General features: G+C 47.6%; 1 protein-coding gene across 1 annotated transcript; it reads right to left on the reverse strand.

Annotated features, from left to right (window-relative positions):
• Positions 1-41,769: 41,769 nt before the first annotated feature.
• Positions 41,770-60,097, reverse strand: LOC104634717 (lysosomal amino acid transporter 1 homolog; the record flags this gene model as incomplete). Its single annotated transcript, XM_075761677.1, has 9 exons — positions 41,770-42,691; positions 48,662-48,847; positions 49,800-49,895; positions 50,812-50,936; positions 52,728-52,818; positions 53,922-54,051; positions 55,574-55,657; positions 57,085-57,201; positions 59,670-60,097. Coding segments are annotated over 9 exons (1,359 nt in total), but the record flags the coding sequence as incomplete, so codon positions are not given.
• Positions 60,098-60,948: the final 851 nt, after the last annotated feature.

Here is a 60,948-nt window from a genome sequence, read left to right on the forward strand (position 1 = left end):
TGATTCCAGTTTGATTCCTGGAGCTGCAGTTGAGGAACAGCTTTGCTAATACGAGTCCCCCTTTGGCATCCAAATAAGCTTTAAATAGTTTTTACAGTTTTTTAAGGTCTGGCCTTTGCACTGAGACCTCCAGGATGGAAACCTTCCCTTGGAAGCCGCTAAGGTAGTTGGCACGGTTCGACACGGTGAGCGTCCCCAGCCGCGCTCAGCTGGAGCAGGGTGAGAACCTGGAGAGCCACGGGGATGGGCAAAGCAAGTGCTCCGAGCCCGGACCCCTCTCCCGTGGTTTCTCCTGCACCTAAACCCCGGCCTAGCCCAAGGGCGAGCAGGAGAGACACCATTACATCTCCAGGGTCTGTGGCACCTGCTGGTGCTCATCCCTGGCCCCGTCCCGTCCTTGTCCTGGTGCGTCTTGTCCCCGGCGCATCCCCACCCCATCCTCACCCCACCGCCATGCCCGATGCATCCCTGTGAAAGCCCCCATCCCCTCCCCTGCCCCGTACATCCCTGTGCCGTCCGGGATGTGGTGCAGAGCTCGCTGTGCTGGGGCTGTGGCGCCAGGATCAGGCCCCGTACCTGTGCATTGCCGGGGGGGCCGAAAGGAGAAGACGCCTGCGGTGGGGGACAGAGACTTGATGGTCTCTGTCACTGCGGAAGACAATCGAATGTCACGGCGCGGATGATATCGCTATTAAAATGTTGTACAATAAAACATGACTTGTGCATTTAAAGGAAGACAAGTGTTTTATGTTTTTAGAGCTCACAGAATTATCCTGTAATCTTATTTATTTTCTAATACATGTTTCTGTGGAAAAGGGTATCATAAGATAAATAGAAATTAACTGATTATAAGGATTGTCATTCTTTAAGTACATATTTATCAGACCATTTGCTCATTCTCTTCTAATATCTTGACATAAGAGTGTCAAATTAAACACTAGCCAGATTATGATAATACTCAGCACTTTTGTAGCTTTCCTATCTGATTTGAAAAGCTTTCTTCTCTGCAAATGCACTTGAAGTTGGTGCTTTATGGGGTTTGATAGAATTCATTTCAGGGTTAATAAGCCTTCTCTGAACCATTTAACAAAATCTCTGCAGCATCCTATTCTTGAATAGGGAATAGATTCCGAATACCAAAGAGCGGTTTAATTAATTTGTCTAATTAATTGTGGGAAATGGAAGTTATTTCTTTTCTGCAAATTGTTTCATGTTAACAGCAGCAAATGTCAGCTGAATTACACGGGTGATACAGCCCCGGCTCCCGCCGAACACAAGGTTATCATCTGGGTGGTGTTTTAGCGGTACATGAAATTTGATGTCCGCGACCATCCGGGGCCAGCCGCCCGTGCGAGTCTATAATTACTTTTGCCACTTTGCTTTTGTGGAGTCATTCATTACGCGCCCGTTCTTATCTTGTCATACCTCCATGTCATTAGCAATGTTTGAATGCATTAGTGACCAAAGACAGGTTTAGCAGGCAGCGATTAGAGCGGCGAGTCCCCCGGCCGCCTGAGTGATGTTTGAAATATTGGAATTGTTCTGCTCATTTCTATCCAAACAGGAGAGTGAGGCGGCAGCGGCGAACCCGGTGCTGCTCCGAGGGGGGAAACGCTTCGCTCTTTTATCGCGGCGCGATCGCTTTCGCAATTAACCTCGTATTAACCGGGCTCCAAAGCCACGGTGTCCATTGAAATGGGACACGCGGTGTCGTAGCTCCAAAGGTTTGTTTATACGAGCGAGGCGCGGGGGGAAGCAGCGTCTCACACAATCCCCCCCCTCCCGGCTCCTTACAAGCTGTTTCTGCCCATCCCAGAATATATATATACACACACGCGTGCATCTCTAAATACAGAGGTGCTCACAGCCTCGCTATACGGGTATGCAGGATACGTGCAGCCCGCCTTGCTCCGACGGGACCTCCAGCCTGTCAGGGGACGGTTTACTTGGGCTGAGCCCCCAGGGCGCATTAGCTGAACCCCAGCCCCAGGAAAGCCCCTGCGGGGGGGGGTCCCACTGCTCCCCAGCTTCCCCCCCGCCCCACCACCCACCAGCCTGGCCTGGGACATCACCTCTCTGCTCCGAACCCAGCGCCGGCCCCCGATTTCCAAGGCACCGCTCTCATACGAACCAGATCTCAAATCTTCCTAACACCCCGAATATTGATCTTCCAAAAATGAACCGGGCACTGAAACGTACTTCCATTCATAAACTACGAATTCAGTTCTTTATTAAACAGCCCGACTGCATCCTCCCTGGGTCAAACATTATGGGGGAGATTTAAAAAGTGACTGTCTGTGTTGCAGATGCAATTAATTGCTGGCTAAAATAGTATTGTGTAGCCACACATGCATACAGGCATCTAGGTAAGGACCGAGATCGCGGCATTTTCTGAAGCTCTTAAAATATCTAAGGCATCGTATATTTCTAATAAAGGCAACTTTTATATGTACGAGGTTCCTGAGGTCAGACACCACATCTGTTGTACTTTCTCTTCCTGGAAAATAGCAGCAGGTTTTACTCTGCTGTAGAAACAAACAATTTTTATGGGAGTAAGAGAAAGTTTTGCTAGATACGGTCTTGCAGACCTACTCTAGTATTTACTAGAGGAGTTGAGCATTTTCAAAAAGACTTTGAATGATTACGCCATGTGGCATTAGCATATATGAAATTACTGGCACGGCTTTTGCACTCTGCTGCATTTCAAAAGCTGGAGAAATATGTCCTTTGATTGCTTTAAATTTATTTGCCCTTAATTTCATCACATCAACTCTCTTTCTCATCACCTGGCGGTCACTGGATAGCACAGAAATTAAGCTTGATTACAATTTTCTTTGTTTCTTTGCCATATGTAAGACTGGTCCAGTTTTTTTCCCCGTAGAGCAGTCCCTAGCACTCGCAGTTGTGGAAGTGTTCCCCGGCGCCCTGGCTTTGCTGTCCCTCCCTGGGGCCATGAAAGGGGGGGCAGATCATGTCCCCCACCCAGCACGGAGAAAGAGCTGGCACGGAGAACTGCAGGGACTTCCCGCAAACCCTCAGTGTGAGTCAAAACGATCGCAGAACAGAAAATTCACAACCTCCTGCTAAGAAGAGATAGAGAAAAAAGCCCAATATAGGCACCTGCAGACCGTTTTTGTACATTCCGTAGCGTGCAAGTCTTTGGACATTGTTTGCTAAGGAAAATAATTAAGTAAATGAATGTTGGGTAAAACGTACCCTGGCTTTACCAGGAAGAGATGTGTTCACTCTCACCCGACACGTACCTTTCTCGGTGAGATAAGTGGTTTACCGGACAAGAAAGATAAATTAAGTGTAATGAGTCCACACCTCTGGGCCACATTTAATATGGTGCCACAGAAGAGCTTGGTTAACCCACAGGGGATGGAGGCCTCCGTTGGGATGAAGACCTTCACCCGGAGCACTTGGCTGGGCTGGAGGAGGGAAGCGTCACATTGTAACTCCCGTGTAAACCAGGTTAGAAGGTGCATGAAGGACCAACACCATGACCACAAGGTGACCATGGGCCACCAGCCTCGTATGGCCATGAAGGGAAGCAAGCAGGATTCCAGGTGGCTCCCTGGGGACACGTCCAGCCCTGCAGCAGGACTTCCATGCAGCTGTGGCAAGCCCCACTCAGCTAGGCATCCCCTTCAAGACATGTCATCATCCATCTCAGCCTGGCCGGCCTTGGTGGACGAGGAGGAGGAGGAGGAGGAGGCAGGAAGATCTGGGCATGGGCAAGAGCCCAGGGAGGCCACGCTGGCTGTGCAACCCCACCAGGAAAAGGAGCGATACGGGCTGAAGGACATCGCTGGCCCAAGAACAAAACACCCATGAACTGTCTGAGACGTAATTGGCTTCGAAACGGGGTTTCTGGGTTTCTGTTTTCTGTGATGAGAAGAACGACGTTCTGCGGCAGCCGTACAAACGTGTGTGTGTGTGTGCGCGCGCGCACGGGGGAGCGCGGGAGGAGGAAAGGAAAGCAGCCTTAGGGGGGCTGGATTGGTCTTGTCAAATTTATGGAAGGGATTATATCATGCGGTTGCCTGTGTACATAGCATTTTCTTCCCCTGAACTCAAACTGAAATCCCTTAAGTAGAAATTGTATGCCCCTTTCTGGCTCCCACTGCAAATTAAATCAAATACTTGGACAATTAGTACAATCGTCATGTCAAGGGAACAGCCTCAAGATACAGTAAACACACTGTACACCGAGCGAATGTTTGATATATCTAAAAAAATCTTTATAGTCAAGATATTTTACACTAAGCCACATTGATTTCCCGTCAATTTTTTTATATCACTGTATGTAATCCTGGTTCAGCAAAAAATACAATAAATACTAGAAGCGATATATCCAAATGGCATAGAGCAGACATTTTGCAGTAACTCAGTTCATAGTCTCATCATAAATAAATCAAAATGAAAACAAAAGCCAGCACATAAATCCCATGTATAACCTACACCCTTACTGAGATGTAACATACAGGGGAAAAATACAGCCGGACGGTGCAAGGCGTTCCTGCCGCACATCTGGTAGCCTGGACCGTGGCTCTCCTTGCTTATCTGAGAATTTGCTTTTCTCCTTTAATTAAATTTTGCAAACATATTACAGCGTTTCATCTGTCAGTCCTAATACTGAAAGCCCATATTAGCCTACATATTACCTGGTTCCTGTCTCCTGAAAACTTTGATAAGACCAGGCAGAAATAGCTCCAAAAAGCCGCATAATCATTTTGTGCTCTAAGCCCGGCTTTATGGAAATGGGCTGAAGGAGCCGCGAAGGAGGAACGGGAGGGCTGGAAATTAAAAATACATAGCGAAGCGCTAAGAATAAGCAGGCAGTAATGGAAGGGGTGGGAAAGCAAAGAAAACACAGGCAAATGCCTGAACTGGGCTGAAGGAAGAGCAGCAGCTGCTTGGTGCTGTTCGTTTTGCTCAGAAGGGGATAATTTATTAATTGGGATTGATACTCAGCAAACCCCTCAGGAGAGATGCTGCTGCTGCTGCTGCAGAGCCCATCCCCGTGGCATCACATCCCTGTCCCCGTGCCGGGGATGCCGCCTGGCAGCACACCTCCCCGGCTCCCGAGCCAACGCAATCCCCGTATCGTAAAGTAAGGTTTCTTTTGGAGAGCTGCAGAAATACAGGATAAGAATAAAATTGTCTGCAGAAATGGCTAAGGTATTTCCAGGAAGAAACTTTTCTGACATCACTCTAGTTTAAATGAATGGCACCTACGTATCCGAGGGCAGAGCTGGGCCCATATGTGTCAACATCGGTGAAGGTCAGGTTTAGGGCACAGAAAAAACATTTGGATTTTTTTTGAGAGGGCACTTAACAGGTATTATCTAGCACTCTTTCACATTTTTGCAAATACATCACATTTCAGTGTGTATATATCTAGATAGATGTCAATAAGATTAGAAGAAACACTGGATTTCATTAGCAGTTGTGGTAGCTGATCAATACACTGTGTTTTAGCAAAGCTCCGTGGAAGGGTTATGTTTTGCAACGCGAGCAGCACCTCGGTCTCTTCCCCACCGCCGGGCTCATGTCTCATTTCCTTGGGGCTCTTCTTCCCCTCTCTGCCTGATCTAACGCCCCTGCGTCTGTCTGCATAATCACGTACAACCACCGCTTCACGAGAAAGGAGAATTGCCATTTACTGGTATTTTCAATACAATGGTATTTTAATTTTGATATCTCTACTAAGCTACTTAATCAATGCCATGGTGGTATATTTTAGCTGAGTGAGTTTAAAGCTTCCATATTCAGAGTTTCGTGTAGTCTTTTGTAATATTTAAGTTGTTTTAGATGTGTCCCTGTAGAAGATACAGGAGTTCCTACAGTTTTCTGCAGCTATGCATGGAAGTTGTTTTTTACAATTGATTTTTTAGTTAATTTAAAGTAGCAGGACAAACAGCCTATGCACTAAATTTAGTAGAAGTGTGCATACTTTAAAATGGGGTGAAAGCAATTTTAAGTAGAGATATTTCTTCAGTCTGCCTGTAGGAAAAAAATAAATAAAATCAATCCTAACTTAATTGGAGAACACAAACCAACTTCCACGGTCCCTGCTTCCTACGAGGAGCACAAGAGGCTGTATTTCCCAACCGGGCTCGGAGCAGGAAGCCTTAAAGCCTGTTGCATTTCAAGCAATTTTAATTTCTGCTACTTGAAAAAGCCCGGTGTGTCCATGCCCCGTGCGGGCAGCCGCGGTGCTCCCATGAATTTGGGGGGGGACCGCCCAAGCTGGTTGTTATTTCAGGGGCTCTGAATATGAACAGCAACGCTTATAAACACCGCCACCACCCCCCAGACTCCCTAAAAGCCCCGTGGAAGTGCAAAACATGATTAGTATGGGATCGATGCTCGTATATCTCCTCTCTGCCGTGTTTATTGTGCAGCCGCTGCTGCGGCGCCTGTGGGAATCGGGTACCGGATCAATGGGGCAACCCAGCCCCCCCGGCACCCCCGCCGCCTCGCAGGGAGCATCTTCCCCAGGCTGAGCCGACACCTCGGGGGGTTTCTGAGCAGGGGTTTGCACCCTGGGCCATATGTCAGGAGCCGGGACCCCGGGCTGGTCACGGGGCCACAAATCCCCCCGTCGAGGGTTTGCAGCCCCCCCCCGGGCTCCGTGGCGAGGGTGGGGGCGGGATGGGGAATTGTTTTCTCCCCTGCTTAGGGAAAATCAAATATTTTCTTTCTCAGTTCTCCCGAACGTGGGAAGTTTCTTGCTAAGTGTTTTATCCACGCCTGCGAGGAGGGAGGCTTAATCCTCTTTGCATCCTCCAGACGTTACTGCAGCAGGGAAGCAGCAACGGGGCTGCTGGGCACCGGGCGCAGGCGGCCGATGGTGGGTTTATTTCTGGTGGGTTTATTTCCTCGGCAAAATAAACCCAAATGGAGATTACAGATCTATTGCATGAAAACCAAAGTGCAAGAGGCAAAACTTTCCACCTCATTATATCCACACTTCCAGACGTTACGTTTCAGTTTGTGGAGCAAGAAGTGGGACAAGGTTTCTCCTTTTCTCTGGAGGAGAGCAGGGCCAGCAGCGCTGGCTTTTCTCTGGTAATGAGGAGCAGCGGCACCGCGCCGTGTCCATCAAACTGCTTTTTGAAATGGAACTCACAATATAAGCGCAAAAAACCAACAGGCTAGGAAAAAAAAAAAAAAGAATAAAAATCATATTAGTGCTGGAAATTCAACTTTCTACTTTTCTTCCTATACCAGAATTTAATAAACCCCTGTCCGGTCCCAGTGCTGCTGAAAGCCATGCAAGCCCCAAGCAAGCAACCTAACCTCGCGGGCGACCACACTGCGCAGATGCCACGTCAAGTTTCTATTAAACCCAGTCCTAGAAAAAAAAACCAAAACGTATTTCTGCAAAACTGAGTAACCAAACAGGAGACGCAGAAGCTACAAACAAAACCCCTCCAGAGATGACTGGCTTTTCTAGCAAGTCACATCCGCTTACGTGCAACTCGGAGGGAAAGAGAAAGCGGCTGCCCAGGCTGGAGGCGGCAGCAGCAGCAGCCAGAGGTTAGGCAAGGTGTCGCTGCCCAGCCGTGGTGGTGGCTTCAGGGTAGAGGTAGGAAAAGTGACCGAAAAACCAGAGATCCCTCCAACAGGGTGGATGGTAGCAATGCCAAAATTCAGCTTTAAAGACAAACAACCCCCCCCCTTCTTCTTCCTCTTTTGGGGAATTCATCCGTTGTTTCTTTAGTTTGTCATTTAAACTAGTACAGGTGTTATGAGGGTCTGATGAGGGAAGCGCGCTGTCCTGCAGCCAGCAGCAGCCCTGCCCCAACGTGCTGGGCGGAGCATGAGGGGCTGCTGCCATGGAGCCCCCCAAGCCCTGAAGTAGACCTCTGGGAAGAGGAGCCCAGCAGAGGGGTCTCTTTGCAGGATGTGGACATGCACATCACCCCATGGGAGGCTGAGCGCAGCATCAGTGCTCGCTGTTTAACCTGTCCTCTCCGTGTTCACAAAATCAGACCATGAAGGAGCAGGAGGATGCTGAAGCCCAGGGACAGGTTGCACCCGCTGTTTGTTCTTCCCCGCTTCAAGATACACAGACACAGTTGCAATTAATGCTGTGGCACACCTCCAAAGCAAGGTCCAGATGAGGTACCCCAGAGGTGCTGAGGGGGTTGGATTTGGGTTGGATTAAGGTTCAAGTTTGGTTTGGGGTTTGGGTTTGAGGAAGGGTTTGGTTGCATTGGATTTGGGGCTGGGGTTGGGTTGGGCTTGGGTTTGGTTTTTGGGTTGGGTTTGGATTTTGGGGTTTGGGTTTTGGGGTTTGGGTTGGGTTTGGGGCTCAGTTGGAGTTGGGTTTGGGCTTTGGGTGGGGTTTGGGTTGGGTTTCGGTTTTGGGTTGGGTTTGGGTTCAGTTGGAGTTGGGTTTGGGGTTTGGGTTGGGTTGGGGTTGGATTTGGTTTTCAGGTTGGGTTTGGGTTGGGTTTCAGTTTTGGATTGGGTTTGGGTTCAGTTGGGGTTGAGTTTGGGGTTTGGGTTGGTGCTGGGTTGGGGTTGGATTTGGGTTTTGAGTTGGGTTCAGGTTTGGGCTTGGGTTCAGGGTGAGGTTTGGTTTGGGCTCAGTTTTGAGTTCAGATTTGGGTTTGAGTTCATGTTCGAGTTTGGGTCCAAGTCTGAGTCTGGGTTTGGGATACGGGTCCGGGCCCCTCCCCAGGCCCCCAGAGCTGCCCCCCAGCTACGGAGGATCTGAAGCGCAGAGCGATGGCGAGGAGCAGGCTGCACTAGCCGAGGGGCTGAGAATCCAAAATCTTATTAGGATGAAAGGTGTTTGATATCGGAGCAGAACTTTCCCAGGGCACTTCTGAAGCAGTGCCTGTAGGAAGATGAGTTTGCTAAATGACTTTCCTAACTTCTTTTTTGGCTCACGTTGGTAATTGGTTCATTTCCAGGTACTAGCAAGAATGTAAATATGGAATGAATCAACTTTTTCCACATTTTCTTTAGCAGCTCTTTTATGAAGAACAGATTTTCCACAGAGGAAATTAAAAAGTACATAAAACTGAGAAACCATGGTGTTGTTGAGAACAGCATCAGCTTTCAATGTCACTTTATAACTGGCAGCACATACTGTATTCGAATGGCATTAATATAAAGTACAAAGTTTGTTTCAATTAGCTTCGTTTTTCTTTCAGAAAAGGAATTATCATAAATCCTTGAAATAACATTTGTCCAAAAGAGATGTGTATCATTACTTTAGAAATCTTTTATGTCTGTTTTTAAATTACACTTCCTTGTAAAAATGACTATACATTGATTTAATAAATATACTTGATTTGTGTATATTGCTTAAATTTAAAAAAGACGCTACATAACTCCGATTTCCTGTACAAGACTGTCAAATAGTTTTTTCTGTAGTAAATTCAGCGAGAGAGCTCTTGCCGTGTTGTTCCGCGTACGGGCACGTTAGCGAAGGAGAAAGAAGGGATTGCGTTAGCATTCGGTTCGTATTTTTTTTTGGGCAGAATTCTTTTGAACAACTTCTACAGTAATCTTCCTTCTCGGTGTATCTGCAAACATCTGGGGGGCGGGTTCTTGGGGGGAGCACGGTGGATGCGGACAGCTCGGGGAGCAGGAGTGATGGCCAGGAGGGCTGGGGTGCCATCCCAGCCCCACGCTCGGACCCTGGAGGGTCCTGCTGCTTCAGCCGGGGCGACAGGGCTGGGAGAGACCTGCGCCGCGCGGACGGGTGTACGGCTGTGTGTGTATACCTATAGAAACATGTTTTATATATGCATGAGTGCGGAGAGAGAGAAGGAAGAGGTGGCTTATATACGTATATTAACACACACACGTGTACATACATGTATTTATACATCTAAACCCCGTGCTTTTTTTCTGACTCTCTGTGCAGCGATACACAGAGGGGAGGCTCCTGTCAGCCGGGGAATTGGGGGTCTCCCCTGCCCTCTGCAGCCCCTCCACCGTCCCAAATGCACGTCTGCCTTCTCCCTTTTTCTGGAAAGCTTTCCTGGCTCAATCTGCTGGCTGCTGAAGAAGCATTTGTGGACGCACAGGTCCCCAGGCTGCGTGCCGGCCGGTGCCCAGGCCCTACAGCACCCCTCCTTCACGCTGCTGCTCTCACGCTTTCCTAAACGTACCGATTTAATGACTTTTAGGATGTTTGCACCACATCCCCTAAGGCTCCAGGTGCTCCGTGCACGTCTTAGGAAATCCCGTGGGATAAGGGATGCTTCGTACCACCTCAGGGCTGTGGATGTTCCTCCCCGCACGGGGAAGCGGGCACAATGGGGACGGCCGGCGGGCGCTGGGCTCGGTGCTGGCCGGGGCTCAGCGCTGCGAGAGGACAAGGAGCTGATTTGGGAAAGCTCCCAACCAAACGTGTCCCAACCTCAGCATCCTCCAGGCACCTTTGAAGATTTGGAGGAACTTGGACCCAAACCTCATTAACACCCTGATAACTCATAAAACGTTATAAACCTCATAAACTTTACAAGTCCGTCCATCCCAAAGGCAGCCTTTAGTGCCAGGGCACTTTTCGGTGTCCTGCGGTCACTCTGGGTGCAGGACCTGGCCTGTCCTCGCCCGGGGCTGCCCCCACCCCAGCACCCACCGAAGGGGTGATGGCAAATGGGCCCCTGCTCCAGAAAAGCCCCGGGGAAGCGCTGGGGCGGGAGGGACAGGGCACAGGGTCAGGGCTGGGTTTTGCCTCTCTCCTGGTCTATGGAGTCACTTACGAGCGTCATCAAAGCAAACGAGCGATATGAAAATCCAGGTACTCTTGTGCACCCGTAAAAGCAGCACGTTCACAAGAGATGCTCCATAAATTTTAATTAACGTGAGCGCTAAGTGTCTTGCATGACAGTCGGCGCGCACCTACAAAAGCATCTTGTCTCGTGACCGTTTTTATTGAAATCCAGGCTAATCCCGGCAGTTTATTTACATTAGTACCTAAAAATAGTTGTCCTCTCCTTGCCGGCGTGACAGCCTTGGGTCTCCGTGTCTCAACAACAAAGGTTTTCTGAACCAGACAAGCTGCATCATAGTTAATATGTACGGCTCATCATTGCATCATGCAATGCAAATTGCAGGACATGCTGCTTTATCGGCTGAGCCGTATTTTAATGTTACTGTCACATTAAATATTTGTTGCTTCAAGTCAGCAAGTGACAGAGTCATAAAGTGTGGTGATAGCCAGCATCTTAAGTGTTTTCGATGCCTAATGTGGATCATGATATTGAAAATAAACCACATGCATTTAGCACTAATTATATGCAAGCTATGGCAACAGATTTATTTTACAAGTGCTGAACTGTGATCCACAGCTGTAATAACAAGCTGGGGAAAAAACTTGCCAAGATGAGTGAGTGTGAAGTTGTGAAGGTGAATTGAACTTTTGCTTGGCACTGGTTTGGGTTGTTTGGGTAGTTCGGGGGCAGTTCCTGGGGTTTTAGGCCCTGTGAAGTGATAAAGGAGCAAGAGGCTCCTAACAGGGAAGGTCCACACCGCGATGGGCTACCAGCTGTGCCCCGCGGTTCTGCTGGGCACCGTTAAGCCGATGGATCTACAAAGTCATTCAACGGACTCGTATTAAAGTGTCACATATGGGTTGATATGGGATCAGTGAAATGCTCACTAGTGATGTTCAAAGATGTCCTTTCCTAAGAGTCGCTGTTGTCCTCTGGTTGCAGACGGGATGTCGAGCTCAACACCTGCAGCAGGATACAAGGGATCCATGTGCCCGGAGAGCAGGACACCTCTCCGGCATTTCACAGCATCTTTCGAGCTGCCTGCCTCAGCCCACGCGTCTGGGGCCGAACAGTTAGTTGTGTTAATGTATGGCCTGAGAGAGAACGTGTTTCCTTTGAAATACGCCACTGCAGGCATTCCACCTATTTATTGGCACTGAATTGTTGAAGCTTTAAGCCACGGAGCTGGAAATAGTGTTCCTGTAAGGGTATAAACAAAACTAGCTTTCCTTTGGACTCCGTGTTTGGGAGAAAGCTACAGCGTATTTGAACAATTAAAGATCATTTTTATGTAGGCTCATTATATCCGTTTTGGCGATGCTTTAATAGTAAACGCACCGTCCGAAAGCCGTGCCCATCACATCTAAAATACTGCATACACTGCCGTGGTCTTGTTTCACACAAACCGAATACAGGTACGAATTTTTGGTGTGCATGAGATAAACATAAAATATGTGGCATGGGAGGGGGATTCGATCGTGTGCTTGTGGTGTTGGTGACAGCACTGGAGGCTCCCAGCTCCTCACTGCAGCTTTGGTGAAGATGCACGCCAGGCTGACGGAGAACGTGGTTTTAATTAAAATATCACAAAGGTCTATACATGCAGCTGACAACAGATATAATTTATCTTGTCAGCTTTCCCCACATCAGAAGTGTCTTCTTTGAAGCAATAGTAATAATAATAATAATAAAAATCATCCCTGACTACAATGTGAAGCAAGATCTCGCTGCTGCCCGGCCTGCGCCTGCCCGCCGGGTCGCCGTCAGCCGGAGCCAGGGACTGTGGTCACGCCACGCGCCCGCCCGCCCGTCCCAGGGAAGGGAAGGCAGGAAAGGGCAGCGCGGGGAAAGGAGCGATGCCCAAACCCAGGAATTTCAGGGACTGATGAGGTTGATGCTCACCAGCCACACCGACGCGGTGGTGGTCCAGGCTGGTCCCACGGCCACGCATGAGCCCACGGCGTTTGGGGATGGAGTTCCCAGCGAGGCTGAACGTGGGGCTGGGTACCAGCCCTGTGCTCTGCCAGGCTGGAGCCTTCTCCTGTAGCCCACGCCGTGGGAGGCGATGCACTGAACAGAGCGGTTTCGCACCGAACGGAGCAGTTTCACACTGAACGGGGTGGTTTTGCGCCGAACGGAGCGGTTTTGCCTTTGCCAGCAGAAGGTGGGTACAGAGAGCAGGGATGGTTTCAGCCAGCGACGGTGACCAAATGACGATGCAGCAGAGCAGTGGTGGCCATGCTGGACCTGCTCCAAAGCCAGCTCAGGTTCCCTCTGCCGATGAGACAGAGCATTTTTTTGTGCATTTCCCTATCGTACGACTATGAATCTGCAAGGGGAGTCCGGAACTGGCTCTCCCAGAAGACCAGAGCAGAAACGCACCTTGTCGATCCTAATGCTGGCATTGCTTGTGTTTGTTTCGGTGAAACACTAACCCTGCTGCCAGCCAGGGCAGGACGAAGCAGCCCCTGGGTGCCCACCACCCATGGCCCAGGCATTGCTCCTGGGGAGCCACGTCGGTATTTTTGCTCCAGGAAAAATTGACTTTCCTAGACATTTTGTGACTTTTTTCAGAAAACCATCCTCTGTTCCCTCCACACATGCTCACCATCCCATATCATCCTGCCCCGCACCGAGGTGCTCTGCTGCTCCCAGGGGAAAGAGCGATTAATTACACGGGACAAAGACAATTGTAGCATGAAGCAGATCTGATCCTGTTTCCTTCCATTCCCCGAATTATATTTCCTATTCTGCTTTTGCACGCTATTCAAATTATGTCTTGTACGCAAAGTGTTGCACACACTGTGGCGAACGAAGAGCAGACGGGCCCCCCCAACTCCCCCCAGTAACCTGGCAGCACCGTGCTGGGTGTGTTTCTGGCAGCGTGTCCGTAACTACCTCAAGGCGCCCGTAATTCCGGTGGGTGACTCGGTCCGGGTTTGTGAGGAGGAGCTGAGCACTGCGCACACCCGCTTCTTGCTGGGGGACACACCTCGGCACCCCTGAACTCGGCAATGTGTGATCACCTTTGTGGTTAAAAACAATAATTAAAATATGCAAAGTACATTAGGGCAATTCAGTGGGTGCCTCTCAATGCATCGGGGAGGAAAAGGAAAAAACTCCAGAGCGATGTCTAAAACCCAACCGCTTGGTTTTGTTTTCCTTCGCAAGGGAAGAAGTTAAATGCCTCCCTTCGTTAGCGCCTCTAGAAAGTTTTAGAATTAAAATGCTGATTGACGTTCCAGATTTCCTTTCCAGTGGGAGCACTTGTGCCGTGTTTCACACGGGCTCTTCCAGGAACACCCCAGCGACTCAGGGCTGCGGCTCCAGCCCGCTCCCCTGCTCTGCCTCCATCGCCTCCTCCCCACTCGCTCCAGCCCCCACTGCAATTATCATGCAAACCAGCACCTCGCAGCCTCGTTAATGCCTTTCAAACCTGAAGTTCCTTGAAGTTCTGAGGATTTTAAAACACTGGTACCCATTAGCAGCGTGATTTCCTGCAACACAAATGCACGTTATGCGCTTGAATGCGCTGGAAACAACGGCCAACGCCATGTCGGGAGTGTTTACATGGCTGTTGTGAAAAACGCCGCCGTGCTAATATATGCCTGTTCCTTAAATTCTGTTAGCAGTTGTAAGACAGTCGGATCCCACCCATGGGAGCGTGTGCCCTCATGAAACACAATTACAATGAGAATATCTCATTATCTCATTGGCTTTAGCTTACTCTTCTGTTACCATGGTTTCAAATACACAGAGGAGCCTGAAACTAAGAGCGCTGCTAACAAAGAACATCTCCTTGTACAATGACATCAGATCGTGTTAGACAGAATAGACTTAATTAAATACCCCCCGACATAGGGCAAAATATAGAAGTTGCGGATACTTTTAAAAATGGCATCTCCCGGGTGCCGTGTGCGGCTGGAAAGCTCCGCCAAGGACCAACCCGGCGGTTCCTGACAGTACCGAGGAGCGGCAAACACCCGGACGTAGTTACGGCAATAAAATTATTTCTACAATTATCTCTTAGCCCTGAGCCCTCTCCCACCTCTCCGCACCCCCTCCCCTCCGCCCAGCTGTGGCACTGTCCCAATCTGTGTGCGTGACGCTGAGTGACTTTGGGTGATGCTCCGTGCAGGATGGCAGGACGCGGGTGCCATTGACCCTGCCGGGCTCCGTGCCGCCCCAGCCCCACGCTCATTTGACCTTTTCCCCCTCGTTTTTGCACCAGCAGCAATTTGGTCCCTGGGGAAGGGCAGAGATGTGCGGTGCTCGGACCCCCCGGCTGGCCGGTTCTGCCACCCATGCGGCTCAGCTTTGGGTTTCCAGCGGCGGCATTAAAAATTCCACAAATCATTTATTTACCCTGGAGTATATCCGGTGACATAATGTGACAATAATGACATCCCTAGTGGTGTTAATTGATTTTGTCCTGGTAGAGAGGGTAATTTGGCGTCCACAGCAGCTTCTAGATCACGGACTTACTGATTGTCGTCCTAGGTAATATTACTGTTAATGAAGAGAAAACATGCTTTCCTCTTTAAAAGACAGTATGCTAATTATGACAGACAATAGAGAGTCAGGGGTCATTTATTATTTTTAAACAGAGACTTAATGCTAAATGACTGGCATGGAAGTGCAAAATGACTGTAAATTAATAAGTGCAATTCCTAGCTCGTAAAATCCAATGTCGCTATTAAATAAAAAGAAGAGCATTCATGAAATATTCTAACCATCTGAATACTTGAAGGTGTGAATAATTAACAGCCAGAAGTTAACATCCACTAGCTTGTAAAAGGTCTGATTAAAAGCAGTGTTCATCATCCACTGAACTATCACAGCTCATTGGGTCAACATCTCCTAATTAATGATTTCTTATTAGAGAGATAAAACGTATTTTCTCAGGATAATTATTTTTAAAAAGGAAGGACTGTTTTGAATGTAATGTGTGGAATAATTAAGCCTTGTTTAATGGGGATGAGATTCGCTGGGTTTCTAAGGGAGATGTTGGTGTGGGCACCGGTGGCCGCTGCGTGACACCGTTGGTCGTTAGCAAGGTCCCTGGGCAGATGGTTCACCTGGAGTCTCCTACTCAGAGCTGACCTCTCCTAAAACCCGACCCCAAAAGTCCGTATTTTCAGCTTTCCTGGAAAATACCACCCCAGCAGCACCCAAGCCAGCAACCAGCTCGAGGTGATGCTGCAGCAGTCTCTTGTCTGGTCTCCCTCTATGGGTGACCCAAACTTGGACCTCCGGAAGGGAGAGGACACCCTTTCGGTCCGGTTCCCGGTTTCTGTCCCAACCTTCTGACGACAGAAGAAGATAACATGCCACGTGTCTTCCGCCATGGACCAGCATGGGGAGCTGCTCTTTGGAACAGACTCTGGATTTGCGGGCTGAGAAGGAGCATGGAAAGGTGCCAGCGAGGAGGTCTCATTGCAAGGCAGGGGCTGGGATGAACCAAACCGACGTTCAGGGGATGTAAAGGGGAGGTCGTATGTTGTGCAGTCATCCTCTGGTTCCGCTTATTTAAGTTGCCGTCACAAAAACATGCACTTCTAGAGACTACCTCAAAAGCACGATAACGAGTGTTAGGTTAGAGCAGAATGAGAGATTAGGCAATCTAGATTTCAGCAGCAACTGAACACTTACAGACTTGTCTCTTTTGCTATATGCATGTCATTTCTATTGGTATTAATAAAGTATTAGCTGAATTCAGTGGAAGGGAGCTGACCTTTATTGCTCTTTGTTGGAAAACTTTAAAAAATTCATTATAGGCCATCATCGGAGGTGTCACTCTAACCTTCATCTTACTCTGCCTCTCCTGTTCCCATCTCATCTTGGCTTGTGCTTTATGTGCAAAACCGTAGCTCACCTGGTGCTGCCAGCTCCAGACCTTGCAGAATCAGGGGTCCAGCTACCCCATATTCACAAGACTGATATTTTAGGTAAATTAGTTGGAAAACCAAAACATCGTTATTTTTTATTTTAGCTTTAGAAGACCTCCTGGGCACTTTTTTTACCATTTTACAGCTTTTCTCCACAGCAATGAAGGACACTTTTTAGATCTGTTTTAACCTCAACAGCTGAATTTGTATATTTATTTGTCTCCAGAAACTGGGATTTTTTGCACTCACTTCACCTGCTGCAAGATTCACAATAGCATAACGAATTGGCATCACTTAAAGCTCAGGATCACCACTGGGGTGCCGTTTTCTTGACTGCTACTCTTGGTGCAGCTACATTAATATGAATAATTTTTTTTTTCCAAAATAATTTTGTTAGTGGCTTCAGGAATGGGTTTAGTGTTTGGGACCTGTGTTTAAGGATAGTGGTTATAACTACTATCTACACTGTCTAGTTAGTTATAACTACTAACTACACAACGTACCCTTGATACAGAAATAGCCCGTTTTTTTTAAAATTAAGAATATATCCGTGGAGGGGTGAAGATAATACCCCATAAATTAGGAGTATCGGTCACTGGGTTAGCGTGAACCATGTCAGTCTGCATGTTGAAGCGCGGGAGGAAATACTATTTTAGTGCATTAAAAGTTCCTCACGGGTTGAGTAAATAGGACCTTCACAGAAAAGGATGACTATGTCCTATTTAACTCCCTCCCAGGGTTACAGGGCAATTGTAATCCCATAAATACCTAACTTGGAGAGATAGATTGAGACTGGTGCCGACAATTCTGCTCCCCCTGTGAAAGGGGAGACATCGCTGGGGTTGTAAAGGTGCTTGGGGGGGCAACCCAAAAGAGTCTCTGTTTTGGGACATGAATTATGAAGGAAGCTGGAGACACCCACGTCTGGTTAATCTAACAAAAGGGAGAGTAAAAGGGTAATCTCCGAGAGATACACAGTGTCCTGAAAGGGAGGGAATTAATGCGGATGAGATGTCAAAGACAGTTAATAATTTAAAAGCCGTAGGTAATGGGCTGACAGTATTTTCTGGGGATAGATCAGCCGATACGGGCATGGCAGGAGCAGCCTGGGGTTTGAAGGAGCTGGGCTCGCTTGTTGGCGTTGCTTTGCTTTCTCATTTTCTTGGAGACAGGGGTCAGGGCTGGAAGTGGGGATAGACGCCCAACCCCGGTGCTCCCAGGCACATACATGTCCATCCTTCCCAGTGCCCGGAGTTTTCCCCATCATTTCCATCGATGCACATGGCTCGGTGGCTCCACTCGATGTGTCTGCTCCGGGGGGGGTCATTGCTGGGAGGAATAAATAGCACCGCTCCGCAAAATGCTCGATGAGCCCGTGTCCGTTGGGTTGGGCAGGCAAACGGGAGTGGGGTGAGCTGCTGTCTGTGTGGCCATGGAAGACTGGACATCGTGACCTCGGGGAGGTCCACCTTGCTGGATCAGGAGAGGAAAACCAAGAGGATTTCCCCAGGGGAGCACCAGCACCAGTGGTTTTCATTGTACTCCCAAATCAGCCGGCGTCACCCGTGATACCCACTGCAGCAAGCGATCAGAGGAAAATTCAGTGTGACAGACCTGGTAATTCAGGTCTGAACCCCCCAGGGGAAGAGGGGTGCTGGTTTTATCGTGGTCGTGGTGCCACGTAAACAACAACAAAGAACTCTGCTGACAGCACAGTCCCTAAGGTTTGGGGGCTTTGTTTTTAATTTGCTTTTTAAACAAGGATTTCTAAGTGGTGACCTGCATTAAAAGCATCTCCTGGTGCTCATTTGCATTTAAAGAAGAGTAATTCCAGCTCTTAAAGCTCCAAATTCTGCATGAAGCGGGGGCTGAGGAACCAATATTTACACTAGATTCATTTTGGTGACTAAATGGCGTTTTAGCTCTTGTTATAATGAGGGAGTGCTGCACACGCTGCCTTGCTGTTTTTGACTTGCTCTAATGATCTGGAGGTGTGGCTATGCTTTAATGATATGCTTTAATAATTTATCAATAGAGTTTGTAAGTGCTAATTTGCACTTTTAGGTGCATATTCTCCTTTTGAAGCTGTCGTACAACCCCCCATTAATGTTAATAGGAATTGTGCTCACATTAAAAGGAGATTATACCCCTTAGGTGTTTAACATCTGACTTATCTAGGTCTTAAATTGCATTGCTGAATGTCACTTCTTTCATTTATTAAGATGGCTTTTTGTTGTGCTGTCACCACACGAGTGCAAAGGCAAAGACTACTTCAAGCGAGAAAAAAAATCGGGAAGTGGTAAGTCAGTGCACTAGCCTTGACTTCTTAGTCTTGGGCTTAAATCTAATTTCAGCGCAAGGTGAAGCGAGGTTGGCAATAGATCAGATCCATTTAAATGTTCGCCACCAAAGGAGATGGGATAATTTGCCACGGTCGCCACGTGGCCACGGGAGCTACCGAGATGTACGCAGAAGGTTAATTTATGCCCAGGAAAAAGTAGAAGACCAATAGTCTGGAAGACAGATTTCCTCCACCAGCTAAGTGTTTGAGAGAGATCCTAATCACTTCTGGGGGCAATTTTTGTGATAGCACCAAATGCCAGCATTTATGAATTGACAACTAATTAACGGGAAGCAGGTGAAGGCCCATATTTATCTCCTGGCTTAACTAACCACTTAGGTAGAAATTTAAATCCTATTTACCTCACTGAAATTAATTTGGTTAAACTACACATTTAAAGACCAATGCAGCGAGTTTTCACCTCTTAACTCTTTACTAAGCTCACAACAACCAAGCACGGGGATTTTGGAAGACAAAGTGAGAAACGGAGAATTCTTTGGGTGCAAGAGCAAGGCAGTCCGATTTGCACAGGGCTGCACTAGCTGATGCATGGAGGAGTACGCAGTCCATAGGGAAGAGGATTCATTAGCTACTCAAACCCATCTTCCCCAGAAATACGTAGTCAGAGCTGGTCCCGGCTCGACCACTAGCCTGCATCACCCTGCTGAGGTCTTCAGATTAACTCTTAATTCCTTTGGTGGGTTTTTGTGAGGCAGCGGATGATATTTTGAGGCAGGTTCGGTGTGAGCAGAGCGATTGCTCGCCCGTCACCTCGCGAGGGCAGGGCTCAGCAGAGCATCCCGGCTCAGCGCCGCCTCCTTCAGAAGACCCCGTCGTGCATTCAGGTCACATAGCACATTAAAGCAAATGAACACAAGTGAAAAATTTGTATGTGCATACAGAAGAAGCTCCTGTCAATGTACAGCTCAGTGTTGCCTGGCCGGTGGGTGCGGGGCAGGACCCCCTGCAGCGAGTGCACCTCGGGGATGGGGCTGCAGAGTCTCCTCCCACCGTATCCCTGCAAGCACCCTCCTTTGGGTTGCTCCATTCATCAAGAATTTTTTTTTTTTCCCAAAAAAACCTGATGGGTGGACAATTGGGCGTTCCTAGGACAGCGCATTTGACCTGCACGTACCCTCCTAACCTGCCAGAAATGAATGCAGAGCATCACACCTTGTGAGGATGGAAAGATGGCAAAAAGCAAGATGTTTCTGCTCCAGATGTGGTAGTTTGTTTTGGCACTGGAGATCCGGGTACTGCTCATGGGCTTCATAAACAAGCTACAGGGCCAAGCCTTTCTTGGGCTAGGTTTTGTGCAGCATCCCATTTCGTGAGCAGCATCGCTCACCTCCAGCCCCTGGGGCTGCTCAGCAGCCCTCTCGTGGGCACAGCATTATTTTATGCCCACTGAATCATGGCCTTTAGGATGCAAACATAAAAATGCTTGCATTTTGGCAATAGCTTAGTGTGGGTAAAGAAAATACTGGTAGCATATTTGGTTCTTGACTAGGACCATCCATGAGGCAGGAGAGCAGGAATCTTCCTTTTGCATGGAAAAAGCAGGTAGAAGGTCTGATTTTCTTATTTTGGATCTAAGACAACAAGGACTGAAACAAACCTAAGAAGATCTGTCAGATGCTGGAAAGAGCTTGATAAACAGAGGGGTTCACAGGTGGGACCATGGTTGGTGAAACCTGTGCAGCTGGGAGAGCAGATGCAGAAGGATGAAGGGTCGGTGATGTTCAAGGGTCTTGCAGCTTGAAGTTATCAGTGTCTGCCTTTATGTGTTGAGCTTTAGGAAGAAAAAGATGGACAAAGGGGTCTTCTATCTGTCAGAGATGTAACGGGTGAGGAGAAGATCCATTAGCATGGGAAGAGATTTAATTCTGCCTGAAAAGCAGAGAGTAACGAAGCGATTGTGTCACTTCTGGATCAGGCACCACGTTCCCTGGCCCCTCGGTGGATGCTGTCAGTAATGAAAGCAGTTTCTTTGGCCAAGTGTCATTTCCCTTCAGGAGCACGTCGATAAGAGGGTGAGATGACAAACCTGAACTTGCGGCCCAAAAGGGCTGCTGGCTGGTTGACAGTGGCTATTTTCATGAACCCGTGCGCGGCTGCGGCAGGAAAAGCGCCTGTCTCCTACGGCCAGGAGTGCCGGCGTCGCAGAGTGGCCAACCTCTACCTACCCAACCCCAGAACCCCCCCGGCACACGGCAGGGGTGTCGCAGGGATGGCTGGCTGTGGAGCAGGTCTTGCGATGGAGCGGGATGATTTCCTATAACACAGGTGCTTGGTATTCATCTGCATAACTTTCTACGCTCGTCTACACACCGGCTGAAAAATATAATGAATGCCTTACATGTTAATCATGAGAGAGACAGAGCAGTCGGAATGTGCTAGCTGATGAATTATGCATTTTGCCCCACCTGGGAGTTAATATTTACCATATCTTGCTGAAATCCATTAGGAAGAACAAACATTGTATTTATCCGACAAGCTGCAAACCCATTCATTTGCACTTTTGCCCGTGAGGAGAAGGTACGAGGGCGGCTGCTGGGGTGAGCCGGGCTCCAAACCGTGTCGTGCCTCGATGCAATCGCCTCCAGAAATGGAGGCTGAGCTCCTGGAAAATCCTCGGCTGCACACACGTGGGAAACCCCCACTGTGGGATCTCTCAGAGATAACTACAGCCCGCCGGGCCGGGAGGAGGCTGAACGTCTGCCCCAGCAGTGCGGGGCTGAGACCTGTGTCGGTGCACCCTGAGCCGCCGCACCGTGATTTCCAGCAATCTGTTCGCGGTGTTGAGACTCTCCGTCTGCCCCGTCGCCCTCCGCAGTTTTCCATCTTCTGCTGCTTTCCCTTCCTGATTGCTTTGAAAAGTACTGCCTTGCCTTTTTTTTTTTTTTTTTTTTTTTTTTTAATAAATCATTAGAGAAACTCCCTTAAGATAAATGTTCATTTCCCTGGGGGATGTGAGAGATGTGCAGTTGACAGCTCAGTCCTGCAAACGGCTTGTGCGAGTGCATTGCTCACCCGGAAGCAGAAAGGACTATTTACCGGAGGAAAATCAGTCACCTAACGCAGAAGCGAGTGCAGACGCAGCCGTGAAAGTTCTGCACGGACAGGTGACCACCCGGGGCAGAACGGACGTCGTTTTACTGACCCACCTCTCTGGCATCAGTAGGTGATTATCGTTTTCTGGAGCAGGAAGCAGAATTCAACGGTGCGGGAGCCCGAGCTGTGCCAGGCTGCTCGCCGGGGCACGGCTGGTGTGCCCAGCGGCACTGCCACGGGGACACGGTGCACCCCCGGTTATCCGGAGCCGCACTCAGGTCTCGCAGCCCAACATCCCCATGGGGAACCCCCTGGCTGCGAGGGCTTGGCCACGTGCTGCAGTTTGTAATTAAAATCCCAGAGCGGCTCCTGGCAGGACAGGCACAGGAGCAAAACCCTCTGCAGCCAGCGCTTCTGCAGACGGGGAGAGCCAAAAGGTACCGGGGGTGCAAGGCGAGGTACCGAGAAAATCCTGGGATTTGGAAAACGTGCGGTGACGTGCTCAGCCCTGTCCGGACAGTTATGGTTTTTACTAGGATTTGGTAGGCAAGGTCCAGGCTTACACTAACGCCGGGGGCAGGGTCCCACTGTGACCGTCCCTCGGTGGGGAGTGCCAGTGCCGGCGGGGAGTGCCACCACCGGGACCCCCCCGCAGCCACCCGCACGTCCCAGCAGGAAGCCCTGGGGGCTGTGAGGAGGGTGTGCAGGTCACTTCACTGCACACATGTGCTCTTAACTTGGGGGATGGATGTCTCCTTTAGGGATTCACCTTCCCGCGAGCTTTTCACCTCGTGCTTATTTTCACCTCGTCTCACCAAACGCCTCTGTCGAGTTTGCCCAAGTTGCTTTGGGAAGCAGGAGCAGACACGTGGCGCCGAAGAACCTCACCCCAGAGGCCAGGTACTTCCTAAGGGATGAAAACCAAGAGGTGCATTTATAAAAACAGCTCTTTGCAGTACTTGCTACCAAGCCCATGGGCCACCAGAGGACGAGGAGTGGAGAAGGACAAGCACACTCCTTCTAGGGTACCCCCAGCACCCCCAGCACTCCAGCACCCCCAGCATCCCCAGCATCCTCAGCACCCCCAGCATCCTCAGCATCCCCAGCACCCCCAGCACCTCCAGCACCCCCAGCACCTCCAGCACCTCCAGCACCCCCAGCACCCCCAGCATCCTCAGCACCCCCAGCATCCCCAGCACCCCCAGCACCCCCAGCACCTCCAGCACCCCAGTACCTCCAGCACCTCCAGCACCCCCAGCACCTCCAGCACCTCCAGCACCCCAGTACCTCCAGCACCCCCAGCACCCCCAGCACCCGAGGCGGCAGATGCCCACGGCAGGGCGGGTGGGAGCCTGGGCTGGGAGCCCCCTCACAGCTCGTGAAGCCTCCTGCACGAGCAAAGAACCAGTTTGAGAGGCAAGGGAAAGCAGAGACATCACATTTTTAAAGAAGTCGATGATGGGAGGCAGAGGAAGGAGAGGACCGAGCTTCTAAGGAGCGGAGGATATTTCATCTCAGCTGCCCGTCCCAGTCCCTGCAGGACCCACGCCGGCTGTGGCATCCGACAAACCGGCGGTTTCAATCGCAGCCGCGCCGCCTCTGCCGGCACCACGTTTGAAGATGTCATGGGAGAACGGGGCTCTCTGTGAAGCCCGAGTTTCAAGAAAATAGACTGTTCCCTGCCCCTGTTCAGAGACGAGCTCTTGAAAGCCTTCAGAAACTCCACCGAAACAGCATCGCTCCCCTTCCCGAGAGTGCTGACGTCCCGCTGCACCATGACTGCTCTCACCTGCCTGGTTTTGTGCTTCAGCAGAGGAAGAGAACAGTTGTGGGGAGGCTCAAGAGCCTGTAGGAGCACTTAAATAAACCTTTCCCTGTTTTCTTCCTATTTAAATGAATAAGAAGAAAACAAAAAGAACTTCTTTCCTTTTTTCTGACAACGTATTTAAAGCAGTCACAGTGTTTTCTGCACAGCAGAAGCTCCAGCATCCCCCAAGGTCTCCTCCTGCCTGCTGAGGCAAACCCCGGGCGGTCCATGCTGGGGCTTCCCCGTGTGCTGGCCAGGCAGGTTGGGCAGGAGGTGAGGAACCCTCACAGGACCTGCCCTGACCCACGGCCAGCCCTGGCAAGGGGCATCTCCCACAGCACCCACGCTGCCCCGCACCGCCGGGGGATAGGGCACTTCTCCCAGTTTCATCCCGGTCTCCTAGCAGCACCAAAGCTCATTAGATTTTTCTTTTCTTTTTTTTTTTTTTTTTTAATATCAGTGAAAGAAATCATTTACGAAGCTCGTTAGGATGAAAATTTCAGTAAGGTGTTTGCTTTACTCCGGCCGTGTGTGAAACCCTGCATCCACCCACCCCACGCTGAGGATTGGTCTCTTCCCTAAGGACTCCGGAGTACCCAATGCTTCCCTCTGGAGGAAGCTGCCCAGGGAGATCCTCCGGTCTTTGGCTCAAATATTTACAATGGGGAAAGGAGGGAGTTTTACTGAACCCAAACAAAGGAGACTTTGTGTCAAACTTGCTAAAGAAAGCGAGTGCAAATTTTGCTAGAAAATTTGCTATCCATTAATATTTTTTCATTAATTTTTGCATAAATGCATATATGACATCATTGGTGAGTGAAGGGCACTTAATATCACTTAACGAAGTTGCACAAGAGACAATAACCACCCCGAGTTCTCAAGACGACGGCAGCGGTGCCGGGGTTCCCGGGCTGTTTCACCATCAGGGCAAGCGGAGCTGCCACCGGCGGGGCCGGGGGCCGAGGTGCCACATCCTGCAAACCCCTTTATTTCCCCCCCTCGGTGGCAGGCCGGTGCCCAGAGCCCTGAGAGGTTTACAGGAAGGTCTCAGCAGCGGAAAAACCTCCAGCAAAGGGCCGTGGCTAGAGGCTGCTGAGGCTTGGCTGAGATAACCCCCCCGTCCCCGGCAGCCCGGGGATGCTCTGCGGCGGTGGGATGAAGGGTGAAGGCAGGGAAACTCCTTCCCGAACACCAGGGATGTCCCGTAACTGAGGTGGGGTCTATAGTCACTCTGTATTCACAATATTCACAGCGGGAATACTCAATATTAGTGAATAGTGAACCTCGCTGCACTGTGGCTTGTGCAGATTTGAAACCGGGTGAGAAAACAGCGGGAAAAATACCCGACAGTGCGAGAGACTGATCAGCATCGCCGTGCAGAGAAAAACACTTAAAAACTCATCCAAAACGTAGGCTTTTGGCAGAACTGATGGTTTTGTTCTATTGGCAGAGGCTGGTTTGGGGAGTTTATAATTTTTCTTTGTGTTTCCTTTGCTTTTAATCAAGATGCTGTACCTTGAGCTCCTTTCCCCAGGCCGGGAGCACTTGCTGGGGGTTTCTGCATCCCCCGTGTCCCACCAAACTCAAAGGTTTAGGACGGCGGCCACCGGAGACGGGCTCGGAGCCGGTATTTGGAGCTACTCAGTATTCAGTGGCACGAGTTACCTAATGCACGTGGATTTAATTCATTTCTGATTGATCCCATAATTACAAAATTTGTTTAAAGCTGTTATATTATCTCCTTATTTGACACAATATGGCACAATTTTGTTACAGTATTGAAAACCAAATAAGACAACTGCAGTTGGTAGCATTTCAAAGAAATACTCCCTTTAAGATGAAATCAATCCTGTTTCAAGTTTATTCCCCTGCTTTATGATTGAGGCTCTAGGGGTGTATTTTGCTGAAAAATGTCTTTTTGATTTTTCAGAAATTCTTTAGATTAATATGCAGCTGTCATTGCAAGGCAAATCCAGACCCGCTTTCATGTGCCTCCTCTCTCCCCAGGCTGCGGCGAGAGCCGAGCCCTGCCAGGGACGCAGCCGTCGCGCCGATGGGCAGCACCGGGCACGGCCGCCCCGGCCCCGCTCTCCCCTCGCCCTCCGTGCCCGGCTCTGCCCCGGTTCACGCTTGCCACCCAGTTTTCAAGCAGGTTTAAAGCGGGACCCCGTAATATAAAGAGAGTTTTGGGTCCTTTGTGTTTTCCTTGGTGTGCCTTTTGAAAAGTTGTTTGACTTGCAGATCATGTCGAATAAACTTTCTAAGGGGATATTTTCAAGTAAATAGATGCTGAAGGCCGTAAGCGAAGTTTAAATATTTATATCAATATTTAACCGTTTATTCTTTCGTCGGCGTCAGTCAGCGTGGCCGGGAGGACGCATCCACCTCCACGTTTGTTTAAACCAGCTCCCGCGCACGGAGCCGCCCGCCTGGGCTGCGGCGGCGGCCGGGATGGGAACCCAGCGCAGCTCCGACGTGGGGCTGTGCGCTCCTCTCCAGCCGCGCGTCAGCAGGATGGCCACCGGCACCCGAGGTGCCCTCCCGCTGCTGCTCCCCCCGTGTCGGCAGCAGCATCCGTCGCCTGTCGCCGGTGAGCGGGGACGGGTCTGTGCAGCCAACAGAGGGTTTTATCGCTGGAAATGGGAATGCTGGTCCGACGCGGCGGCGTGGCGGTGACGCTCGTTTGCTCAGGATGCTACTGCTGCCTTAGTATGGTTAAAGGAGGGACTACCCTATGGTTAAAGGAGGGATTTGTATTCCTTCAGTCATGTTAGATGGAAAGTCACTTCCCGGGTAGCTCCGTTAAAGCAAATTATCAGCCAAAACCCAACAGGGAGGGAGCCCGGCTGGGAGGCAGGAGGGGTGCCGCAGGCAGGAGCCCTGCCCGCACGGCGGCTGGGGCACCCCTGCGTGCCCCACGTAACCGTCAGACTCCTGAGAACTCATCTTAGGGCTTTTAAATTTATACCAAAATAGCATTTATCAGATCAGCGGTGTCAAACGCAGCCCTGCGTGCTGGTTTACGGCCAGGGCTCATCTCCCACCCCAACAAGGTTCGTGCCGCGGCTCCCAGCACGTGCGTGGCACAGGCACTGTGTATAAAGCACCTCAGTCAATAGCAGGACTGATAAAAACCTACGAAACGTGGTTCTGGTGCAGCATAGAGATCATTTTAAGAAAATACCTCTAAAACAGAGCCACTGTTTTCATGCAAAGCTCTTTGGCTTCTCCACGGTAGGATCCTGCCCACCCGCCGCTGCCCTGCCTGCTCAGTGAGCGGCTGCCCGCAGATGGCACGCATGGGGCCCGTCGGCTCCTGGCACTTAATTACTTGTTAATGAAGTTCTTATGCAAATGAGGCATCAAGCATCCCTTCCACCCGTGACGGCAGCGGGGACGCGGGGCGCATGGTCGGCTCGGGGAACGCTGCCCCGGACCTGCGGGGAGAGGGGACCCGGGTGCTGTGCGGAGCAGGAGCGGGTCCCGGGCGGTGGGAGCAATGTCCCAAATCACCCTGCGCAGGTTGCCGTGCGATTTCACCGGAGGTTAATAAAAACTATTATTTGGAAGAGCTTTTGCATATTTTATTTTCTTATCTAAACTGGAGTAGCCCCAGTCAGGCGTTTCTGCTGTTTCAAAGAATGAGAGATGCTGTTAGGGAATAATACATTAATAGCTGAGATGCTCCGCACACTTGCTTTACTAAGGCTTTTTCTGCACTACTTGAATAATTCTGTTGATTCCTCCACTTTAACATAAAATTTGTATTTGAACTGCTTTCTCAGAAGCCTTCTGCCACAGCTGGAGTTACAGGAGGAGCCGAAACAAGAAGATACGAACACAGGGAGCACAGGAGCGGGAGCGTTGTGTGCAGAAGTGCTCATCTCTCCCTAAAATTTGGCTCTTCATTTCTTTCCACTCTGTTTCATATTTCCATTTTCCTTCAGGGCAACTGCAAAGAGCTCGGCTGGGACAGGGTTTATATCAAGTACCAAGAGTCCAAGTTTAGCGTGGTTGGAAAAATGCAAACCCCGTTTGCTGTTTCTGAGAGCAAACATCAGCAATGTGCGTGATCGAGTGCTGAGAAATGTCACAAAAAATGCTAGCAACAAAATTCCTTGACAAGCCTGAACCCAGATGTGCAAAACCATTTATCTCGTGGCTGCGCCCGCCCCAGCAGAAAAGGGGTGGAAGGGCAGAGCCTGGCTCAGACCCACCTTCCCCGCAGCTCCGCGTTTGGCACATTGCTGGGTGGACGTTGTCCCCGACAGCCCCGCAGAGCAAGGACCGTGTACCAGCACGAATGCTGCGACCCTGCCCGCGGGTTCCTTCTCCTTTTGTCTCCTGTACGAAGACGTTAGCTTACATCCCAGCCAGATTTACAGCCGTGGCCCTCTGAGCCCACGGCACTGCATTCCCCAGGAATGGCAAAATTAAAGGCAAACCCTCTCCTAAATGCATTTCGAACTGCGCCCTCCGTCCCGAGCAAAAACCGAGCACCCAAACCCCCAGCCCCTGCTGCAGATGTGAGGGGCCGTACCCCAACAGCAGCACCGCCGGCGCGATGAGAAGCAACGATGCTCAGAGATGCTGGAAATGTAACATATGTTGGTTTGTGGTTTTCTTTCTTTTTTTTAAAGCACTGAATACTTTTTCCTTTCCTGGGCAATATCAGAGAAGATTTCTCGGTGCAGATCCAGCATACTACACACACAAGGAGTAAGTGTACACATTCGCACAGCTTATGATTGTCCCTGCCTGGCATGAGGTGTTTTATGTACGGGTTCAGAAGGGGAAAGGGTGAGAGGAGCTTTGGCTGGGCATTGGGATGCCCACTTGCAGTAATTAAGCTCAGACTAACTGCAACTTAATAAAAAGAAATCAAAATGACGGCTTTCTGCGTCGACACCACACATTGCACATCAGCCTCAGGGGAGCCCTGGTCCGTGCCCCGGGGCCGCATGTTTCCAAAACTCCTCCTCCTCCATGTGTTTTATTGACTGTCATCTTATTATTTAAAATTGTTTATGATGAATTTTGGCTGATGCTGTTCTCTCAGCAACACTTTCTAAAGATTTAATAATTATTCCGAAGACAAACCTTGGTTCCAGGAGCGGCCGTCACTTGTGCTGCGAGGGGACGAGTGCTGCGACCCTGCTCCTCCGGCGGTGTAACACTGCATTGCTTCGCATCACATATTGCTCTTTTCAGTAAAAAAAAAAATTGCAATCTGCAGTAAATGCATATTCGGAGCCCTCCTGAGGTGGGCTGTCAGCTTTCTTTCTGAAATACTTGGAGGATGCTGGTTGGGAGGCAGCGAAGCTTACCAGCCAGGGACAAAGCCTTAGCAAACCAGACTTGGTTTACAGCAAACTGATTTGGGGTGTGGGTACCGACGGGGATCTGATTGCATAATTGTTTAGCGCAGATTGAAAACACGAGCAGCGTTGCAGCGTTCATGTGCCGATCGTCTGCGTTTCCACCGGCTTTTGTTTGCTGCGGGGGGGGCGCGGGAATGCTGGCGATTTACACATGTTTCGGATGAAGGGTAGTCACGTGCACCTTGTGCTTACAACGTTTTACATTACTCTAGATTACACATCTGTCATGTTAGTTATTAACTCGCTGCGGATTACATTGCATTGCCGCTTAACAAGGAGATGTATTACAGAGCAGGGGAATGCCGTGCCTGTTCCAGCAAAGGACATTGTTTTCCCCTATTTCTCTAGAAAGATCACACATTATAATCGCTGCGTACAGTATACCATGTAAAATGATCCCCATTTATTTCATACAATAGATACTGTGTCGTTTAATTAATTTAGACTAAAGAGGAATGCTCAGCATTCACTAACAACTTTTCCTTTGGGACCGTAAATGAAAAACCCTCGTTCTGCTCAGCAGCCGGAGCCAGGAGAGCGCTCCTGGAGAGATGGCTCGCGTGGAGACGAAAACTGCCCCCGCGCCCCGTTTTTCCTCCCAAACACATAATGAATTTATAAAATTGATCTAGAGCATCTAGTGGCCACGAAAGCTGCAGCCTCACGCGGTCCATAAGACCGACCCAGAGAAGAAACGCCAACGATTTAAGGAAGCTCTGCACCACCGCGGCCATGGACTCGAGGAAACCAGCCTGCCCGATGGGGCAACCCGTACCGGCAGTACTGCTTTCTTTTCCCAATACTCGTACTTTTTTTAGGGTTTGTTTTGTTCTTAAGCAAAGTGTAACAGGAAAGTGTAAAGGTACACCTCTAATGATGATGTTTGTGGTGCACGGAGCGCTGCACCGGCGACTGCCCGGAGTGGTGATGCCGCCTCTTAGCATTCCTGTCCCTGCAGAACCCATTTCTATATTATGGAGATTTCTGCAGACCTTAGGCCATGAGTATTGAACAGTCCTCACCTCTCACAGCTTCTCATTGACCCAGAGTACAATACAGGCTTGTTTTGAACATAAAAGCATCATTGACAACCCCTATATTACTCCAAGAGATTGTTTACCCATGTGCTACAGGAGACTTTTAAACTTGCCGCTAATTAGAAGTACCTTACCGAGGCCAAGCCTTCCCTTGGAAAGTTATCACAGGTCCTTGCTCGTTGCTTCCGTTGCAGACGATCTCTTAATCACGATTTCACTGGGTTTGATGAGCTCTGGGGTAGCAGAGCTGTTTATTTTGCCCCGGGGCGCATCCCCTGCCCCGTGCGAAGGGGATGTCACCACCAGCAGACCCGGAGCCGTGCCTGCAAACCGTCAGCGTACCTTATACCTCGCTCTTCGTTTTTCCTCGTACATTTATAGCTCCGTGTATTCAGCGCAAGCACTATTTCCAGTGTACGTTAAGTGAACTATTTCAATCACGAGGAGCAGAGCTCCTCACTCCAAAACAATTTTTCTTCCTGGGAGAGATGATGTGCACTGGAGGCACAGGTCAGCCTCTGCGATGCTCCTCGGAAAATTAGCTGTGGAAAAGTCTTTCATGGCAGGTTTTAGCAGTTGGAGTATTTAAATATAACCACACAGCTTTCATTGGATGTAATAAAAGGTTCTCGTCTGTGTTACTGGGTTCGATATAAGTGGTTTGCCTCTCAAATGTATTACAGTTCATTTCATGTTTAGTGATACAGTAATAGCTCAAATTGTGCATTGAGGTCAAGGACAGACATTGATCTGTTTAAACAAATACTGCTATTAATTAGAGGTGGGCTCGCACTGAAACACCTGGCCCGCGTGGGACACTGCGCACACCCCCAAGGAACCGGCGTTGGCATTTACCGTCCCGATGACTGCTGACGCGGGGTTGATCACCGCAGGGTGAACCTGGGTAACCTGCGCTGGGACGAGAAAGGGCTGCCCAGGTCACCCCCAGCCCAGCTCAGCTCAGTCCAGCTCAGCTCAGCCCAGCTCAGCCCAGCTCAGCCCAGCTAAGCCCAGCTCAACCCAGCTCAGCTCAGCCAAGCTCAGCTCAGCCCAGCTCAGCTCAGCCCAGCTCAGCTCAGCCCAGCTCAGCCCACCATGCCCCCCGCTTCCTTTCTTCCCCTGATGGAGAGCAGCAGGCAGCAGATGTTCCCCAGAAATTCCCTTTTTTTCATTTGCCAGCATTTTGTTACCACCACCAAGCGGTGCGGAAGGAAGCCCCGCTGTGCCCGCAGGCAGCGAATAAGAACGTGTCACCCTGCGAGCGTGGGGAGCAGGAGAGAGGTCACGGTAATGAACCACAGCAGTGTTAATCACCACATCTGTATCAGGCGATGCTCAAACTCTTTGGTCTGAACCGCCACTCGTGCGTGTCCTCTCCGGTTGTCCAACTGCGCTGCCGCTGCCTGCGGGACTCGGGGCTGGGGCTGCCCGGCGCTGCCGGCTCCATGCGGGACGGCTCCTGCCCCAGAGCCAACCAAGGATAACAACCTCACGGACAGCCTCGAGGATAACCTCAAGGATAACACCTCCTGCCTCAGTGCCTTCCCTCCACTTCCCATCAATCCTCTTCCCACATCTTTTTCTTTCTTCCTTTCTAAAGCTATTGCCTAGCCAACTCCTTTTAAGCAAAGAAGATTTTACAAAAAGTCTCCTGGGCCATTTCCCATGTCTATAAACATTTTATTACTTGGGCAATGTGGCCAAAGCACTCACTTCTCTCCTCTCCAAGACCTCAAACTCAACAAAACAACTCCCCTAAACCCTCACTCGTTTCCTTGCTACCACCAGATCACCTTAATGAAATCAATGAGTTCGTACAAGTACTACTAAGCTGTCAAGGAAAGGGTTTCTGTATCAGAGCAGTGATTTTATTAAAACTTTTCCAGCAAAACCAAAGAACTTAAACGGATCTGGGGAAAAAAAGACTCATGGACAAGAGACGGTGGAAAGCCCTGCAGTATCAGACGTGCGGCTGCAAAGACCAGGGGCGCAACGGGTGTCTTGGCAAGGGCTGCTCCTCACCCAAAGGTGTTTGCCTACCAGCAACAGGCTCCTGGCGGGTTTTGCTACTCCCAGCATGGTTTGCAGACAGTTTGCTCTGACACACACATGGAGTTGTTGAGGAATAACTCTTACGCTGCGAACTCCCAGCCCTCTTCTACCCAAATTCACTTGCGCGAGCAAAGCCTTGCCCAACGGGGCTGTCTCGGTGCTTTCCCGAGCAGTTACAGGGGTGCTGCTGGGGGGCTTTGGGGACGGGAGGCTGCAGGCAAAGCACACACCTCTAGCAGCCGCCCTGCCCGCCCTGCCCGTGCTGCCTGCCCTGCCTGCACTGCCCGTGCTGCCTGCGCTGCCCACGTTGCCCGCCGCAGGGAGGAGGGGGGCAGGCAGCGAGCGTACAAAGGCTGAGCGTAGCCCCAAGTGAAAAACCTGACACGAACACAAAACAAAGGCAGGATAAAGCAAACCCGCTGCTGAGAAGTTGCAGAGGTTATCCATCATTGTCAAGGCTCTCTTTGCAGTATAAGCCATCAGAGCAATTCAGAATACCGGCAGCTATAGCTGTTCCTATATCTTAAGGATATCCTTTTCAGAAGACATCAGTAACAACAACAACAAGAAAAAAAAAAAAATCCTTCTTTTTAAGAGTCTCATCACATTGAAAACTTGCTTGGGTTTGTGACAGCACTTTTACATAGAGATAAAAGAATTCAGAGTTTCCCCGTGATGTGGTACCAAAAATCACATTAGCAAATAGTTGAGCAAGAAGATCAACATTTAATATGTCCCCATCATATACCTGGTTTTAAGTATAAAATGAAATATCGAATAAAAAGGGCTTACAATAAAACCCGTCTCCAGGTCTGTGCTTGGGGCATGTTCACGGGCGCTGGTAGCCGCCAGGATTGCGTTAGAGCTGTCGGTTACCTCGGGCTTCAACGCACAACTGAAATAATTTGTCTGTTGTAGGCAGGGAGATTGAACTGATACATGTCAGCACGGGCAAGATTAGCAGGAAAGACATGCTCTAAAGCTTAATACATCTGGAATAAATATTATAATCTATTCTAAACTAAACGCTGTGTGTGTGCAGCAATTGGAGTTGGCACCGAAGACCTGTGGACGTCGGCGCATTGCAGCCCCTCTTCGCAGCCCCGTTAGCTCATACCATTTCTGAACCGAGCCAGACACGCGTACAACACGGAGCAGGGGCGTGCGTCAGTGATGTGGGCTCAACGCAGCCTGACTTGCATCAGAACAATCGCACTTTCTTTCGGTAAGAGGTGGGTATTAAACGGCGGGGACAGACTGCGCTCTTTGGGCAGCAGGCGCTGGCAGAGCACGGTCTCCGCTCGCCGCGAGATGCTCTGCCAGATGGAAAGGTGTTTGGCAGGGAGGGCGGCAGATGGAGATGCTCGTGCTGCAGGTCGTTCTTGCACTGAGCAGCAAGATTTGTACTTCAGCAGCACCTAGGTCTGTATTTCAGTGCCTGGGCAGCACGGTAGGAATCTGTGAGCGCCTGCCTGCCCTGCCTGCCCTGCCTGCCCTGCCTGCCCTGCCTGCCCTGCCTGCTGGGGGCAGCAGGAAAAGGCAGCACGTGGACATGGGAGAGTTACAGGCACAAGAACCACGTGGGTTTCAAGGCCAAGGGCATCTTTGGGGGGGGGTCTGTTGTAGCAGCAGCAGCAGCTCGACATCCAAACATTTTATTGCACATGTTTGGCTGAGATGCACCTCCCAGGACAAGCCATGGCTCCTGTCCCGCTGCCGGCCAGCTCAGCTGCTCTGGGGTCGCACTTTGCAGAAGTTACTGCAGGTTTTATGGGTGAAAAATGTTGTTTTCCTTTGGAGAGACTTTGCCCCCGGCAGGAGCGCTGCCCGCCGTCCCACAGCGGGTCCCCACAGCCCCACCAGCAGAAGCACGAAGGACATTATCCACCAGGAGAGAGGGTGAAGCATCCACATCTGTGCAGGGAGAGGATGCAATAAATAACAAATGAGATTTGATTACATAACATAATATCACTTTCGATGTAAAAATGGATTACGCTGCATGCAACAATAAATCATAACTTTACGTTTCACCAGCACAGAGCCAGTTCTGAACTGCAACATCTGGAGCTCAGGCTGAGCCTTCCAGCTTTTGGGGATACTTCGACCCCAAGGTTCATCTCCAGCAGATCAGATGAAAAACTTGAGCCTTATTATCATGAAAGTACCTGCATGCGGGAAGATGACACCGTCAGTCCATGGCAATACGCAGCCCTGGCAAGAAGGCCAGATGGGCTGGGAACAACTTTTTTTAAAGCAATAGCAAAGCAAAGTCGAGAAGCCCTACGCTTGGCAATTTGAACAGGTTTCCCACTCCCGTTGCAGCAGCACACGAAGGTACCGGTCAGTGATAAGTGTGGGGCCAACATCCTGGGCTGTCCTCCTGGGGAGCAGCATCTCCCTGCAGCCAGGGCTGGGGGAAAGCTCCCTGCTTTCCTTCACAGGCGTCAGATCCATGAGGAGCAAGGGCGCGGGATGGGATTCAGGGCGAGCTGCAGGTTAGATGGGTGAGCCCAGCATGGACGTTTTCCCAGGCCCTCGTGCAGCCCCGGTGCATGACCGGGCTCTGGCTGAGCACGCCGGGGCGGGCGAGTGTGGAACGGCACTGTGGGCATCCCGTTGGCAGGGACTACTGCCCTCCCCAGCGGCTCCCCTCTCCCACACGGAGACTGGCTCCTCAGGAAAACTCGGGTAAGGAGGGCTTAAAAACCCTGCCGCAGTTTGGTGTTATTCCTTCCGTGTCTCTACTAACAACCACACGCTCAGCAAAACACTAATAGTTTTGCAAACGTCCGGTCACCACAGACCCTCCGCGGCAGTGGCCGGTTATTCGGCACATCGGCAGGGTGCCTCTCCTTACCCGCTTGCTGCAGCTCTGGGGAACGCACCCAGCGGGTCACACACCAGACACTGGTGCACCGTGCCCACGCCACGTCACGGGTGGCACCCGCAGGACTGAAGCACGACCCGGTCTGACGCAGGGCGAGCTGCCGGCTCCGTGCCCCTCGGTCACCGTGCCCCAGCCGGCTGCCAGAGCTCTGCCGCCGGGAGGGTGCTGCTGCACGGGCAGCATCCTGCCTGCTCCCCCCCGGGAGAGCCTGGGAAAGAATGCAAAGCTAGGTCAGGGTGCACTTTTCAGTGTTGCATGGTTTTTAAGCACCTGATCTATGCGTTTGGCCACCCTGGGTGAGAAGAGGCAGTTTGCTAGAAAAGCACCAGTCCCCGGTGCCTGGCCTGTACCGCAAACGGCAAAGTTAGAAAAAACATGGACAGAGGCTCGGGCACGCTCACAAAGCAAGGAGCTGCCAAAACACAAAGGACCAAATCGGAGGCAGCGCTTCAGCTTGGTTCTCACGGTTCCATGACTTTTATTCCAGATTTCCATCCTGGAAGCGAAGACGAGCTCAGCCTCGGCGCTCGCAGGGCACTTTGCGAGGACGCGCCGGAGGGTCCCTCCTCGGGCCGGGGGGATGCAGCCCCTCGGGGCCCCGCGGGGTTTGGGGTTTCACAGCTCCGCAGCACCGGCACGGCGACTGCTCCATCTGGTGGGAACGGCTCCGTCCGGGTTGGGACCGCGGTCTGGCAGCTCTGTCCTGCACGCCGCAGGGCTCCCAGCCCTCTTGCCATCGCACCACCATCGCCCGCTCCAGGCACCGGGTCCCCCGACCTGACGCTGCGAGGACAGACGAGGGAAACGTACTTGTTGATAAAGGACTTGTGCAAAAGGGGAGCAGAGCGCCGAGCATCGACCGAGGGCGAAGCGTTCGCCCTGGAGCTGTGCTCATACGCTACAAAGGGGAAACCACGCTGGAGAGCCGTGCTGCTTCTGCCGAGAGCCCCAGCGATGGGGGGCTGCACCCTCCGGGGTTTGGGGGACCAGGCCAGCACCCAGCGCCCGCGGCAGCGAGCCGGGCCAGCCCGATGGAACGGGCGTGCGGCTTCAGTGACCAAATCCCCGGCGCGAGGGAGAGTTGCTGGGGCACGTGTCCTTAAATGCACCCGGGGCCCGGCCGGGGACGGCTTTCTTCTGGTTTAACAGGAGGTTTCACGGAGGCACAGCCTGCGTCGGGCTCTGCCGGTGTTTGCAGGCAGGTGCTTTGCTCGTTAGGTGGACAATCTTAATATTTAGGAAAAAACCAATGAGCAAAGACAAAAGTGGAAGGAACCGCTTTCACCGCAGCTTTGGCTCAACAAAATCAGCCAGTTGTGACGCGGTGGCGCGGTCTGGCTGAGCGCAGCGAGGTCCGGCTCCCAGCTCTGCCCCTGCAGCTGCCGGTAATTCAACCGCCGGTTACCGTTTCATCCTGCACCAGACACTTCTTGCTTCTTCACTACAAATATTTAAACAAGAGAGGACTGCAGCACCCCAGGACCTGTAGAAAGCTCCCAGCTTTTGTACTTTAAAAAAGAGACACAGAAACGCAGAAAAAAATTTCTATGTTCAGCATTTAAACTTTCCTTCCGTATGAGTTTTTGCTTGCTCGCAACCCAGGGAGAGCGCTGAGAGACGAGGCTGTACTGCAGGACTCATCTCCAAATCAATGCTCGTAGATGTGCTCAGACATCACTGGCTCCGTACGTTTGCCCAGGGCCAGCTCCAACGAGCCCATGCTGCAAGAGGGGCCAAACCCCGCTGCAGGTCCTGAGCCGTGTCATGGGAGAGGTGGCCCCGTGGCTAGGGGCTATCCAACACGCCTGATGTGCTGTTGGGAGACACGCAAACAAGCAGAGATGCGAGAAGAACAGGGGAAGAAATCCTCGCTTGCTTCCTAAGCACAGCTCTTTCGTATCTATCTCAGCGAATTGGCGTAACTGCAGCTGGCAGTCCGTATTTTACAATATGGGCATTTCTCTGCTGGAAATGCTATGCTCCGCTATTTCCTTGATCTGAAAGCTGCGAGTGTCGATACCTCAGCACTGAAGTCTGCTGAGTGCCTAGAAATGAGGCAAAAGCAAGTGACCGCCAGGCTGCCGTTAGCTCTGCCAGCGCAGAGGGAGAGATGGCTTTTTGCAACTTTGATTTACTGGCAATTGTTGGAAAAGAAGCAAGCAAGAAATGAAAACCCAATATTTCCATTACAGTTTACTTAAAAAAAAAATATTGTAGGAAAGTCAGACATCATAAAATGCCCATCTTCTCTCTATATTTACAGGATCATACAATAACTTGAGCCAGACCAGTAATCAATTTTAAAAAGCCCTTTGCAAGTGCAGGCGCAGACAAGTGAGTGTTCGATACCCCGTAGCGAACCAGCAGCCACGCTGGGCGCCCCGAATACGGCCGGGCTGCATTGCAGCAAAGGGCGGAGGGTGAAGTACCGACTAAAAGGCTGCTCTGGAGCGGGACCTGGATTTCCAAGAAGCCGTTTGGAACACTGAGCGATTTCTCCTCCAACGTGCCCAAGAACTCTTCTGCATCATCCATTCTCCCCGCTTGCAAAACACCTTCTCTCGTTGATATGGAGGATATCACCTTTAACGTCAAGCTCCCGCGTTACGTCAATCCATCAGTGCTGCCTATGGCAAAAAGAAGATAATTCTGGCTGGGCGGTTTCTCCTCCCTTTCACATACACCCCCCTCCCCTCTGCCCCAGCATTACACTCCTCCTTCCTTGGCCTCTTCTGGTCATTATCTTCATTTACTACCGGTCCTGCACAAGTCTTTGGTTTTGCTGTAGATACCATGACTTCTGTGCTAGGGGACAGTCCTGGAGGAGAGGGGCTGTGGAGAACCATGCCACCCTGCCCAACCGCTCTGCTCCAGCGTTCCCCCCCTCCACCATCCACACTGGGTGCTCTGCCCCATGGGCCGTGGAGCCCGGGGGAGTCCCCAGCCTTCCCTGAACCTGCACTCATTTCAGCCCGGTGTCCTACCTCCTGCTGAGCCAACATCTCCCAAGGGGACGGCGTTAGTCCCTGCGAGACGCCTGGCCCACGGGCTGGTGGGTTTAGGGCTGCCTCGGGTCCATCTGAGCTCCACCTCAGACGCTCAGGCTTCGCTCGTGCTGCGGTCCCACTAAGTAGCTGGGGCAGCTCCACATCTTCAGCTTGGTCGTAAAACTGAGTCATTTCATGCCCCAAGTCACTTCGGGCCGTAGCTACAAGAACTTGCTTTAGGAGGAGAACATTCAGGCTGCTGCTGAAGGAAACGCAAAGAGTCGCCGAGGTTGCGCTGAGACATAAAGGCTCCTTTCCCGCTGGGTGTGTTAAGACCCTGGCAGACGTCCTCCAGCTAACAATGGCTTGGGCTCCTGGCGGGAGCAGGTACAAGCCTGCGGCCCGTTACCAAGTCAGACAAAATGACGCAATGCTTCTTTCTTCCTGAAGTCTGTGGCCTGTCCTCCAAACACATTTAAAGGTAAAAGGTGCTGTTTACGGTAGGTAATTTTGCTAATTGCTGATTTTGAGCCACGTGGTGCTCATGAAGAGCAGTAACTGGTACCTGCCTGAACCTCCACGGAGCAGCAAGGCGCTTCAGGGAGCAGGAGGGGCACTGCTGTCAAGGCAAACCAGCGCTTGTGCCAGAGTCAACCAGCGTTTCTTATTCCTCAGTCAATAGTTTAATCTATTTTAATGATTATCAATACTGATGTTGAGTGTAATCACCTTGTCTGATACAATTGCTAGAATCTAAAAGTCAACTTGATTTTAGTGGTTTATCATTAGGAGTATTATTTAGTTGGATTAAACTGGTCTTAATTCCTCCACAGTCATCATTTAAAAGCTGTTTGGGGCACATTACGGTGACCCCCCTCCTCACGATACGAATCAATGCCATACCATATATTTTCATACCATATATTTTCAGCAGCATCTAGCAAGCAGCCATATGGGCGGACACCGAAGTACTCCAAGCCATTAGTACCCAGGGATCATCCCTACCACCGCTAGAATTTCTTTAAAACGCCTCGCAGCAGGGGTTGGATTTACCTCTCCCGGTGGTGATGGGGCCCATCAACCCCCGCGTGTCAGAAGAACGGCTGGGAAACGCTCACGGAACGGCACGCGGAGGCGAAGCTGGAGCAGCCCTTGCGCAGTACTGGGGTGCTTTCAGGGGACGCATCGGACGTGGCGGAGGAAGCACTGTGCTGCCGAGGCGGCTCTGGCTGCATCCCCATCGCTTGCCGGGGCCGCGTGGTGCCCACGGTGGCACTGCCCGGCAGCAGCGGCCGCTCACCCAAGCGTGGGGCGCGGGAGCTGGGCTCTGCCGGCGGCACAGACGCTGCCCCCAGGGTCCCCGACCCAGGGACCACCAGCCTCCCGACCGCGCAGCCACAGCCAAGAGCCGTACCAGCGGCTTCTGGAGCGAAACCTCTGGGTCTCACCGAGACCGCGGCCCCGTAGCAGAGGTGGCTGGGACCCGAGCAGGGCTGTGTCACCGCTCCTTGCCCGGCCGGGTACCAAAGCCGCCTCTCTCCTCCCTCTGCCTCCTCTCTCCGCTCCGCTGCTCGCAGGGACCAGCAGCCCTGCCCACCCTTACCGCCGAGGCTGACGTCCTTCATGTGCAGAACGTTCATTTCCCAGCCCTCTGCTCTGCTCTTCGAACCTGAAAATAAGGTGGCTTTTCTTGTTCTATGTTCTTGTACTTTTGGTATAGCTGTAAACAACCCCCCTCTAGACGGCACCGTACTAAAGACCCTGCGGGAGCATCTTCTGTTGCTTCCATCGCTGCTGCAAACCGCGCAGGCTAGTGAGCAGGAACCGGGGACCGAGATCCGGGAGCAACCAACAGCAGCAGCTCTTGCTCCATGCTTCCTACTAGATGAAACAACCTTGTTACCTTTAGACTAATAATACATTTTTTGTCAGCAAGAATACAAGCATGAATTTGGAAAAAACCACTGCCAAATTTACAATTTCAATGAATAGAAGTGGTGAATTTAATAAATATTTTTTCTTATTGAAACAAGTGATCAAAACTGATGTACAATGGCCAGGAGTAACTCCATTCCTGGATGAATTTTCCATGGATGATGGAGAACTGTTAGCTGAATTATTTGATTAATTCGTATAAAAATTAAGCCCTGAAGATATTTTAGATGTTTCCTTTAGTTAATGAGATTTCCGTGATAGTTAAAAAAATGAAATTAGAAAACAATACCGTTAATCTTGGATTACATGCAGCACGGGGAGAGAATTAATAGCATAAAGCGAGAAGATTAAGACACACTGCTTTCCAACACAACCGCTGCGATAGAAGCTACGTGCCGCGTTTTCCTGCCTGAGATTGCCGAGGAGGCGATCGGGACGTGCCCCTCCGTCTCTCACCTGGTATATTCGGGCACAGCTCTGCCTTCTCCTCCTGGCACCGCAGGGTCTGGTCCTGAGCAAATAATCACGGGCTGAGCGAAGGGATGACCAAGACCTTCCTCACACCCCAAGGGGCGAGAGCAAACGGCACGGACAACTGTTTGTATCTGATCAGCTCTTGCAGTCAAAGCGCTAATCGGGAATAATGTTTTCTCAAGTATTCTGGTAACCCATATACTAAATATTACATATATATGAACTGTCAATAACGATCATTGCTTCACATTTTACAAGTAAAATTATTTTCCATTAAAATTCTCAAATTAAATCACAGTAACTTTATATACCCTGCGTTTGGCCGTTCTAATAAACAGCAGTATGAAACGGGGATAAAAAGAAATCCCCAAACAGGATTACATACAGCAATAAAAGGGGAAATAATCTTTGAAGAAATGATGTAAGAAAAAATTCTAACTGCATTAAAAAGTAACAAGTCATGGTTTCAATCACCAGCCAGGCAGGAGTTTGATAATCTCACTTATACAGCATATAAATCTGCGAGTACGACGAATAGCGTTTTAATTTACGTACCGAAAAGGTCAACTTCGAATACCCTCTACTCGCTTCGGAGATCAGGGAAAACACGTTGGCCCCCAGTACACACCAGTCAAGTCACCGACTTACGGGGCAGGTGGTGCATCACCCCTCAGCGTCTCATTTCAGGACTTGGCTTTTCACGATTCCGCTCAGCAAATCCCTTTCACTCCGCCGACGCGGCACTGCCCAAAGCAACGCGCGGCGCGGGGATCGCCATGCGAAGGCGAGGGCGAATGTCCACAGGCAGCGGGAGGGAGGAGGTTGCCCTCGCCCCCCCCAAAAGCACCCGCCCTGTTTCACGGGGTTTTATCAGGGACGTGAAGTTCTGTAGAAGTTCAGAGAGAAAAATGCTTCATTTTTCATGTGTGCTTTTGGCAGCGATTTAGTTTCTTTTGCTATTTAAAAATAAGTTTATTATTTATTAGTTTTTATTATTTAAAAACAAAATTTATATCGTTACCCTTTAACATCTGCTATCAAAGGGAATGAACTTCATAAGCCCGCAGATGCATAAAATGCTCATATTGAGCTTTATAAGAAAGCACCTCTTTTTGTTCACAAACTTATTGAAGAGCAAATCATTATATATCCAATAAAATATTGACAAGAAGTTTATTCTTTGAGATAACTTTATTAAAGTTTTCTTCAACCATCACACAGTATTGCAAAAAATCCACAATTGCAAGGTACAGTCTCCTTAGCTTCTAATTTTTTTTTCCCCCTGTGGTACTTATCTAAACCAGAAGCTTGCCAAGAAAATGCACGTTGTAGGAAAACATTATATGGGGTATATGATGACATGTAATAACTATGTTCCTTCGAACACAAGGAATTGATGTATAAATGCTTTAACTCTTAAAAATAAAATGCATAGTGACACTCTGCAATGAGGCTCCCACCAACTTAAACCAGGATTCAGATTTTGCATCAATAATGGATCCTCTGCACTGAAGTTACTTAATTATAGGCTGTTTTTTTCTTCTGATGCATGTGAAATTGAGTACGAATAAAAAAGACCAAATCTTACACACAGTGCAACTGGACTGAGCAGTCTGGAACCCCAGGTTGGGTGCACGGGGGTAAATCTCATCCACTGTTAACTAGATGCACGAGTTCATCTAAAAATAAAGAGTCATCCCATCATACGCACTGTATCGTTATGGCAAACATTTCTACAGCACACTTTGGGGAGAAAGAGCTAAAATGGGAAAAAAAAAAAGTATCAGGAAAAATATTGTACCTATCCTGAAACAACACAGTAAATATTAAATATTTTGTCATTTGCAAATAAGCAATGACAAATAAATGGCAGAATAAATTAATAAAAAGTAAGTAATAAATTTGGTCCCTAAGCAACTGCCATCTTAACTGTTTGTCAAAGTCATCCAAGGACACAAGCCAGTGAAAACGGGAGCCGAATCCAGGCTGGCGCTAGGCAGGCTCCTCGCTCACCAGCAACGGTTCCACTTCCAGCGCCACTAAACCGGATTGTCTTTCCTTGCGCTGACGATACAGGAGGAATTGCAGAGTCACCTGTTGTTTTGGGGTAAGGAAGGGATTAACTAGGATACAGAGGTAGCAATTGCAGTACTTGCTTTCAATTAAACCCCAAATAAGGTGTACAGAATAAAAGCAGCCATCCATTTAGTTCTGGCACAGACTCTGAATACCAGAGTCCACAGAGGAAAGCTTAAAACTCGCTGTATCTAATTCCTGTACTGTAGTGTAAGTATTATCCATTTATTTAATCCCAACTGTGGAATTTTCTCCGTTAGCATATAACCTTTTCCAAATCCTGCTTAATGCTCATTTTCAGTATTTCTTTGTGGCAAAAAGTTTAATCATATTTTACTTGCAACACTAGAAAAAAGAACGTACGGAAAAATTCTAACTCAAAACTTCAGATCCCCTTGGTTACACGGCTCAGACACACAGGAAAATGTCCTTTACTATCTCTTCCTCAGGCTTGCAAAGGTCCCAAGTGTGAAATTCCTTAGAAGCAGAAGGGGAACAAGGTTCACCTAGGAACAACGTGGAATCAAACACATTGCCCTGTACTACTCCAGCCTCAGCGGGCAGACGCTGGTAAGGAGGAGAAGTTATTAAAAACTTTTCTTAGCAATAGATCAGCAGGGCCTGATCGGAAAACAAAATTCTCATTTCCTGCAAAATTCTAGCTGGTTTGGTATTTACAGGCACTGACATGCAGGCATCACTATGACTCAATATTTAATGCTGGTTTCAACACAGAATTGTACAATTAGACATAATTATTTATTTCTATTGTAAAATAGACCACTGGAAATACTGCTAATCTGAACAACTAACTAACATACTAACAAGTATGGACTCATCCTTGATGGTTCCAGCTCTCAAACAAAATTATTGACTTTGAGCATACATAGCCTTTAAATAAAAAAATCAGGGCTGTGCATCTAGAACGGACAGGAGATATTTCTTACTCTTCAGAATTTTTGCTAGATAGCCGAGGAGTTTCATACTTGAGTACTGAACTTGATACAAACCACTTTGTTCTCCAGTGGAGATACCACTTCAATATATAAAGACAGCACACAAACCTATCCAGCTATGCCCTTCCCTTATGTATTCTTTTCTATTCTATTCCAGGAAATCTGCACAGCACCTTACAGAATAAAGATCCGCCAGCCCCGGTAAATCTGCACAGAAACGACGTGAAATGCAAAGCAGCAGGTCTTCACGGAGGCAAAGCACGCCAGCCAGCAAAGCGGCCATACTCTGTACAGCAGGGTTTATGGCTTCGACTTTTTTCACTCATTTTGGGGACTATTTTTTTTTTCTTTTTCTAAAAGACAGCGTGATTCCAGCAGCAGACTATGCTAAACCCAGCATGACTTGCTATCCAACTTTGATGAAGAAAGCTTTCAGGACACGAGATGGGTGGAAGGAGGTGAAGTAGATGAGGACAAGTAGGGACCTCCAACATAAGGATCTGTAGGAAAGCACGTGTAAAGGCGCGTGGTGTAGATACAAGTGGCCGTCTGTGCACCCGGGTACATGGTACAAATTTCAATGTATGCTCATCTGAGTTCAGATTTGACAGAACCTGGGTCACCACTACTGTTAAAATCCCATTTACTACATGTAAAATCCCATTTTAAAAATGAAATAGTTTCCCTGGGAAGCAATCTGACATACAGAATTCTAGCAGAAACACTTTGGATCAGTTAAAATAACTTGGCTGGTGGACGATGGGTGCAAGAAGTTTGAGGCTAATGTATGTAATTATTTATAAAAGTAAGAAGAGGGGGAAAAAAAAAAAAAGCTTTCTGGGAGGCCTGGATGAAGGGAGAGGAAACTCTCCACATCTTAGGCAGAGCCCCAAGAATTATCCCACCTTCCCAAAGCCCTCCAGCATCCCACCTGTGAGGGCCCTCAGCTAAAGACTAGACAGGATTTCCTTCAGAGAGAGCAGGCCAGCACTCCTTTTCTAGTCTTTCTGTAGTATTATGTGGGGAACGCTTCCTTCTGAGAGCTTAGCAAATTCATTTTATAGCATATATAGGTAACACTTAAGTTTCCTGCCTTTTTCTTTTCTTTTTTATGGGCCTTACTGTACTCACAGCTGAGCACCTCCTCAAGTCTTAATAGTTGCACTGGTGGAAAAAAGACCCTGTGAACTGGGAATGGAATTTACTTCCATCACACTGTGGGCTTGGGACAAGCCCGGGCTGCAGCGCTGCGCATTATCACTCTTAGCCACCAAGCTGGCAATAGCACCAGAGCTTTTAAGAAGGTATAAACACAAGTTCTGTGGAGCTTATCAAACAGTGTTTCCAGAATATGTTTTTGTAGTGTGTGTACTCAGCTGGTCGTATTTTTTAAATAAATGCTAAACTGCCAAGACTACTTAATATAGAAACTAACTTGCTGCTCAAGTCTGACTTTCTGGGGGAAACTTTAAGACCTAAGCATGCAGACAGCCCAAAGTGGAGGAGACAACCAAACTGACTTCTCAGAGTAAAGTTTATGGCAGCCACCAAGCTAGCATATCGAATTTCTTTCATTAAATTAAGCAATTTAATGACAATTTCAAAAAACGAAATAGCTTTGAGACAAAAGCAGGTATTTACGGGATGGCAGCGAAGTTGTATGTTTGGCTGGGAAACTCTCCTGGCTGAATTGTCAGGTCAGGCTTATATTCTTCGCACAGGGTAATTAAATTACAAGGAGTGATGTTTTGTAGAAGTATATAATGGATTCCAAGCGGTTGCCCTGCAGATCACAAAAGGTGCAAGAGAAGAGTCTGCATACAACAGCTTGGCTCTTGCTGGATGTACTTTGGCTATCCAGTAACAACCTGGCTACACAATGAAAAGAATTACATGTGGAGGATTTGAACACAGTTCTCTGACAACAGGGTGATGTCAAATTAAAAAAAAAAAAGACAAAAATCTTGGTAAAGGGCTTTGTCTGAACTAAACACACAGCAGAGTTGTTTGGTTTTGGTGAGAGCATGGGAGGAAGGAAGCAGGGTGAAAGAGGGTAGAAGAGTCACAGAAAAGGACGAAGTTTTCTGGAAAAACTTGCACTAGATTCAGTCTCTTTGAAACATAGTGATGGCTGCTGCTAAAAGTCTGAAGGCAGAACTGGTCAACTGATTTAGTATTTTAAAATACGTAGTATTGCATCCTTGTGTACAAATGAAACAGGAAGTAATCATGCACATTAAATAAAGCTCTATTATGGCCCACCATGGAACCTTAAACCAGACAAATCTGGACTTAGCGTCTGACCCTCAAGGCGCCCCATCAGCCCATTTAAACCCTGGGCTGCCTGGTTTCTCGAGAAACTCCAACCACCTTCCCCTACTGCAGAGCGCCAGTTGGAAGGAAACATTTCCTGCAAAAGAAAATCGTGTCCAATTTGTAATTCGAATGTGTAGTGCTATGAAACTCCTCTTAAAATGAAAAGGAGGACAATTCATACTCTACAAATAATTGGACGCTTCCATTATTTATTGAAAATAACTGGCTTACTGTGCAACCAAATAACTTTAACTGGAGACACCAAGGGAACAGGATGACCGTGTTATCCTGTTAAACCAAGCCAAAACAGCTCCGGTGTAATCCTGCACTAAGTAACGCTGGAGCTGCTGTTCCAGCTATGATCAGGAGTCCATTTGTTTCTAAAAATAGTCAGTGCCAGCCGTGTCAGGTGGAAGCAAAAGAATACTGCAGCAGACACAGAGTAAGTGAACTCTTAATCCTGGTTTGGACCTTGAGAAATGAGAGTTTATTTTCCCACCTAATGAAAGCCCGGACACTATCAGGAATAAAGTCTAGTAGAATTAGGCAATTTCTGCAACTACACCTCAAAACTGTTACACAAATCATCAGTGATGAAACACCTCCCTCGCAGAAATTATGACTTTTTGGTTTAACTCCTCTGTTTTCCAAAACCCAGGTGATCCAATTCATAGTTTTCTGGTCTAACATAACGTATCAGTTTGTTAGATTTTTTTTCTATTTTCTTGCTTGACAAGAGACAGTAATGAAACTCTCTTTTTAAAAGCATTGACTTCCTTACCTTCAGGGCTTCTCAAAGCAGGAGGTCTGCTTTTGTTTTCTCTTGATTACAAATACTTCATACATTTTCAACTAACACTATATACTTGACTAGATTCCTATAAGCTCCTCAACCTGATTTGGAAGCATCTGTTTTCAATATAATTTGAACTGGAGGACTATTAGCAAGATTGGATTCAGACTCCAATCAAGACAGGACCCAGAAATGAATGTCATGTGCACACTGGCACTGCAATCCTGGGGCAGGGCTCGGGGAGGGGGAAGGTTTGCGGCCAATATAAAAGTTCCTTTTCAGAGTTCATCATAGAAAGGCATCTGCAAAATACGCACATAACATACTGTAAGGGTCATCAAGTTCTAGGGGTTTTTGGGTAAATAAATATCGGCTGGTTTATGTTTCCAGCTGGGGGTGGCAGAAAGGAGTCACTACTCCGTTCATGGAAGAAAAGGGCCGAGCGCTCAAACCAGCCATGTGGGCTAGCAGCCCTGCTCCCCGCAGTCTGCTCAGGCCAAAGAAACGGGGCTGTCTCAGACAAGATAAAACTACAACTTACTTCAAAACGGGCCAGGAACCACAGTTTAGTCTCACTGCTGTAGCGAAGTATTCTGTTCCCACATCACAGAATGTTTTACTAAACCACCCACTTAAATCACCATGGCTGGAGATGCTCGAAGCACAGATGGCTATTCGGAATGCCAGGGTAATTTAACAGCCCATCCAAGGGCCAGGGTCAGCTGTCCCATCGCTAGTCTAATTGGAGCAGCTTATGAAATTACTTTAATCAGAAAGACAAGAATGATGCCTGGGAATCATAACTTCTGGAACTGTTCCAGGTAAATCTGGTAAAGAACTTCCTTTTAATATGGAACGGATTAACACAACATGCTTCAGCATGGTCCTGAAATCACTCTTCGTTTTATCCTGTTTTATAGCTTGAGTTCATGGAGCTAAGTACCAAGGCACAAACCTAAAATTCTGACTTCAGGGAAAAATCAGAAAATCTCCTCTTTATACTCTTTTAAGTGAAAATACAAGCTATAGTAACAAGACAGGTGACTATAAACCTACAGTAAGACCAAGTACCATGACATTACCATTCACTAGCCAAAGTACCATACTACTCTAAACATTTTGCTTTTAATTTCTTGATCACAGAATGCTGATGCTCAGTCTAGAGAGAGCATGACTAAGAATGACTAATATACTGTGGGCATCTCATGTACGTCCCCTGAATATAAGAAGAAGAAAGAAAAAAAATTACAGTGTTTTAAGTATGCTCAGGACTTTCAAGACACTGGCACACTAATCTAGATAAGAGTGTAGTTGGTTAGCCCTTAGCACGGCTCTGGGAGCACAGCCACTGGTTTTCAGAGGAACTCAGTGTCTCAATGCATCTGCCTTTGCCCGGAATCACAGAGTTAAGGGAAGCTGCAGCATTGCTTTGTTAAATGCTATTTTCCCGAAACTAAGTTTGCCAAAACCTCATTGTTTGTCTCTGAACTTAATGCAATCTTGCAATAGCACTTACCCAATTTAACGAAATTCTCAAAGCTGAAATTCTATATTTGCATTTAAAAACAAGCAGGTTTGGGGTTTGTTTTGGTTTGTTTGTTTGGGGTACATTTATCAGACAGCAAACCTAAGAAAAACAGCACAATGTGAACGTCCCCCAACTTTTAGTAGACTACGTATTGCTTACAAGATATAAATTAACCTGTGCAATGCAGCTTTAATGTAGGTATTTTCTATAAACTTACTATTCTTATAGTGAAATATTATAAAATGCATACAAATTACTGTTCAGAAAGAAGATCTTATGATCAGGTTAGAATCATAGAAAACAAATTTTTAATTAAAAAAAAATCCACTTAATTTCTGATCTACTTATTAACAAGCCTATCCTGAGAAACTCTAGCTGTAACAGGAAAAGGATACAAAAACGTCTAGAAACAAAACTCCAAAGCTGCCAAGGAGCCATGGAAGATGGTGTAAAAAGTAGAGGGCCCGGAAGGATTTGGTAGCTGGCATCTTTAAAACAAGGCTCAGTCCGTATGTACAGTTTCCCATCATGGCTAATGCAAAGAGCAGGTAAGAGGTGCCTTCTGTTGATTTTCTTTGGAACTAAACACAAGTTTTTACAAATACAAAGAAATGTTAAAACATGTATCACAGTAGGCAGTTGTAGGTAATTTTAGCATTTTGTACTATAACACATCCAAAGACTTTCAGTCATTCTTGTCCATCTCTTCCTGGGCTCTGAATACTCCGAGCTTAGTACTTGCAGCACATATCACCAAAAACTACAGAAATTGCTACAGTTCTTAGAAGCAGCTCCAGTTAATGTAATTTTTAAATAAGTGCAAAGCAGCAAGGATAATCTGCTTCCAAATGATATTTAGTTCTTAAAAAAAAAAATCTGTTGTTCTATCAGTCTTTTTGAAAATATTGTGGTATTCCAGCTGTGAAGGAAAAGGTAGAGGAGGAATATAAACAGGCTTGGAAATGAACTAATTTCCATAATCAATTAAAAAGCCCCTATACAATTAACAATGTAAAACTTTCAGATCTTTTGTTGTTCCAAGTTTGGGGTTTTTTTTAATATACTGATAGTGAAGAGGCTGTGAGGAAAAAAAAAAAGTCTGTAATGGCATCTTTGTGAAAAGGTGCTAGAATTATAAACTAATTTTGCTCTAATTCTAACTTTTGATCCCACGGTTGGTTGCTTAAGGTAGAATATTTTGGAGAAAGAAAAGGTGAGATATCACTTGCTCGTGACAACAATCACAGAATGCAGGTTTCTGCTCATATCTGATAAATCCAACTGTAAACACTTCATCTTCCCCAGCCAATCAATCCTCTTCCATCAATCGAAGACCATAATTTTCCTAAAATTCTCACCATCCTCCTCTGAATGGGGAAAAAAAAGCCCTTTTTTTTTTCCTTTACCATTTTAGATTGTCACAAAAGCAAAGTAGGCTTTCAAGTTCAAGAGGGCTCACCGTTAGGGAGAATCCAACATCTAAAGCAACAGAGAGTATTTTGTACAAGTTTACTTAGCCAAAAACCTACTTACATTTTTATACAGCTGAGGAAATCTACTTCCCAAGTAAAACACACAGGATACATAGCCACAAATGAAGCCTGACATTTCAACCATATCAAGAGAGTTCTAAAAAAGAAAGGTACACATATTTTGGCAAGAATGTTTTCAGGCGTTTCAGAGGACTACACTGAGAGTCCACTGGCTGATTTTCTGGACAGAACTCCTTTCAAAGCAGTTCAGTGCTGCTCTTCAAATGACCAAAGAGGGCTAGAAAGGGTTTAATCTTTCTCTCACAACAATGCACACTGCTGCGTCATAGCCATGACTGAGATCAAAACTAGTGCCAGGCTTTAGGATACGACACTAATATCAACCCAGTCCTCCTGCTAAAAAAGCCTGGGCACAATAATTCAAACCAAAACTAAGAACTGTAGCTAGGGCCACAAAAAAAAAAAAAAAAAAAAAAAATCATCCTGTCTGGAGAAAGCAAAATACTCATTTTTCACAGTTTAAGAGTTGCTAGTTTTCTCACTCTAGCTGTGTTTTGAAAATAAGCTGCTTCCCTGCTGGGCAATGTTGCTGGATTACAATTATTTTACTGGCATTAGTATGAAGGCCATAAAATTGCTAGAATAGCCTGTGTACTTTCCTGCTGAAATGACAGCAGCAGCAGGTACAATTGTAATTTTTCCACTTTTATTGATTTCACTTGTGACTGTGTAGGCTCTACACGGTCATCTACAGTATTTACACAAGCAGAAACACAACACGTATACATGTTTTTTGGCAGAGCAGCACATCCTAATGACCCATGGGACAGAATAAGCCCAAAACACAGGCAGCTGCTAAAAGAAGCGATTTTATAACTTCTTTATTTTGGGATGTATGGTCCATAGTTAAAACATCCACATAGTGCCACTTTTATGGTTTCTAAATCATTGTTATAAACAACATCTGAATTTCTTTAAAGCTCAGTGTACGCAATCTTTTCAAGACACTTTTGGGTGGGATTTTTTTGGAATGGCAGCAGGTAAGAACTTACATTACTTCTTTCAATTACTGCACTCTGGTCTTGGCTTCTTAGTAACAGCTGACAGAGTAAAATAACACACAGTGCTATACACACCATGATCCAGGTTATACAGCAATTCTTCAGGCTTTTGCTGCCTAGAATGACATAAAAACAAATTAGCTGAAAAATAACATCTGCTGTTGATTTAAAGTTACTTTTTGCTTGCAATATAAATATATGAATTTAAAGGTAGAATTTCATGTATCTTTTTCTTGGCAGCAATGGAAGTCCACCTCCTTCTTCTGGGCTCCGTGCCCACCCCTGCTCACTATCACAGTTCTTGCACAAAGACACAGCACAACAGAGGGGAGCAGTGCAGGAACAGGAGGGACCCCCTTAAACAGGCATTGCTACCAAGAGAGAAAAGTTTCATGCTCAGTTCATCTCTTGTATTAGCTCCTAACAGTTTACTATTAAGTAACAGCTGGTAAACAGAAAGCTGCTAAATAGAACAGAATGTGACAGTTTCCTTCAACACATCTTGATTAAAAACTGCAAAAGCAAGGATATTTGAAATTTATATTAACAAAAATATCTTTAAGACAAATACGTAATCTGAGTGCCGTGCCATCTATGTCCGTGGTTAGCTAGATACCGAGCCTTACCAAGACTCCAGTACTCAAAGACACAGACTCCACCTAGCACGTCTCCATAGACACCTACAAGACAACTTGGAAACGGCTGACAAGCCCACAGAACTCCGGAGCTATGTTATCTCCCCTATCTACGAGAGGCTGGTAAAGTCCTGCAGTCACTGTTACCAGCGGAACAAACTGCTGTACAGCATTAGTAAGCCTGTCCTAAAGACCTGCACTCTAAATAACACAGACTTCGTAGTGCTGTTCCACAGGCCGCGCTCTGAGATGGAAAACTGGGCGACTTGTCGAGGGTAGCTGCTCCAGAACTGAGTACCCAAAAGCCCTCTTTGGGTCACAGCTTCCAGCACAGTACCACCCCTCCCTCCCCAGCTCTGCAAACCCGTGAGCTGAAACAGGCACCAGCAGCTAAACCGGACAAAAGCCCGTGTTTGTTTTCAAGAGTAGGCAGCAGGAAGGAAATATCTTCAGCACTGACCTATCTCCAGGTTTATCATCAGTTCCATATTGAATGAATCTGCTTTATCCCTATTTAGTCCGCTGGGAAGGCATCTGGTTTACTTCAGCTTTTTGTTACCTCTGCCGCACCATGGATTTCCTTTGATACTTTTTTTTTTTTAGATTGATGAGTTAATGTTTTTGATTTGATACAATGCGAACAGAGCTTTCTGTCTTCCATTTCAGTCAAAACAGTAGTCCATTGGTAGGCTGAATACTACAACTACTGCCAGGATTTTATGAAGCCCAACTCAAGTAATTTAATTCCCCTTGAATATGTTTTTTAACTATATGTACTGAAACAGAACACATGAAGATGTCAAGATATTTTATGCTATAAGCAAATAAAGTCCGGTTTCAATCAACATGGAGGAAACTAACCGAACCACACAAAGAAATAATGCGTGCTTTCAACTTACACATATATTTAGATAGCTGTAAGTAGACAGTAAAACCATGGTGTAAGTTAAAATATGGAACCAGATTCCACAAAACTACTGCATTTTGTATGTCTATATAAACTGAAACTACTACATGGAAAATACTTACAGATATTACGTGGGTAAAAAAAAAGAGAAAGGCAGAAAGGCAGAGAAAAGAAAGGGCAGGATTTTCACAAGAGCCTAAGAAAACTGGAAGCAATAAACCTAACAACTTCAACCAGAATTTGTGTGCTCTATTTTTTGATCCCTTTGAAAAAAAAAAAAAAAAGGTATTTAAAAGCTGTAGAAAATATAAAACTAAAGAGCATGCCACATTACGGAGAACATTTTAATTGTTGAAAAACCTTACATTTTGTCATCTTCTTATTCTTGAGCTTATAGTAGACAAATTGTGAAATCATAATTATATCCATGTTAACATAAAAAATGGCAGTGACAATCTGAAAGAGAAGATACATTTGCTTGTTCAGTATACAAATAGTTCAAAATACCTTAACTGGATGGGAATTTTGCTTCATAATGATAATGTGAATGACAAATACCAAAGCACTGCTAAAAAGAAAAAAAATAAAAAAGAAAAAGAAAAAGCATTTCTAGCACAAACCAAGTCAGACCACTGCAGATAAACGCAGCATAAACCTTATGCAACAGGGACTTGCTGACACAATGGCAGTAGCTGGTCATTTTCCAGGATGCATAGCACAAACTCCTACCTGGGCAGACTGATCAATCCTTCCTGCCCAGAAGCTCAAGCCTGCTCCTCCTAGCTTCCCAGCACTTCGGAAGCTACTCATCTCACTCAGTGCCTCTTCCCTCACTAAGACAAACCTGACATTCTCTCTTTCCCTCGTCATCACGGGGAGATGGAACTGTTAGTGCTATACGTTATGTTGTAAAAGACAACTCTGTCCACCCTTGGGTCCATCTCCAGCTTGTGAAAACTTCTGCGGGTGGCTGACACACACCTCTTGCTCTCTTAAAAAACGCAGATAAGAAAGTTTCAGACACAATGTATTGCTGAAAACGACTGTTCCTTTCGGAGAAACCCTCCCCTTAATGAAGAAAATATGTTTTCAATTCAGACATTAATAGCTTTGTACTAGTATTTCCTGTTAATAAACAGTTTTCTTAAAACAAAACAAAAAAAACCCCAAGAGGAACTTTAAAGAGCAGCTGCCCCAAAACAGCTTGATCTACTACAAGCTAAACACCACAGCTTCCTTCCAACCCCATTTGCTCTGCAAGCTCACTTTGAAGGTGAAGCTCAAATGAAAATTCCCCACTTCATTCATCACTGAGTAACAGCCAGTAAGTCTCTTTGACTGTTAATTACAAGCATGAAATGGTTCCTATAACACATAACAGTATTGATGTAAATATTGGGGAAATTATGACCTATTTTATACAGGGTAGATCAGTGAACAGAATACGAAACTATTTTCTTTCCCAGTATGGACTTTACGGTGCAATATTAAGGAATCCTAGAATTTAAAGAGACAGTTTGAAAAGCACAAATCAAAACGTAGGAATATTGACAGATTACCTGAATTGGCAGTTGATTTGTTAAATAACAGCCTACGAAATTTGTAAGATCTCCAGCTATCCAACACAGCAGAAAGCCCAAAGACAGCGCTTGATCCACTCTTCCATTCTGACAGGCAACGTAAATTTGACTGGCACAAATTCCAGAAGTAATTGTAAAACAGTGTAAGCAAAAAATGTTTAATAAGCTCAGAAGTACATTTTTCAAATTCTGACTAAAGAAAGATTAAAACTCTAACCACAAGAGACCTATGACAGCAATACTCCACTTACCTTCTGAAGAAGAGCTCAGTACCACTACAGCTCACCATGTCTTACTCTAACATAACAAAAGACTCAAATCAGAACTTCATTACTGCGTGCCTGGGCTCCTTTTTTGTGGCCTGCACTGAAATACCATTTTCTGGACACCAGAACTATGCCGTAAGCATTTTATATTCATCTGCTGTAAATACCAGCCTTTAAAATACTGAAATAAGAAAAACGCTGTTCCTTAACATGGAAGGGCTAAGAGTGAATGAAGCTTCTAAAGGAGCTGACAACTACACTTACGCCTCTAAATTGGAGAGCTGTTATTCAGATTCACAATGGGGACTATGAAGTAATCCCAAATGTGAGTCCATTAGACATATTTTGATGAATTCCATGCTCACTAACATGACAGTTTTAACGTAAAGCCCCCTTTCAACTAATATTTCAAGTAATATTTCTCAAGCTCCACAGCTTACCAAAAGTGGTTTTATTTTGCTTGATTTCCATAGCCCTTTTACTAGTTCAGTAAATTATACCCCCCTTATAGGGCCAGACTTTGGAGTCAATTCCATTTTGTTTCAGGCATTTGCACCTGCTGGGAGCATTTCTACTTTTCCTTTGTCATCTCTTACCTACACATCTGAAACCTGAACCCAGTGCCAGGAACCAAACGGCATCTGATTTAGCACTACCGAAGCGCTAACTCATGTGCTGCTTCCGACCTTTCCTCAATCCAAATTTCATTGGCAGGAGCCAGCACAACAGTACTGGTGACATAGCATGTGGTTTAAATAAACACTGAGCCAGCTTCTGCAGCAAGTGTGCCTGCGTGTGCACACACATCTCAGGGTAGAGAAGATAAGAGAGAAGAGGTGATTTATTCTCATTTGCTCTAAGTGGCAGAGATTAGTGTCAAGTCAGTACAACAGAACAGTACATCAAGCTCATTTGTCAACCACCAAATATTGTTGCAAACATGAACAACATGCTTCTCTGGCATATTATATCTGTATTATGCAGATAGAGAAACATATCCAAGATAAAATAAAAAAAAAAAAAAAAGGGCAGCTTTTGAAAAAAGGCTTCAGGCAAGATTACTCATGTTTGAATCTGAGGACTGCTTAAGACTTTAAACTTACGGTAGTGCAGCAAACAGAAAACAGACAATGGAAATCAGTCCTATGACAACACTCCAATACTCCCACGCATTCTCGACACATTCTTCCAGGAGATGCCAAATCCATGGTGTTCCATTTATGCACAATCTCCTATTCTCTACTGGGGAGATATTGAAAGCATGTGTATACAGCTGAGAAGCCATCATTCCTGGACCGAGATTCAATTTCAGAAGTTTATTTCTGCCTCCATTTTTACCCCATGCAAATCCGCAAATCCGTTTACCAATGCTGAATATCCTCTGTGAAAAGACCTCTGCATCCAGACGGATGCTTGATATCACAGTTATTTCCAATCTCATAAACGAACCTGCCAAATTCAAAGAAACAAATACAGCCAGTGTGAATAAGACATTAACCGTACAATGCTTGCTTATATTTATTGCTTATAGAAAAGAAGTTAGACTTCCAAGAAAGAAAAATACTTTGTGGTCCATCGCATTTATTAGGTCTTGACAAATACGCAAGACTCCAGATTTATATTGCTATAGCATTTTAGTCTGGGGTTGTGTTAGGCAGAGACTGCAAGTTACAATGAGGTGCCAGCACTCTGCTACAGGGTAAAGCAAACCAAGCAATTTATTAGCACTTAAGACCAAAACTCTGATTTTCATGTTCAACGTTATGCCAAAAAAGTAACAGTACATTCTTTAATGATCCTAGCCCAGACTCTGAACACTCTACTCACACTTACAAAACATTAACATAACGTTGCTTTCTACACAACTAATTTCAGGATAATGTTATGAAAAAGAAGTCACTTATGACTCAGATTCTGGAAGAGCTCTAAGGTCTACTTGATCTAGACAGACCATCAGACTAACTAGAGAGTCAACATAGTGTCAAACTAGCCTGCGTTATTTAATACTCCAGAGCAAAGATGGAAAGTGTAAGAAACTGGCAGAAGGCAACTGTAAGGTATTCCTGCCCCCAAAATCCCCAGAATGAAATGCAATAGTACAATGTAGCTTAAATTTTAAAGCAAGGGAGGGTTGAATTTGAGCTTTTAAATTATTTTCTTGTAGCGAATTGTAATAGTTCTGGTTATTTTTTGTTTCTGCTGAAATATCCATCCTATTTGAAATTTTAATATTTACTTAGAAGGCTAACCACTACAAAATTGAAGAAAATTGTAAAAAAATGCAGAATTATCCATTACTATTCCTTGAAACTTCCTGCTGACAAAAACTAACTGATTTCCCACTCGTTCTGATGATAATTTAAGTCCTCTAAAAGTTAGTAATTCCTCATATAGAGGAGTCTTAACTAGCTATTAAGGAAAAAAGCCAGAGCAAATGCACTGTTTAAAAAAACCTACAAAAGAAATAGTCCACTAGTAGGTTGACCTGTTCAGTATTTAAAGCCAGATGTAGAACCAGTAACAGGAAAGATGGTAAAAATTTCTAAGACCATCTGGAACATCTCAGACACACAGCAAATTCAGAAAACAAGCAGATATAATACGGAGGTCTAAGAGCATCCCTCTAGAAGTGAATAAGGCTGTTTACTATCTCACAGACAACAGTCCCCAAAGGCCTGATGTTTGTAGCTGGGATTTTTGATGGTCTTCACTTTGCACGCATGGGGCCAGGGCTTGGAAGGGCTGGCAACATATCCTGGGTGCAAGGTTACCGGTTGGAGCCACCCTCCTTATGCATCAAACTACTTCTGAATCCAGGTGAAGTTTCACAAAGTTTGTTTTCATAGAGCATCATTCACTGTAAAGTTAGGACTCACTTTGCTAGGATTTGAGAAACCTGCTTTTTCTTTTCATGAGGTATCTGTGGCGTTAAATGCTGGAACAAGTTTTCTGTAGAAACTGGCTGCTTCTCAAGAGAGCTGTCATCATTGGACCTAAACCAATTAAACGATAAAAAAACCTCATGTATTCATACACTGAGAATTTACCTTAGCCTATTAGATAACTTCACCAGTATAAACTGAATATATCAGACTTCATAGCCATCTTTGAAAATAATTTTTAAAGTTAAAAGTTGTGAGTAATGTTTCAAGTAAGCCTTCCCATTCTGGTACTCTGCTGTTGAGTTTTACCACCCACTAAAAAGGGAGAAACATCAAAGCATTTGTAAACTTTGTAACAAAGCCCTTATACATTTTATTAAGCTTCATCCCAAAATGCCTATTTCAAGACAAGCAAAATATGTTAGATGTAAAAAAATAAATAAAAAATTGAACATGGTATTTTAAAACCATGTCTGAAAAATTAGGTTTAATGTGGTATTTAAAACCATGTATGAACATTATAACTGCAGTTGGACTCACACATTCAACCGTTCTAAGATCAAGGACTATGCGGTAGCAAGTCTAAACAAGGCAATTCAGACTTAGCCACCTGATCTAATGCTATACCCCGCTCCAAAACCCTGCAGCTATTACGGAAAACCAAACAGTTTAAAAAAGTGGTAGGAATCAGACAGGCCACTTACACTTCCCAGATGACTGCAGACTTGAGCTTTGGCCTCCTGCCACACAACACACTTAACACATTTAAAGCATATGGATATTCCTGGGTTGCTATTACTTAACATTTACGCAGCAGAATAACATTTGTATTGCCAGTTCTTGTGACTGTATTTTTAAACTTACAGTAATTGCTATTTTTCTTAAATCCCTAACTAAATACTCTGTCCCAGTAAGAGCCTGATCACCAAAACCAGCAATTCTACCAGCAGCCAGAACAACTGGATGCCGTCAATGAAACGTATCGGCCGCAACGCCTGAACTCCTCCTGCCATTGCTGGGAAGGCAAAAGGCAATGGTGTCAGTGAGCTTCAGTTATTTCCACACCTGGACTGGCTGTGCAATATTAGGATATACCCTTCACCACATAAACTATGTCTCCTGACACTCAAGTATTTCATGACTACATTTTCAGCTCAAAAGAATAATGGTGTTTGAGCTAGACTAATACAGATGGCTCCCTCCCCCAATATATACAGTCTTGCATAGAGATTTGAATTTTTCCTCAACATTTAAAAAAACCCAACCTTTTCTTTTATTGCATTAAATGCTTTGCACCTGAAAACAGGATAAGGAGATTGCTATGACACTTCTTTTCATCCTATAGTATCTAAGTTGCCAATGAGGAAAAAAGAAAATAATATTAAAAGGTGATTTATGTTTCTATAACTATTTCTTGCCTATAACCTCATATTCTTTCTTACATTACTGCCCAAATACTAGTTAGTATCTTCTGGGAAAATTACAGTAAAGGTATTATTTTCACAGAACACTTAACTTGGAACCTTGACATCATATCTTTCTGAAAAGGTTTAGTGTTTGTCTAGCTAGAAATAACACTGTTTTAGTGTAGGATATTTAGTAATAAGGAATCAGTAGCTTGAGATTCCTGTTTGGACACTCTTTTTCTTATTTTAATCCTTTATTCTGGAGTAAAAACATGCAAACAGAAAGAGTCAATCGTTTAAAAGTGAAATCCACTTCATTAAGAACAGCTTCACAGCGCAGAGGAGGAAAAGCAAGCTTTCCCTGGAACTTGGGAGACTTGCCACAGATTCTCTGCCTCTCCAACCGCCCAGCTGCTGTGAACATCCACACGTTCTGGCTGCTGCATGTCCTTGGACGTCAAATAACAAGACACTGCTAGTAACGTGTAAAGATGTCAGATATGTGCGTTTGGCAGATTTGCAAGTTCTCTAAATAGCAGCTAATAACAGATTGAAATCCAAAAGGATGTTCAGTTATACAGTATTCATAATTTAATTACTCCTGGGGAAAAAAACTAAAACAAAACAAAAAAAGTGGAGCTAAACTAAGGAGTAATTCAGGGCTTCTTCAAACACTTCCCAGTACTACCCCAGTCATTGTATTTCATCTCAAGCCATTCTCTAACCACATTTTTACACACTCCCAATGTGAGTGCTGCCTCTGAATTCAGAGCTGAAGATAAAGCATGACCAAATTATACCTAGAAACCGAGCCCAGTTCTCGTAGAAGACTTCCAACTTAGCTTATTAAAAAAACCCAAACCCCAAACACAAGGAAGCATCTTTCTTTGGAGAGCCGAGCAGGCACCGGAGCCCGACGCCCCCGGCAGCACCGGCTCATGGCTTCGCAGCCCCGGGGAGCGCCGGCGGGCCCGTCGCCCCGCACCCCACTCGGTCACCAGAGGAGAAACGGGAAGCGGGAAGGCAACATTAAAGGAATAATAATTAGGAATGGCTTTAAGAAAGGGCAGTGGCTCTCTGGTTCCGGGCACATGGCAAAAGCGTGCTCGGCACGGAGGGGGCTCGGCCCCGGGAGACCAGGGCGGGCCTGTGTGGGGAGGCGAAGACACGCACCCGAGCGGGCAGGCACCGACCTGGCGAGGGCTGCTGCTGCTCCGGGGATCCGGCCGGGCCCGCCCGGCGCCGCGCACCTCTCCCCGCGCCGCCGCCGCCACCACCACCACCGGAGGGCGGTTTCGCCGCACGGAAGACCCTGCGGACAGCGAGGGGGTTACGCTCCCGCGCACGGCGGCCGCCACCCTCCGGAGGGCGTCGGGGGAGCCCCGCCGCGCCCTCAGCCACCTCCCTCCCCGCAGCACCCCCAGACCCGCGCGGATGGGGGAGCGCGGCACAGCCCCCCGACACCCACACCGGCGGCTGCCCGGCCCACAGCGGGGAGACGGGAGGGAGAGGAGAAGGCCGGAACGCCCGCCCGCCCGGCCGCGCCGCCGCCCCTCCCCTTCCCCCGGCAGGCCAGAGCCTCGCCCGGCCCGGCGCCGCCATGAGCCGCCACAGCGGCGGGACCGCGGCGCCCTCTGCGGGCGGGCGGCGCTCACGGCCACCCCCCCCACCCCAGTCCCGGGTCTCCCCTCAGCCCGGCCCTCCCCTCACGGCCGGGCCGCCCCTCAGGCCGGATCTCCCCTCACGGCCTGCCCCCGCCCCCAGCCTCAGCCCCGCAGCGGAGCTCACTCCCACCGGCCACCGAGAGCCGCAGCCCGGAGGCCGAGCTCACCCCGAGGAAGGGGGGCAGATGTTGGTGTGGTGTGAGGAAACTGAGGCAGAAGGAGGCAGCGGTGCCCCGAGTCACAAGAAGTGAACGTCTACACGCGTGCAGTTATTACAAAGCTCGGTAATCTTTCTGGGGTCTTCAGGTGGAGGCCGGGGGGCGGCTGACGCAGCCCTGTACAGACCAAGGTGCCCGATGGGGCGCTTATGCTGACAAGATGCAAACAGCTGTGGTATTTTTAAGACCTAGGCAGTTGTGTCAGTGGTGCTACCCTTCTTTTATACAAAACCATCACTTTCAGGCCCGTATAGCACATGTACGCAGAGCAGCCATTGGGAGAAACAGAGAACAAATAGAAGAGGCTCCCACCCAGTTGTTTACCATGGGGTTGAAGCCGATGTGCCCTTTGCAATCCCGGCCTCTGTGCTGGACGGCTGCTAAACACCGCGGTGACCTCCCGTTGTGCTGTTAGTGCCCGCTGGACTCACCAAGCCTTGGCAGCTCTTAAGCGCCGCCTTTTAATTTGATTTTTAATGGCAGTTAGTGATCCACGATACAAAGAAGTCTAATGAACAATCCTGAGGTCTTTGTAGGATAGGTACTTTTGGACATGAATATTTTAAAATA

The sequence above is a fragment of the Balearica regulorum genome, chromosome 9, assembly GCF_011004875.1.
Source record: "Balearica regulorum gibbericeps isolate bBalReg1 chromosome 9, bBalReg1.pri, whole genome shotgun sequence".
Classification (NCBI taxonomy): Eukaryota; Metazoa; Chordata; class Aves; order Gruiformes; family Gruidae; genus Balearica; species Balearica regulorum.